Below are 71,495 nucleotides of genomic sequence, written 5' to 3' on the forward strand. Positions count from 1 at the left end.
GTGTATCGCTATATCTTAAACCCATTTTACTATTCAAAAGAAAAAACTTGTTTCATGAGTATGAAATCTACAACTGTTATAGTTTTGAGAAACTATGTAAATTTCAGTTACACTATACCAACTAACATGCATATTAATCACTCTAGTAGGCCTGGATGAGGGGCCGCGGTGGCCGAGTGGTTAAGGTGTCCCGACACTGGGCCGCGGTGGCCGAGTGGTTAAGGTGTCCCGACACTTTATCACTAGTCCTCCACCTCTGGGTGGGCCGCGGTGGCCGAGTGGTTAAGGTGTCCCGACACTTTATCACTAGTCCTCCACCTCTGGGTGGGCCGCGGTGGCCGAGTGGTTAAGGTGTCCCGACACTTTATCACTAGTCCTCCACCTCTGGGTGGGCCGCGGTGGCCGAGTGGTTAAGGTGTCCTGACACTTTATCACTAGTCCTCCACCTCTGGGTGGGCCGCGGTGGCCGAGTGGTTAAGGTGTCCCGACACTTTATCACTAGTCCTCTACCCCGCGGTGGGCCGCGGTGGCCGAGTGGTTAAGGTGTCCCGACACTTTATCACTAGCCCTCCACCTCTAGGCCGCGGTGGCCGAGTGGTTAAGGTGTCCCGACGCTTTATCACTAGCCCTCCACCTCTGGGTGGGCCGCGGTGGCCGAGTGGTTAAGGTGTCCCGACACTTTATCACTAGCCCTCCACCACTGGGTGGGCCGCGGTGGCCGAGTGGTTAAGGTGTCCCGACACTTTATCACTAGCCCTCCACCTCTGGGTGGGCCGCGGTGGCCGAGTGGTTAAGGTGTCCCGACACTTTATCACTAGCCCTCCACCACTGGGTGGGCCGCAGTGGCCGAGTGGTTAAGGTGTCCCGACACTTTATCACTAGTCCTCCACCTCTGGGTGGGCCGCGGTGGCCGAGTGGTTAAGGTGTCCCGACACTTTATCACTAGTCCTCTACCCCGCGGTGGGCCGCGGTGGCCGAGTGGTTAAGGTGTCCCGACACTTTATCACTAGCCCTCCACCTCTAGGCCGCGGTGGCCGAGTGGTTAAGGTGTCCCGACGCTTTATCACTAGCCCTCCACCTCTGGGTGGGCCGCGGTGGCCGAGTGGTTAAGGTGTCCTGACACTTTATCACTAGCCCTCCACCACTGGGTGGGCCGCGGTGGCCGAGTGGTTAAGGTGTCCCGACACTTTATCACTAGCCCTCCACCTCTGGGTGGGCCGCGGTGGCCGAGTGGTTAAGGTGTCCCGACACTTTATCACTAGCCCTCCACCACTGGGTGGGCCGCGGTGGCCGAGTGGTTAAGGTGTCCCGACACTTTATCACTAGCCCTCCACCTCTGGGTGGGCCGCGGTGGCCGAGTGGTTAAGGTGTCCCGACACTTTATCACTAGCCCTCCACCACTGGGTGGGCCGCGGTGGCCGAGTGGTTAAGGTGTCCCGACACTTTATCACTAGCCCTCCACCTCTGGGTGGGCCGCGGTGGCCGAGTGGTTAAGGTGTCCCGACACTTTATCACTAGCCCTCCACCACTGGGTGGGCCGCGGTGGCCGAGTGGTTAAGGTGTCCCGACACTTTATCACTAGCCCTCCACCTCTGGGTGGGCCGCGGTGGCCGAGTGGTTAAGGTGTCCCGACACTTTATCACTAGCCCTCCACCACTGGGTGGGCCGCGGTGGCCGAGTGGTTAAGGTGTCCCGACACTTTATCACTAGCCCTCCACCTCTGGGTGGGCCGCGGTGGCCGAGTGGTTAAGGTGTCCCGACACTTTATCACTAGTCCTCTACCCCGCGGTGGGCCGCGGTGGCCGAGTGGTTAAGGTGTCCCGACACTTTATCACTAGCCCTCCACCTCTGGGTGGGCCGCGGTGGCCGAGTGGTTAAGGTGTCCCGACACTTTATCACTAGCCCTCCACCTCTGGGTGGGCCGCGGTGGCCGAGTGGTTAAGGTGTCCCGACACTTTATCACTAGTCCTCCACCTCTGGGTGGGCCGCGGTGGCCGAGTGGTTAAGGTGTCCCGACACTTTATCACTAGTCCTCTACCCCGCGGTGGGCCGCGGTGGCCGAGTGGTTAAGGTGTCTCGACACTTTATCACTAGTCCTCCACCTCTGGGTGGGCCGCGGTGGCCGAGTGGTTAAGGTGTCCCGACACTTTATCACTAGCCCTCCACCTCTGGGTGGGCCGCGGTGGCCGAGTGGTTAAGGTGTCTCGACACTTTAATACTAGCCCTCCACCTCTGGGTCGGCTGCGGTGGCCGAGTGGTTAAGGTGTCTCGACACTTTATCACTAGCACTCCACCACTGGGTGGGCCGCGGTGGCCGAGTGGTTAAGGTGTCCCGACACTTTATCACTAGCCCTCTACCTCTGGGTGGGCCGCGGTGGCCGAGTGGTTAAGGTGTCCCGACACTTTATCACTAGTCCTCCACCTCTGGGTGGGCCGCGGTGGCCGAGTGGTTAAGGTGTCTCGACACTTTATCACTAGCCCTCTACCTCTGGGTGGGCCGCGGTGGCCGAGTGGTTAAGGTGTCCCGACACTTTATCACTAGTCCTCCACCTCTGGGTGGGCCGCAGTGGCCGAGTGGTTAAGGTGTCCCGACACTTTATCACTAGCACTCCACCACTGGGTGGGCCGCGGTGGCCGAGTGGTTAAGGTGTCCCGACACTTTATCACTAGCACTCCACCACTGGGTGGGCCGCGGTGGCCGAGTGGTTAAGGTGTCCCGACACTTTATCACTAGCCCTCTACCTCTGGGTGGGCCGCTGTGGCCGAGTGGTTAAGGTGTCCCGACACTTTATCACTAGCCCTCCACCTCTGGGTGGGCCGCGGTGGCCGAGTGGTTAAGGTGTCCCGACACTTTATCACTAGTCCTCTACCCCGCGGTGGGCCGCGGTGGCCGAGTGGTTAAGGTGTCCCGACACTTTATCACTAGCCCTCCACCTCTGGGTGGGCCGCGGTGGCCGAGTGGTTAAGGTGTCCCGACACTTTATCACTAGCCCTCCACCTCTGGGTGGGCCGCGGTGGCCGAGTGGTTAAGGTGTCCCGACACTTTATCACTAGCCCTCCACCTCTGGGTGGGCCGCGGTGGCCGAGTGGTTAAGGTGTCCCGACACTTTATCACTAGCCCTCCACCTCTGGGTGGGCCGCGGTGGCCGAGTGGTTAAGGTGTCCCGACACTTTATCACTAGTCCTCCACCTCTGGGTGGGCCGCGGTGGCCGAGTGGTTAAGGTGTCTCGACACTTTATCACTAGCCCTCCACCTCTGGGTGGGCCGCAGTGGCCGAGTGGTTAAGGTGTCCCGACACTTTATCACTAGCACTCCACCACTGGGTGGGCCGCGGTGGCCGAGTGGTTAAGGTGTCCCGACACTTTATCACTAGCACTCCACCACTGGGTGGGCCGCGGTGGCCGAGTGGTTAAGGTGTCCCGACACTTTATCACTAGCCCTCTACCTCTGGGTGGGCCGCTGTGGCCGAGTGGTTAAGGTGTCCCGACACTTTATCACTAGCCCTCTACCTCTGGGTGGGCCGCTGTGGCCGAGTGGTTAAGGTGTCCCGACACTTTATCACTAGTCCTCCACCTCTGGGTGGGCCGCGGTGGCCGAGTGGTTAAGGTGTCCCGACACTTTATCACTAGTCCTCCACCTCTGGGTGGGCCGCGGTGACCGAGTGGTTAAGGTGTCCCGACACTTTATCACTAGCCCTCCACCTCTGGGTGGGCCGCGGTGGCCGAGTGGTTAAGGTGTCCCGACACTTTATCACTAGCCCTCTACCCCGCGGTGGGCCGCGGTGGCCGAGTGGTTAAGGTGTCCCGACACTTTATCACTAGTCCTCCACCTCTGGGTGGGCCGCGGTGGCCGAGTGGTTAAGGTGTCCCGACACTTTATCACTAGCCCTCTACCTCTGGGTGGGCCGCTGTGGCCGAGTGGTTAAGGTGTCCCGACACTTTATCACTAGCCCTCTACCTCTGGGTGGGCCGCTGTGGCCGAGTGGTTAAGGTGTCCCGACACTTTATCACTAGTCCTCCACCTCTGGGTGGGCCGCTGTGGCCGAGTGGTTAAGGTGTTCCGACACTTTATCACTAGCCCTCCACCTCTGGGTGGGCCGCGGTGGCCGAGTGGTTAAGGTGTCTCGACACTTTATCACTAGTCCTCCACCTCTGGGTGGGCCGCGGTGGCCAAGTGGTTAAGGTGTCTCGACACTTTATCACTAGCCCTCCACCTCTGGGTGGGCCGAGGTGGCCGAGTGGTTAAGGTGTCCCGACACTTTATCACTAGCCCTCTACCCCGCGGTGGGCCTCGGTGGCCGAGTGGTTAAGGTGTCCCGACACATTATCACTAGTCCTCCACCTCTGGGTGGGCCACGGTGGCCGAGTGGTTAAGGTGTCCCGACACTTTATCACTAGCCCTCTACCCCGCGGTGGGCCGTGGTGGCCGAGTGGTTAAGGTGTCCCGACACTTTATCACTAGTCCTCCACCTCTGGGTGGGCCGCGGTGGCCGAGTGGTTAAGGTGTCCCGACACTTTATCACTAGTCCTCCACCTCTGGGTGGGCCGCGGTGGCCGAGTGGTTAAGGTGTCCCGACACTTTATCACTAGTCCTCCACCTCTGGGTGGGCCGCGGTGGCCGAGTGGTTAAGGTGTCCCGACACTTTATCACTAGCCCTCCACCTCTGGGTGGGCCGCGGTGGCCGAGTGGTTAAGGTGTCCCGACACTTTATCACTAGCCCTCTACCCCGCGGTGGGCCGCGGTGGCCGAGTGGTTAAGGTGTCCCGACACTTTATCACTAGTCCTCCACCTCTGGGTGGGCCGCGGTGGCCGAGTGGTTAAGGTGTCCCGACACTTTATCACTAGTCCTCCACCTCTGGGTGGGCCGCGGTGGCCGAGTGGTTAAGGTGTCCCGACACTTTATCACTAGCCCTCCACCTCTGGGTGGGCCGCGGTGGCCGAGTGGTTAAGGTGTCCCGACACTTTATCACTAGCCCTCTACCCCGCGGTGGGCCGCGGTGGCCGAGTGGTTAAGGTGTCCCGACACTTTATCACTAGCCCTCTACCCCGCGGTGGCCGAGTGGTTTAGGTGTCCCGACACTTTAATACTAGCCCTCCACCACTGGGTTGCGAGTTCGAAACCTACGTGGGACAGTTGCCAGGTACTGACCGTGGGCCGGTGGTTTTTCTTCGGATACTCCGGCTTTCCTCCACCTCGAAAACCTGGCACGTCCTTAAATGACCCTGGCTGTTAATAGGACGTTAAACAAAAACAAACCAAAGGCCTGGATGAAACCTTTCAAACCCCAATTGCCTAGGTGTAAGCCAAGTGTGTTACCACTATGCCACCTGACCAATCCTCGCCTAGGTGAAAAACAAGTGTTACCACTGTGCCACCCGACCACCCCACACCTAGGTGAAAAACAAGTGTTACCACTGTGCCACCCGACCACCCCACACCTAGGTGAAAGACAAGTGTTACCACTATGCCACCCGACCACACTACGCCTAGGTGAAAAACAAGTGTTACCACTGTGCCACCCGACCACCCCACACCTAGGTGAAAAACAAGTGTTACCACTGTGCCACCCGACCACCCCACACCTAGGTGAAAAACAAGTGTTACCACTATGCCACCCGACCACACTACGCCTAGGTGAAAAACAAGTGTTACCACTATGCCACCCGACCACCCCACGCCTAGGTGAAAGACAAGTGTGTTACCACTACGCCACCCGACCACACTACGCCTAGGTGAAAAACAAGTGTTACCACTATGCCACCCGACCACCCCAGGCCTAGGTGAAAGACAAGTGTGTTACCACTGTGCCACCCGACCACCCCACACCTAGGTGAAAAACAAGTGTTACCACTATGCCACCCGACCACCCCACGCCTAGGTGAAAAACAAGGGTGTTACCACTCCGCCACCCGACCACCCCACTCTTAAAACAATAACTCCCAGTGATAAAAAGTACTGTTTTACTTATATCAGGTAATTTCCTAAGACGGTCGCCGATAAAAGTACACATGTATTGTCCTTTTCATTGCTCTAGTTAGATCCAATTACATGTGATCAGAGCCTTAACATTCTTTACTATTATGGTAATGTAGATACCAAACACATAAATGTATCTGACCTTTTTTGTGGTTTATGTTTTTTCTGTATAAACGTGAACAATTATTTGTGAAACCTCTCATTATTGAGATTTATATGCATACACTAAATAAGTAAAATTCAAGTGAAATCTACAACATCCACCTGTCGTTTCTTAATTCATTTAATTTGTAAATTAAGTAAAATTTACAGGATATGTGGATTGCAATTGAGGACCTTTTTTAAAGTCTACAATGCAATTTTGGGTAAATGATACTGATTTTATTTTTTTAGAATCAGAAAATAAATTTTAGCAATAAATATTAAGCTTTACTTTGGGGATTTGAGGAAATTTTTTGATACATTGTATTTTATAACAATTATATTGGAGTTGTCTCCCTTAAATTGTGTCTGATGTATCGCATGTGTTGAAGGGAGAATCTCATAAAGCTTTCCTCTGGAAATCAAACTAATTGGAATATTAATGATTAAATGGAGTCAGGCCAGCTACAATGTAGTTCTGATTTAACACCAAACTCTCAGCATTATGAAGTCAACTTCGTCTCCGAGACAAATTAAGACAAAAAGCCACAAATACTCAAACGTCCAGATTTTATAACATGTACAAATATGAAAAGAATGTGCTATTTCAAACTTAATATAACAATATAGAGTGCAAACTAACTGATGGATCTATCAACAATCATAAACTTTACTGAAAATTGTTTAGTTTATTTCACACAAGTTGTAATTATGACTCCATTACAATCAACATATACTGATTGTAGCCCCTCAATATCAACAATAGAAGAACCCCATACTGTACTAAAACTGTTTCCACAACTAACTTTCTCTCTTAGGGATACTCATATAGATCAGAATGAGGATTTAGTTAAGGATTGAATAATGTTATGTTGAGGTGTATGGGGGTATAAACCTCAATAGGTCTTGAGACAAATTTTATGAACTGCGAAGCAGTTCATAATAAATTTGTCTCAAGACCTATTGAGGTTTATACCCCCATACACCTCAACATAACTTTATTCAATCCTTATATTTATATTTTTTTTATATTTTGTACAATATTTTGTCTTTGACAAATAGGGACTTGTGCAAGTCTACCACAGAACTTACCGAAATGTACGTCATCACTCTTCGTTTACATATGGTTAATACTTTTAGGATTTCTTTCGTGAACAAACTTAATAGCGAATTAAAACAAATATTAGTTTTAAAAGAATTTATTTCATACAAATATGATCACTTTTGAAAAGGAATCAAAAAAATATAGTCCAAGCTCGACAAATGTATTCCTACGCTGGACTTGATATAGTTCATTGAAAAATGACTCGAGTTAACGGTGGTAGGTTCATTGAGTCTGAATTGAGTGGAAATATAAATATATATGAATGAATTTGTTGGTCGAGACTTAATTAGTAATAGGATGCAAAAGTATACAGCTTCTCCTCCTTAACACATCTCTGTCAGCTTCTCCTCCTTAACACATCTCTGTCAGCTTCTCCTCCTTAACACATCTCTGTCAGCTTCTCCTCCTTAACACATCTCTGTCAGCTTCTCCTCCTTAACACATCTCTGTCAGCTTTAATGGTGGGTCGGCTCTGTAGAGACCGGGTGGTGGGTCGGCTCTGTAGAGATAAGAGAGTGTGTTGGTTAGCTGTAGGGACCAGATGGTGTGTCGGTTATCTGTAGAGACCGGATGGTGTGTCGGCTCTAGAGACCAGATGGTGTGTCGGTTATCTGTAGAGACCGGATGGTGTGTCAGTTATCTGTAGAGACCGGATGGTGTGTTGGCTCTGTAGAGACCGGATGGTGTGTCGGTTATCTGTAGAGACCAGATGGTGTGTCGGCTCTGTAGAGACCGGATGGTGTGTCGGCTATCTGTAGGGATAAGATGTTGCCTCGGCTCTGTAGAGACCGGATGGTGTGTCGGCTCTGTAGAGACCGGATGGTGTGTCGGTTATCTGTAGGGACCGGATAGTGTGTCGGTTATCTGTAGAGACCGGTTGGTGTGTCAGTTATCTGTAGAGACCAGATGGTGGGTCAATTATTTGTAGACACCGGATGGTGTGTCAGTTTTCAGTAGAAATCGGATGGTGTGTCGGTTATCTGTAGAGATAAGATGTTGCCTCGGCTCTGTAGAGACCGGATGGTGTGTCGGCTCTGTAGAGACCGGATGGTGTGTCGGTTATCTGTAGAGACCAGATGGTGTGTCAGTTATCTGTAGAGACCGGATGGTGTGTCGGTTATCTGTAGAGATAAGATGTTGCATCGGCTCTGTAGAGACTAGATGTTGCCTCGGCTCTGTAGAGACCGGATGGTGTGTCGGCTCTGTATAGACCGGATGGTGTGTTGGCTATCTGTAGAGATAAGATGTTGCCTCTGCTCTGTAGAGACCAGATGGTGTGTTGGTTAGCTGTAGGGACCAGATGGTGTGTCGGTTATGTAGAGACCGGATGGTGTGTCGGTTATCTGTAGAAATAAGATGTTGCCTCGGCTCTGTAGAGACCGGATGGTGTGTCGGCTCTGTAGAGACCGGATGGTGTGTCGGTTATCTGTAGAGACCGGATGGTGTGTCGGTTATCTGTAGAGACCGGATGGTGTGTCGGTTATCTGTAGAGATTGGATGGTGTGTCGGTTATCTGTAGAGACTGGATGGTGTGTCGGCTCTGTAGAGACCGGTCGGTTTGTCGGTTATCTGTAGAGACCGGATGGTGTGTCGGCTCTGTAGAGACCGGATGGTGTGTCGGTTATCTGTAGAGACCGGATGGTGTGTCGGCTCTGTAGAGACCAGATGGTGTGTCGGTTATCTGTAGAGACCGGATGGTGTGTCGGTTATCTGTAGAGACCGGATGGTGTGTCGGTTATCTGTAGAGACCAGATGGTGTGTCAGTTATCTGTAGAGACCGGATGGTTCGTCGGCTCTGTAGAGACCGGATGGTGTGTCGGCTCTGTAGAGAACGGATGGTGTGTCAGTTATCTGTAGAGACCAGATGGTGTGTCAGCTATATCTGTAGAGATCGGATGGTGTGTCAGTTATCTGTAGAGACCAGATGGTGTGTCGGCTATCTGTAGAGATAAGATGTTGCCTCGGCTCTGTAGAGACCGGATGGTGTGTCGGTTATCTGTAGAGATAAGATGTTGCCTCGGCTCTGTAGAGACCGGATGGTGTGTCGGTTATCTGTAGGGATAAGATGTTGCCTCGGCTCTGTAGAGACCGGATGGTGTGTCGGTTATCTGTAGGGACCGGATAGTGTGTCGGTTATCTGTAGGGACCGGATAGTGTGTCGGTTATCTGTAGAGACCGGTTGGTGTGTCAGTTATCTGTAGAGACCAGAGGGTGTGTCAATTATTTGTAGACACCGGATGGTGTGTCAGTTTTCAGTAGAAATCGGATGGTGTGTCGGCTATGGGTAGAAACGGGATGGTGTGTCGGTTATCTGTAGAGACCGGGTGGTGTGTTGGTTATCTGTAGAGACCAGATAGTGGGTCGGCTCTGTAGAGACCGGGTGGTGTGTCGGCTCCGTAGAGACCAGATGGTGGGTCGGCTCTGTAGAGACCGGATGGTGTGTCAGTTATCTGTAGAGACCAGATGGTGTGTCAGCTATATCTGTAGAGATCGGATGGTGTGTCGGTTATCTGCAGGGATCAGATGGTGTGTCAGTTATCTGTAGAGACCGGATGGTGTGTCGGCTCTGTAGAGACCGGATGGTGTGTCGGTTATCTGTAGGGATAAGATGTTGCCTCGGCTCTGTAGAGACCGGATGGTGTATCAGCTCTGTAGAGACCGGATGGTGTGTCGGATATCTGTAGGGACCGGATAGTGTGTCGGTTATCTGTAGAGACCGGTTGGTGTGTCAGTTATCTGTAGAGACCAGATGGTGGGTCAATTATTTGTAGACACCGGATGGTGTGTCAGTTTTCAGTAGAAATCGGATGGTGTGTCGGTTATCTGTAGGGATAAGATGTTGCCTCGGCTCTGTAGAGACCGGATGGTGTATCAGCTCTGTAGAGACCGGATGGTGTGTCGGATATCTGTAGGGACCGGATAGTGTGTCGGTTATCTGTAGAGACCGGTTGGTGTGTCAGTTATCTGTAGAGACCAGATGGTGGGTCAATTATTTGTAGACACCGGATGGTGTGTCAGTTTTCAGTAGAAATCGGATGGTGTGTCGGTTATCTGTAGGGATAAGATGTTGCCTCGGCTCTGTAAAGACCGGATGGTGTGTCAGCTCTGTAGAGACCGGATGGTGTGTCGGCTCTGTAGAGACCGGATGGTGTGTCGGTTATCTGTAGAGACCGGATGGTGTGTCGGTTATCTGTAGAGACCAGATGGTGGGTCGGCTCTGTAGAGACCGGGTGGTGGATCGGCTCTGTAGAGATAAGAGAGTGGGTTGGTTAGCTGGAGGGACCAGATGGTGGGTCGGCTCTGTAGAGACTGGATGGTGGGTCGGCTCTGTAGAGATAAGATGTTGCCTCGGCTCTGTAGAGACCGGATGGTGTGTCGGCTCTGTAGAGACCGGATGGTGGGTCGGCTCTGTAGAGACCGGATGGTGTGTCGGTTATCTGTAGAGACCGGATAGTGTGTCGGTTATCTGTAGAGACCGGATGGTGTGTCGGTTATCTGTAGAGACCGGTTGGTGTGTCAGTTATCTGTAGAGAACAGATGGTGTGTCAGTTATCTGTAGAGATAAGATGTTGCCTCGGCTCTGTAGAGACCGGATGGTGTGTCAGCTCTGTAGAGACCGGATGGTGTGTCGGCTCTGTAGAGACCGGATGGTGTGTCGGTTATCTGTAGAGACCGGATGGTGTGTCGGTTATCTGTAGAGACCAGATGGTGGGTCGGCTCTGTAGAGACCGGGTGGTGGATCGGCTCTGTAGAGATAAGAGAGTGTGTTGGTTATCTGTAGAGACCGGATAGTGTGTCCGTTATCTGTAGAGACCGGATGGTGTGTCGGTTATCTGTAGAGACCGGATGGTGTGTCAGTTATCTGTAGAGACCGGATAGTGTGTCCGTTATCTGTAGAGACCGGATGGTGTGTCGGTTATCTGTAGAGACCGGATGGTGTGTCAGTTATCTGTAGAGACCGGATGGTGTGTCGGCTCTGTAGAGACCGGAAGGTGTGTCGGTTATCTGTAGAGACCAGATGGTGTGTCGGTTATCTGTAGAGACCGGATGGTGTGTCGGTTATCTGTAGAGATAAGATGTTGCATCGGCTCTGTAGAGACTAGATGTTGCCTCGGCTCTGTAGAGACCGGATGGTGTGTCGGCTCTGTAGAGACCGGATGGTGTGTTGGCTATCTGTAGAGATAAGATGTTGCCTCTGCTCTGTAGAGACCAGATGGTGTGTTGGTTAGCTGTAGGGACCAGATGGTGTGTCGGTTATGTAGAGACCGGATGGTGTGTCGGTTATCTGTAGAGATAAGATGTTGCCTCGGCTCTGTAGAGACTGGATGGTGTGTCGGCTCTGTAGAGACCGGATGGTGTGTCGGTTATCTGTAGAGACCGGATGGTGTGTCGGTTATCTGTAGAGACCGGATGGTGTGTCGGCTCTGTAGAGATTGGATGGTCTGTCGGTTATCTGTAGAGACTGGATGGTGTGTCGGCTCTGTAGCGACCGGTCGGTTTGTCGGTTATCTGTAGAGACCGGATGGTGTGTCGGCTCTGTAGAGACCGGATGGTGTGTCGGTTATATGTAGAGACCGGATGGTGTGTCGGTTATCTGTAGAGACCGGATGGTGTGTCGGTTATCTGTAGAGACCGGATGGTGTGTCGGTTATCTGTAGAGACCAGATGGTGTGTCAGTTATCTGTAGAGACCGGATGGTTCGTCGGCTCTGTAGAGACCGGATGGTGTGTCGGCTCTGTAGAGAACGGATGGTGTGTTGGCTATCTGTAGAGATAAGATGTTGCCTCGGCTCTGTAGAGACCGGATGGTGTGTCGGTTATCTGTAGAGAAAAGATGTTGCCTCGGCTCTGTAGAAACCGGATGGTGTGTCGGTTATCTGTAGATATAAGATGTTGCCTCGGCTCTGTAGAGACCGGATGGTGTGTCGGTTATCTGTAGGGATAAGATGTTGCCTCGGCTCTGTAGAGACCGGATGGTGTGTCGGTTATCTGTAGGGATAAGATGTTGCCTCGGCTCTGTAGAGACCGGATGGTGTGTCGGCTCTGTAGAGACCGGATGGTGTGTCGGTTATCTGTAGGGACCGGATAGTGTGTCGGTTATCTGTAGAGACCGGTTGGTGTGTCAGTTATCTGTAGAGACCAGATGGTGTGTCAATTATTTGTAGACACCGGATGGTGTGTCAGTTTTCAGTAGAAATCGGATGGTGTGTCGGTTATCTGTAGGGATAAGATGTTGCCTCGGCTCTGTAGAGACCGGATGGTGTGTCAGCTCTGTAGAGACCGGATGGTGTGTCGGTTATCTGTAGAGACCAGATAGTGGGTCGGCTCTGTAGAGACCGGGTGGTGTGCCGGTTCCGTAGAGACCATATGGTGGGTCGGCTCTGTAGAGACCGGATGGTGTGTCAGTTATCTGTAGAGACCAGATGGTGTGTCAGCTATATCTGTAGAGACCGGATGGTGTGTCGGTTATCTGCAGGGACCAGATGGTGTGTCGGTTATCTGTAGAGACCGGATGGTGTGTCAGTTATCTGTAGAGACCGCATGGTGTGTCGGCTCTGTAGAGACCGGATGGTGTGTCGGTTATCTGTAGGGATAAGATGTTGCCTCGGCTCTGTAGAGACCGGATGGTGTGTCGGCTCTGTAGAGACCGGATTGTGTGTCGGCTCTGTAGAGACCGGATGGTGTGTCGGTTATCTGTAGTGACCGGATAGTGTGTCGGTTATCTGTAGAGACCGGTTGGTGTGTCAGTTATCTGTAGAGACCAGATGGTGTGTCAATTATTTGTAGACACCGGATGGTGTGTCAGTTTTCAGTAGAAATCGGATGGTGTGTCGGCTATGGGTAGAAACGGGATGGTGTGTCGGTTATCTGCAGGGACCAGATGGTGTGTCGGTTATCTGTAGAGACCGGATGGTGTGTCAGTTATCTGTAGAGACCGCATGGTGTGTCGGCTCTGTAGAGACCGGATGGTGTGTCCGTTATCTGTAGAGACCGGATGGTTTGTCGGTTATCTGTAGAGACCGGATGGTGTGTCGGTTATCTGTAGAGACCAGATGGTGGGTCGGCTCTGTAGAGACCGGGTGGTGTGCCGGCTCCGTAGAGACCGGATGGTGTGTCAGTTATCTGTAGAGACCGGATGGTGTGTCGGTTATCTGTAGAGACCAGATGGTGGGTCGGCTCTGTAGAGACCGGGTGGTGGGTCGGCTCTGTAGAGACCGGATGGTGTGTCAGTTATCTGTAGAGACCAGATGGTGTGTCAGCTATATCTGTAGAGACCGGATGGTGTGTCGGTTATCTGTAGAGACCAGATGGTGGGTCGGCTCTGTAGAGACCGGGTGGTGGATCGGCTCTGTAGAAATAAGAGAGTGTGTTGGTTAGCTGGAGGGACCAGATGGTGGGTCGGCTCTGTAGAGACTGGATGGTGGGTCGGCTCTGTAGAGATAAGATGTTGCCTCGGCTCTGTAGAGACCGGATGGTGTGTCGGCTCTGTAGAGACCGGATGGTGGGTCGGCTCTGTAGAGACCGGATGGTGTGTCGGTTATCTGTAGAGACCGGATGGTGTGTCGGTTATCTGTAGAGACCGGTTGGTGTGTCAGTTATCTGTAGAGACCAGATGGTGTGTCAGTTATCTGTAGAGATAAGATGTTGCCTCGGCTCTGTAGAGACCGGATGGTGTGTCGGTTATCTGTAGGGATAAGATGTTGCCTCGGCTCTGTAGAGACCGGATGGTGTGTCGGTTATCTGTAGAGACCGGATGGTGTGTCGGTTATCTGTAGAGACCAGATGGTGGGTCGGCTCTGTAGAGACCGGGTGGTGGATCGGCTCTGTAGAGATAAGAGAGTATGTTGGTTAGCTGTAGGGACCAGATGGTGGGTCGGCTCTGTAGAGACCGGCTGGTGTGTCGGCTCTGTAGAGACCGGATGGTGGGTCGGCTCTGTAGAGACCGGATGGTGTGTCAGTTATCTGTAGAGATAAGATGTTGCCTCGGCTCTGTAGAGACCGGATGGTGTGTCAGCTCTGTAGAGACCGGATGGTGTGTCGGTTATCTGTAGAGACCGGATGGTGTGTCGGTTATCTGTAGAGACCAGATGGTGGGTCGGCTCTGTAGAGACCGGGTGGTGGATCGGCTCTGTAGAGATAAGAGAGTGTGTTGCTTAGCTGTAGGGACCAGATGGTGGGTCGGCTCTGTAGAGACCGGCTGGTGGGTCGGCTCTGTAGAGATAAGATGTTGCCTCGGCTCTGTAGAGACCGGATGGTGTGTCGGCTCTGTAGAGACCGGATGGTGGGTCGGCTCTGTAGAGACCGGATGGTGTGTCGGTTATCTGTAGAGACCGGATGGTGTGTCAGTTATCTGTAGAGACCAGAGGGTGTGTCAGTTATCTGTAGAGATAAGATGTTGCCTCGGCTCTGTAGAGACCAGATGGTGTGTCGGTTATCTGTAGAGACCGGATAGTGTGTCCGTTATCTGTAGAGACCGGATGGTGTGTCGGTTATCTGTAGAGACCGGATGGTGTGTCGGTTATCTGTAGAGACCGGATGTTGGGTCGGCTCTGTAGAGACCGGAAGGTGTGTCGGCTCTGTAGAGACCGGATGGTGTGTCGGCTCTGTAGAGACCAGATGGTGTGTCGGTTATCTGTAGAGACCGGATGGTGTGTCGGCTCTGTAGAGACCGGATGGTGTGTCGGTTATCTGTAGAGACCGGATGGTGTGTCGGTTATCTGTAGAGACCAGATGGTGTGTCAGTTATCTGTAGAGACCGGATGGTGTGTCGGCTCTGTAGAGACCAGATGGTGTGTCGGCTCTGTAGAGAACGGATGGTGTGTCGGTTATCTGTAGAGATAAGATGTTGCCTCGGCTCTGTAGAGACCGGATGGTGTGTCGGTTATCTGTAGAGATAAGATGTTGCCTCGGCTCTGTAGAGACCGGATGGTGTGTCGGCTCTGTAGAGACCGGATGGTGTGTCGGCTCTGTAGAGACCGGATGGTGTGTCGGTTATCTGTAGGGACCGGATAGTGTGTCGGTTATCTGTAGAGACCGGTTGGTGTGTCAGTTATCTGTAGAGACCAGATGGTGTGTCAATTATTTGTAGACACCGGATGGTGTGTCAGTTTTCAGTAGAAATCGGATGGTGTGTCGGCTATGGGTAGAAACGGGATGGTGTGTCGGTTATCTGTAGAGACCGGGTGGTGTGTTGGTTATCTGTAGAGACCAGATAGTGGGTCGGCTCTGTAGAGACCGGGTGGTGTGTCGGCTCCGTAGAGACCAGATGGTGGGTCGTCTCTGTAGAGACCGGATGGTGTGTCAGTTATATGTAGAGACCGGATAGTGTGTCGGTTATCTGTAGAGACCGGATGGTGTGTCGGTTATCTGTAGAGACCGGTTGGTGTGTCAGTTATCTGTAGAGACCAGATGGTGTGTCAGTTATCTGTAGAGATAAGATGTTGCCTCGGCTCTGTAGAGACCGGATGGTGTGTCAGCTCTGTAGAGACCGGATGGTGTGTCGGCTCTGTAGAGACCGGATGGTGTGTCGGTTATCTGTAGAGACCAGATGGTGGGTCGGCTCTGTAGAGACCGGGTGGTGGATCGGCTCTGTAGAGATAAGAGAGTGTGTTGGTTAGCTGTAGGGACCAGATGGTGGGTCGGCTCTGTAGAGACCGGCTGGTGGGTCGGCTCTGTAGAGATAAGATGTTGCCTCGGCTCTGTAGAGACCGGATGGTGTGTCGGCTCTGTAGAGACCGGATGGTGGGTCGGCTCTGTAGAGACCGGATGGTGTGTCGGTTATCTGTAGAGACCGGATAGTGTGTCAGTTATCTGTAGAGACCGGATGGTGTGTCGGTTATCTGTAGAGACCGGTTGGTGTGTCAGTTATCTGTAGAGACCAGATAGTGTGTCAGTTATCTGTAGAGATAAGATGTTGCCTCGGCTCTGTAGAGACCAGATGGTGTGTCGGTTATCTGTAGAGACCGGATAGTGTGTCCGTTATCTGTAGAGACCGGATGGTGTGTCGGTTCTGTAGAGACCGGATGGTGTGTCGGCTCTGTAGAGACCAGATGGTGTGTCGGTTATCTGTAGAGACCGGATGGTGTTTCGGCTCTGTAGAGACCAGATGGTGTGTCGGTTATCTGTAGAGACCAGATGGTGTGTCGGCTCTGTAGAAATCGGATGGTGTGTCGGCTCTGTAGAGACCGGATGGTGTGTCGGTTATCTGTAGAGACCGGATGGTGTGTCGGTTATCTGTAGAGACCAGATGGTGTGTCAGTTATCTGTAGAGACCGGATGGTGTGTTGGCTATCTGTAGAGACCGGATGGTGTGTCGGTTATCTGTAGAGATAAGATGTTGCCTCGGCTCTGTAGAGACCGGATGGTGTGTCGGTTATCTGTAGAGATAAGATGTTGCCTCGGCTCTGTAGAGACTGGATGGTGTGTCGGTTATCTGTAGAGATAAGATGTTGCCTCGGCTCTGTAGAGACCGGATGGTGTGTCGGCTCTGTAGAGACCGGATGGTGTGTCGGTTATCTGTAGGGACCGGATAGTGTGTCGGTTATCTGTAGAGACCAGTTGGTGTGTCAGTTATCTGTAGAGACCAGATGGTGTGTCAATTATTTGTAGACACCGGATGGTGTGTCAGTTTTCAGTAGAAATCGGATGGTGTGTCGGCTATGGGTAGAAACGGGATGGTGTGTCGGTTATCTGTAAAGACCAGATAGTGGGTCAGCTCTGTAGAGACCGGATGGTGTGTCGGCTCTGTAGAGACCGGATGGTGTGTCGGTTATCTGTAGAGACCGGATGGTGTGTCGGTTATCTGTAGAGATAAGATGTTGCCTCGGCTCTGTAGAGACCGGATGGTGTGTCGGTTATCTGTAGAGATAAGATGTTTCCTCGGCTCTGTAGAGACCGGATGGTGTGTCGGTTATCTGTAGAGATAAGATGTTGCCTCGGCTCTGTAGAGACCGGATGGTGTGTCGGCTCTGTAGAGACCGGATGGTGTGTCGGCTCTGTAGAGACCGGATGGTGTGTCGGTTATCTGTAGAGACCGGATGGTGTGTCGGTTATCTGTAGAGATAAGATGTTGCCTCGGCTCTGTAGAGACCGGATGGTGTGTCGGTTATCTGTAGAGATAAGATGTTGCCTCGGCTCTGTAGAGACCGGATGGTGTGTCGGTTATCTGTAGAGATAAGATGTTGCCTCGGCTCTGTAGAGACCGGATGGTGTGTCGGTTATCTGTAGAGATAAGATGTTGCCTCGGCTCTGTAGAGACCAGATGGTGTGTCAGTTATCTGTAGAGACCGGATGGTGTGTCGGTTATGGGTAAAGACCGGATGTTGTGTCGGCTCTGTAGAGACCAGATGGTGTGTCGGTTATCTGTAGAGACCGGATGGTGTGTCGGCTCTGTAGAGACCGGGTGGTGTGTCATTCATCTGTTGAGACCGGATGGTGTGTCGGCTATGGGTAAAGAGCGGATGTTGTCTCGGCTATGTGTAGAGACCAGATGGTGTTTCGGCTCTGTAGAGATAAAATGGTGTCTCTGCTATGGGTAGAGACCGGCCTAATGCTGTGATTTTGGCTTCTCTCCGTTGTACCACATCATAAAACGTTAATAGGGAAAAACGTTTCTTTTGTAATTGAGGATAGCCAGACTATAAACACTGTCTTAAGCAGCTGGAGAAACTTAATTACATTTCAAATATCCTAGGCCTGATGTAAGTCTATTTCACAAAAACATCATGTTTTGCATAAAGCCTTCCAACCTAAGCATTTCCCAAAAAAGCATTTAGCATGGCGTACCGGCTTTCTATAACAATATCAAACTAAACCACACCCAATTTCATTTCGATGTCCTTTATATTCCTCGCACAAATACTTGGTACAGTATATTTGCTTATTCATGAATTGCAATCAGTAATGATTGTGATTACGATGTATAATGTGACAAGCCGGCTGGGAAATATGTCGCTTTTCGCTCATCATTTCATTCTAACTCTCAATGCTATCGATTTCTAAATGACGACTTTATTGTGCTACTGTTGGAAATGTTCTTATTTATTTCTTGAAATGACAAATTATAAAAAAAAAAAAAATGAAAACCTTGACTTTCCTAGCCTTATTCTCGGAATGCCTGGTGTTTCGCAATCTCTGCATAAGGTATCTAATCGAGAATTCAACCGTTAAATCCCAAAATGACATTACTTTGAAGAAATCATAACCCCGAAACTATTCTAAATGTGACAAATTGCGTCTTCCAAAAGCACCTTGAGTTCTCGGAAGAGCTTGTCGGAAAGAGACGAAGATGTCCGATAGCGTAACAAGTTGTTACCGCTAATGGTTGGATTACATATGACATTATATTAGGTATCAGTTTTTTCTCTGGTACTTTTCCCCCTGAAAAAAAAATCAGAAAATAATATTATATGTATTGCAAGTCTTTATTAGGTAGTAGAGCCTTGGGATTTCTTACAAAGACTTGAGAATAAAGGCACTTCACATGCATGTGGCGATCCTATCTGATGTGAGATTAGTGTTATACAGCTCGCTTGTAATCAATAGATATGGCGATTACTTAGATAACATGGCCAACCTACTTATATATACGTAGTGTACTTGTCGACCGAAATTTGACCCAATTTTTTACATGTTTGCATGTATGTTTATCAACCACTGTATTGCTAAATAATACTTAGTGTGGCATTGAACTTGAAATGACCCTGTTCCAATGACCCTCTTCCACGTGATATGAAAGAGCTCTGGTACATGCATATAATACCAACCCGAGTCACAACCATCCATGATCGGGAAATTGTACCAGATAAGCCAACATACGTAAAACATTTCTTCGAGAAAACAGACTGATTAAACGGAGCACAATTAAATGTGAGAACTAGCGAAAATGTATCATTGATAGACAGGTGAGCAATTAGCGAGATCAAATTTCTCATCAAATTTATTTGTATTTTTAACAACTTGCGCCGAGATGTTTATGAAATCTATAACCTAAAATGTATTTTCTTTATGGTTTGCAGTTATTTTTTCTTTTTGTTCTATAAATGATGATGATTTTCTGTACTAGACTGTCCAGTTCTTTTGAAATATGTTTTAAAAATTGTTTATTTTCACATAGCACTTTGTAATGTCAAAGGATTGAGAAAGTTCAGCCTGAGCATGAATCTGCCCGATAAGCAAGTGAGCACACGATGTGGCGCAGTCAGATTCCACCGTCCGCTCGGTCGGCGGTATTTTATTTAATTATTTATTCATTTTCATTTTTCATTTGAATAACTGTTCGATTACCATGCACACTCCTACTAATTATCCCCATGTATCATTGGAGCAATGTTGATTTAGTACTTAATTAATAACCCTTTAGTTTATGATATATATTTTATAATGAATAAATTATCTTATTAATACTTTTTTGTAATCCGAGATATCTTTCGGTGTGAATTATTTAATAACAAAGAATATCGACATAATGACACAACCATCAATCAAAATGAAAATCGATCAAGCCATCACAATAAAATCTAAATTGACATGATGAATAGTGACGATCTTCTCCTTTGTCGACGACACCCACCTTACCTACAGTAAGTCAAACCCGGGTTAAGTCGACGATACCCGCCATACATACAGTATGTCAAACCCGGGTTAAGTCGACGATACCCGCCATACATACAGTATGTCAAACCCGGGTTAAGTCGACGATACCCGCCATACATACAGTATGTCAAACCCGGGTTAATTCGACGATACCCGCCTTACCTACAGTATGTCAAACCCGGGTTAAGTCGACGATACCCGCCTTACCTACAGTATGTCAAACCCTGGTTAAGTCGACGATACCCGCCTTACCTACAGTATGTCAAACCCGGGTTAATTCGACGATACCCGCCTTACCTACAGTATGTCAAACCCTGGTTAAGTCGACGATACCCGCCTTACCTACAGTAAGTCAAACCCGGGTTAAGTCGACGATACCCGCCATACATACAGTATGTCAAACCCGGGTTAAGTCGACAACACCCGCATTACCTACAGTAAGTCAAACCCGGGTTAAGTCGACGATACCCGCCTTACCTACAGTAAGTCAAACCCGGGTTAAGTCGACGATACCCGCCATAAATACAGTATGTCAAACCCGGGTTAAGTCGACGATACCCGCCATACATACAGTATGTCAAACCCGGGTTAAGTCGACGATACCCGCCATACATACAGTATGTCAAACCCGGGTTAAGTCGACGATACCCGACTTACATACAGTAAGTCAAACCCGGGTAAAGTCGACGATATCCATCTTACCTACAGTAAGTCAAACCCGGGTTAAGTCGACGATACCCGCCATACATACAGTAAGTTAAACCCAGGTTAAGTCGACGATACCCGCCATACATACAGTATGTCAAACCCTGGTTAAGTCGACGATACCCGCCTTACCTACAGTAAGTCAAACCCGGGTTAAGTCGACGATGCCCGCCATACATACAGTATGTCAAACCCGGGTTAAGTCGACGATACCCGCCATACATACAGTAAGTTAAACCCAGGTTAAGTCGACGATACCCGCCATACATACAGTATGTCAAACCCGGGTTAAGTCGACGATACCCGCCATACATACAGTATGTCAAACCCGGGTTAAGTCGACGATACCCGCCTTACCTACAGTAAGTCAAACCAGGGTTAAGTCGACGACACCCGCCATACATACAGTATGTCAAACCCGGGTTAAGTCGACGATGCCCGCCATACATACAGTATGTCAAACCCGGGTTAAGTCGACGATACCCGCCATACATACAGTAAGTTAAACCCAGGTTAAGTCGACGATACCCGCCATACATACAGTATGTCAAACCCGGGTTAAGTCGACAACACCCGCCATACATACAGTAGGTCAAACCCGGGTTAAGTCGACAACACCCGCCTTACCTACAGTAAGTCAAACCCGGGTTAAGTCGACGATACCCGCCTTACATACAGTAAGTCAAACCCGGGTTAAGTCGACGACACCCGCCTTACCTACAGTAAGTCAAACCCGGGTTAAGTCGACAACACCCGCCTTACCTACAGTAAGTCAAACCCGGGTTAAGTCGACTACACCCACCTTACCTACAGTAAGTCAAACCCGGGTTAAGTCGGCGATACCCGCCATACATACAGTATGTCAAACCCGGGTTAAGTCGACGACACCCGCCTTACCTACAGTAAGTCAAACCCGGGTTAAGTCGACGACACCCGCCTTACATACAGTAAGTCAAACCCGGGTTAAGTCGACGATACCCGCCATACATACAGTAAGTCAAACCCGGGTTAAGTCGACGACACCCGCCTTACATACAGTATGTCAAACCCGGGTTAAGTCGACTACACCCGCCTTACATACAGTATGTCAAACCCGGGTTAAGTCGACTACACCTGCCATACATACACCAACGACAGGTACATTCTACACTCTACGAACACTATGATCCATACGCTGTCAAATAGAGAGGACATGAATGAATTTTCTTCAATTTAATATTCATTTCTATGTGCGTTTAAAGTATCTCTCATATAATGTGCATATTACCGATTTCAAATCTAGATTAAAATTACCAAAACAAAAACACAAATAACTTGTAAAAAGTCAGAGGAGTTCCGATATTGACAATCAAGAGTTGTCTACCCTGCTGGCCGTGGTTCGATTGATGGATATCCATAATTCATTTTTATCCTGCAACTGCCACCGCATTGTCGGAATACACCCACCGTATATATTTTTGCTGTATACGGCAGTGACGGAAAACAACTGTATTTTGGAATCTTAGCACGTGCGTCAGTTCGACTGACCTACTTCAAAGTGAAACTACGTTTGAAAGGCGAACATATTTCTGTCATTTTTGACACCGTTTCACTTCAAAATGATTATTTTTGATGATTATTTTTATGACTGTTGCAGGATAAATAGAATACATGGTCAGTGTCTTAAAATATAAGCTGTATTTTTGGCTCGGGACAGAAAGACAAAAGTGGCTCGCCAAGGCTCGCCACTTCTGTCTTTCTTTACCCTCGCCAAAATACAGCTTATATTTTAAGACACTGACCATGTATTCTCTATTTAAATATCCATAAATAAGTCGAATTATAAATATCCATAAATGAATTATGGATATCCATAAATGACTTATGGATATCCATAATTCATTTATAGATATTCAAAAATGATTTATGGATATTCGAAATGATTTATGGATATCCATAAATAGTGACTTTTTTCTACTTTGGCTTGCCATACATACAGTAATTAAGTCAAACCCGGGTTAAGTCGAGATCATGTTCTCAAAAACGTCAAATTACCATTTATAAAGGTCTTCATCAAGCTGAACCTCCCGAACGACATATATGATTATCATGAAATAAATAAAATGTTTGACATAATTTGAATGAAATAAATAGAGGATATCTAACAGTGTCTTCAGTAATACCAAAAATATTTCACGAGTGGGGCTAATATTTTGATATTTTTCACGAAAAATTAATTTTTGATATTTCACTGGTAAAAATGTAATAAATGACAGCTTGCATGGTTTGGCATTTAATGAGCTATCATATTTGCCGTATTGGCGAGGCGAGTGCCTGTGGTTACCGACGACATTGATAGCCTATATTGACAATATATATAATGTAAATCAATTCAACAACCCAGTAATTCTAAATGGTTAGAAGATTAATTTATTTATCTAGTAGATTTATTTATTCATTTTTATAAATGTCACACCCGATTAAATTATCGTTGGGGAACTAGTGAAAGCATTCTAATTTCCTTGACTTCAGATCACATTTAACTTGTGTTTCATGTCCTTCTGATTTCACTCAATGTAACACTAATGTTTTTAATGAACTCGGTTTTAACGGGGTCATATGTAGATTCGTTTGCCTTATTTCCCCTCCAAATATCCGTACTTTCAGGCAGCTGGCCCGAGCGTTCGACCTTGAACATTGCACAAGAGGTAAATAAGTTTCTTTTGTGTATAAAAACATCCGATCTTTAATAGCAGTACTTTTAATCGGGCATTTCCGTTCTGGCACCCGCATCGGACTTCTCCGTCAGACCGGCTACGTCAAAACTCAAAGCACATGGCCGACTGCATGTAAACATAGGAAAGTTCGTCTTGGACGGTGCACGATTTGATGTTGATCATTTTGTTTGCACGACTTTATTTTGTGTATACGCCTCTGATATGTGATGAAGGTTACACGTATATGTTCGTGATTCCCCAGCGATAAACGTACTTTGGACCGGGAGGTTTTCATCGTTTTGTTTACGTATGCAAATAGTATTGTTGAAGTGAACTACACTTGTTTACAAGACGGTTTCTGGATAATATGACTTAAACGCAACTTGTCAACCTTTCTGGTAAGTTTAAATTGTATCTTAATTTTAAATGTGTGAATTGTATGTGTCGACAAAGTGTTAACGTAATGTTTGTAACATGATGCGGCCGATTCACAAACCCAAACGACATTGACCTTCCTCGCAGTGATTCACAATCAACTCCAGCGTATTTGCATAAAAGTTTCCGTGATAAGAGCGCACACACGCATTGAGCCGTGGTTTACGAAAACGTAAGCACGACTCAGATGTTCTATATGTTTTCCTTTCTATGTTTGATTTTTATAAACAACACATGATTATTAGACTCAAGCCGGTCGATTGTATATATCTTTTTATCTCGCCATCATCAGACGGCGATCTTTGATTTTACCGAGAGAATTTTTTCTCAAACTTCATTGGTCCCTAGTTGTGCCTATTTGAGTTTGATTCTGGAGAAGTACTGGAATGCATTTCAACATCAAGTGAAGTTTCTAATTTACAGAAAGGTTTTGTTAGATCTCTCTTAGATTTCATATGTGGATTCAATTTTGCTACCAACTCAGCAGACGATATTTAAAATACATGTACATCAACATTAGTGAGTACTTTCGGATCTACATAAAATATAGAGGATATTGAATGGTTTCCCATTGAATATATATCATATACTTCACGAGTTTGCAAAAATATCGGTATTTTCACGAGTGCGAATAAAGAGTGAAACATATCGAAATATTTTGTCATACGAGAAACCATTCAATTTTCTTTTAAATGTACTTTTATGATACAAAACATCTAAAAATTAACAGTGTCAAAAAGTGCGGGAATCAGTAACATAAGTCTAAGTGACGTTACTAAACGTCGACTTGACGATGCCATTTTGAAATGACCGATCAACGCGATTGAAGCGTTTTCTGTCCTACTGTCCTCCCCCTACAGTCCTACCCCTACTGTCCTCCCCCTACAGTCCTACCTCTACTGTCCTACCTCTACTGTCCTCCCCCTACAGTCCTACCTCTACTGTCCTCCCCCTACAGTCCTACCCCTACTGTCCTCTCCCTACAGTCCTACCCCTACTGTCCTACCCTACTGTCCTCCCCTTACAGTCCTACCTCTACTGTCCTCCCCTACAGTCCTACCCCTACAGTCCTACCTCTACTATCCTCACCCTACAGTCCTCCCCCTACTGTCCTCCCCCTACAGTCCTCCCCCTACTGTCCTCCCCCTACTGTCCTCCCCCTACTGTCCTCCCCCTACAGTCCTCCCCCTACTGTCCTCCCCCTACAGTCCTCACCCTACAGTCCTACCCCTATTGTCCTCACCCCTACTGTCCTCCCCCTACAGTCCTTCCTCTACTGTCCTCCCCTACAGTCCTACCCCTACAGTCCTACCTCTACTGTCCTCCCCCTACAGTCCTCCCCCTACTGTCCTCCCCCTACAGTCCTACCTCTACTGTCCTCCCCTACTGTCCTCCCCCTACAGTCCTACCTCTACTGTCCTCCCCTACTGTCCTCCCCCTACAGTCCTACCCCTACTGTCCTCCCCCTACAGTCCTACCCCTACTGTCCTCCCCCTACAGTCCTAGCTCTACTGTCCTCCCCCAACAGTCCTCCCCCTACAGTCCTACCCTACTGTCCTCCCCCTACAGTCCTACCTCTGCTGTCCTCCCCTACGGTCCTACCTCTCTAGTCCTACCCCTACTGTCCTCCCCTACTGTCCTACCCCTACAGTCCTACCTCTACTGTCCTCCCCTATTGTCCTCCCCCTACAGTCCTACCTCTACTGTCCTTCCCCTACAGTCCTACCTCTACTGTCCTACCTCTACTGTCCTACCACTACTGTCCTACCCCTACTGTCCTCCCATTACAGTCCTACCTCTACTGTCCTCCCCTTCAGTCCTACCTCTACTGTCCTCCCCTACAGTCCTACCTCTACTGTCCTACCTCTACTGTCCTACCACTACTGTCCCACCCCTACTGTCCTCCCATTACAGTCCTACCTCTACTGTCCTCCCCTTCAGTCCTACCTCTACTGTCCTCCCCTACAGTCCTACCTCTACTGTCCTCAACCAACAGTCCTCCCTCTACAGTCCTTCCTCTAATGTCCTACCTCTACTGTCCTCCCTCTACAGTCCTACCTCTACTGTCCTCCCCTACAGTCCTACCTCTACTGTCCTACCTCTACTGTCCTCCCCCTACAGTCCTACCTCTACTGTCCTACCTCTACAGTTGTACCCCTACAGTCCTCCTACAGTCCTCCCCCAACAATCCTACCTCTACTGTCCTCCCCTACTGTCCTCCCCCTACAGTCCTACCTCTACTGTCCTCCCCCTACAGTCCTTCCTCTACTGTCCTCCCCTACTGTCCTCCCCTACAGTCCTACCTCTACTGTCATCCCCCTACAGTCCTTCCTCTACTGTACTCACCCTACTGTCCTACCTCTACTGTCCTTCCCTACAGTCCTACATCTACTGTCCCCCCTACTGTCCTACCTCTACTGTCCTCCCCTACTGTCCCCCCTACAGTCCTACCTCTACTGTCCTCCCCCTACAGTCCTACCTCTACTGTCCTCACCCTACAGTCCTACCCCTACAGTCCTACCTCTACTGTCCTCCCCTACAGTCCTCCCCTACAGTCCTACCTCTACTGTCCTCCCGTACTGTCCTCCCCCTACAGTCCTACCTCTACTGTCCTCCCCTACTGTCCTCCCCCTACTGTCCTACCTCTACTGTCCTCCCCCTACTGTCCTCCCCCTACAGTCCTACCTCTACTGTCCTCCCCTACTGTCCTCCCCCTACTGTCCTACCTCTACTGTCCTCCCCCTACTGTCCTCCCCCTACAGTCCTACCCCTACTGTCCTCCCCCAACAGTCCTCCCCCTACAGTCCTCCCCCTACAGTCCTACCCTACTGTCCTCCCCCTACAGTCCTACCTCTACTGTCCTCCCCCTACAGTCCTACCCCTACTGTCCTCTCCCTACAGTCCTACCTCTACTGTCCTCCCCTACTGTCTTCCCCTTACAGTCCTACCTCTACTATCCTCACCCTACAGTCCTCCCCCTACTGTCCTCCCCTACAGTCCTACCTCTACTGTCCTCCCCTACTGTCCTCCCCCTACTGTCCTACCTCTACTGTCCTCCCCCTACTGTCCTCCCCCTACTGTCCTACCTCTACTGTCCTCCCCCTACTGTCCTCCCCCTACAGTCCTACCTCTACTGTCCTCCCCCTACTGTCCTCCCCCTACTGTCCTACCTCTACTGTCCTCCCCCTACTGTCCTCCCCCTACAGTCCTACCTCTACTGTCCTCCCCTACTGTCCTCCCCCTACTGTCCTACCTCTACTGTCCTCCCCCTACTGTCCTCCCCCTACAGTCCTACCCCTACCGTCCTCCCCCTACAGTCCTACCTCTACTGTCCTCCCCCAACAGTCCTCCCCCTACAGTCCTACCCTACTGTCCTCCCCCTACAGTCCTACCTCTACTGTCCTCCCCCTACAGTCCTACCCCTACATGTCCTCTCCCTACAGTCCTACCCCTACTGTCCTCCCCTACTGTCTTCCCCTTACAGTCCTACCTCTACTATCCTCACCCTACAGTCCTCCCCCTACTGTCCTCCCCTACAGTCCTACCTCTACTGTCCTCCCCTACTGTCCTCCCCCTACTGTCCTACCTCTACTGTCCTCCCCCTACAGTCCTACCTCTACTGTCCTCCCCTACAGTCCTCCCCCTACTGTCCTCCTCCTGCAGTCCTACCTCTACTGTCCTCCCCTACAGTCCTACCTCTACTGTCCTCCCCTACAGTCCTACCTCTACTGTCCTCCCCCTACAGTCCTACCTCTGCTGTCCTCCCCCTACGGTCCTACCTCTCTAGTCCTACCTCTACTGTCCTCCCCTACTGTCCTCCCCTACTCTTCTACCCCTACAGTCCTACCTCTACTGTCCTCCCCTACTGTCCTCCCCCTACAGTCCTACCTCTACTGTCCTACCTCTACTGTCCTACCTCTACTGTCCTACCTCTACTGTCCTACCTCTACTGTCCTACCTCTACTGTCCTACCTCTACTGTCCTACCTCTACTGTCCTCCCCCTAGTTCTACCTCTACTGTCCTCCCCTACTGTCCTCCCATTAGTCCTACCTCTACTGTCCTCCCCTTCAGTCCTACCTCTACTGTCCTCCTCTACAGTCCTACCTCTACAGTCCTACCTCTACTGTCCTCAACCAACAGTCCTCCCTCTACAGTCCTTCCTCTAATGTCCTACCTCTACTGTCCTCCTTCTACAGTCCTACCTCTACTGTCCTCCCCTACCGTCCTACCTCTACTGTCCTCCCTCTACAGTCCTACCTCTACTGTCCTCCCCTACCGTCCTACCTCTAATGTCCTACCTCTACTGTCCTCCCTCTACAGTTCTACCTCTACTGTCCCCCCCCTACTGTCCTCCCCCAACAATCCTACCTCTACTGTCCTCCCCTACTGTCCTCCCCTACAGTCCTACCTCTACTGTCCTCCCCCTACAGTCCTACCTCTACTGTACTCCCCTACTGTCCTCCCTCTACAGTCCTACCTCTACTGTTCTCCCCCTACAGTCCTACCTCTACTGTCCTACCTCTACTGTCCTCCCCCTACAGTCCTACGTCTACTGTCCTCCCCGTAGTTCTACCTCTGCTGTCCTCCCCCTACGGTCCTACCTCTCTAGTCCTACCCCTACTGTCCTCCCCTACAGTCCTCCCCCTACAGTCCTACCCCTACTGTCCTACCCCTACAGTCCTACCTCTACTGCCTCTTGGTTGATTATTATTTAGATGGCTGAGATTTACTAGCGGACATGGATTTGGTCTTGTTGTACGTACTAAAAAGACAAATAATAACAAGATTCTGCTGTACAAACTGTATCCGCTGGTCCAGATTACTGATGTACGCTATACAAACTGTATCCGCTGGTCCAGATTACTGATGTACACTGTACAAACTGTATCCTCTGGTCCAGATTACTGATGTACGCTATACAAACTGTATCCTCTGGTCCAGATTACTGATGTACACTGTACAAACTGTATCCGCTGGTCCAGATTACTGATGTACGCTATACAAACTGTATCCGCTGGTCCAGATTACTGATGTACACTGTACAAACTGTATCCTCTGGTCCAGATTACTGATGTACGCTATACAAACTGTATCCGCTGGTCCAGATTACTGATGCCCGCTATACAAACTGTATCCGCTGGTCCAGATTACTGATGTACGCCGTACAAACTGTATCCTCTGGTCCAGATAACTGATGTACACTGTACAAACTGTATCCGCTGGTCCAGATTACTGATGTAAGCTATACAAACTGTATCCGCTGGTCCAGATTACTGATGTACACTGTACAAACTGTATCCTCTGGTCCAGATTACTGATGTACGCTATACAAACTGTATCCGCTGGTCCAGATTACTGATGCCCGCTATACAAACTGTATCCGCTGGTCCAGATTACTGATGTACGCCGTACAAACTGTATCCGCTGGTCCAGATTACTGATTTACCCTGTACAAACTGTATCCGCTGGTCCAGATTACTAATGTACGCCGTACAAACTGTATCCGCTGGTCCAGATTACTGATGTACGCCGTACAAACTGTATCCTCTGGTCCAGATTACTGATGTATCCCTATACAAACTGTATCCGCTGGTCCAGATTACTGATGCCCGCTATACAAACTGTATCCTCTGGTCCAGATTACTGTTGTACACTGTACAAACTGTATCCGCTGGTCCAGATTACTGATGCCCGCTATACAAACTGTATCCGCTGGTCCAGATTACTGATGCCCGCTATACAAACTGTATCCTCTGGTCCAGATTACTGTTGTACACTGTACAAACTGTATCCGCTGGTCCAGATTACTGTTGTACACTGTACAAACTGTATCCGCTGGTCCAGATTACTGATGCCCGCTATACAAACTGTATCCTCTGGTCCAGATTACTGATGTACACTCTACAAACTGTATCCGCTGGTCCAGATTACTGATGTACGCCGTACAAACTGTATCCGCTGGTCCAGATTACTGATGTACGCTATACAAACTGTATCCGCTGGTCCAGATTACTGATGTACGCCGTACAAACTGTATCCGCTGGTCCAGATTACTGATGTACGCCGTACAAACTGTATCCGCTGGTCCAGATTACTGATGTACGCTATACAAACTGTATCCGCTGGTCCAGATTACTGATGTACGCTATACAAACTGTATCCTCTGGTCCAGATTACTAATGTACGCTATACAAACTGTATCCGCTGGTCCAGATTAATGATGTACGCCGTACAAACTGTATCCGCTGGTCCAGATTACTGATGTACGCCGTACAAACTGTATCCGCTGGTCCAGATTACTGATGTACGCTATACAAACTGTATCCGCTGGTCCAGATTACTGATGTACGCTATACAAACTGTATCCTCTGGTCCAGATTACTAATGTACGCTATACAAACTGTATCCGCTGGTCCAGATTACTGATGTACGCCGTACAAACTGTATCCGCTGTTCCAGATTACTGATGTACGCCGTACAAACTGTATCCGCTGGTCCAGATTACTGATGCCCGCTATACAAACTGTATCCGCTGGTCCAGATTACTGATGTACGCTATACAAACTGTATCCTCTGGTCCAGATTACTAATGTACGCTATACAAACTGTATCCGCTGGTCCAGATTACTGATGTACGCTATACAAACTGTATCCTCTGGTCCAGATTACTGATGTACCCTGTACAAACTGTATCCGCCGGCCCAGATTACTGATGTACGCTGTACAAACTGTATCCGCCGGCCCAGATTACTGATGCCCGCTATACAAACTGTATCCGCTGGTCCAGACTACTGATGCCCGCTATACAAACTGTATCCGCTGGTCCAGATTACTGATGTACCTGTACAAACTGTATCCGCTGGTCCAGATTACTGATGTCCGGTGTATAAACTGTATCCGCTGGTCCAGACTACTGATGCCCGCTATACAAACTGTATCCGCTGGTCCAGATTACTGATGCCCGCTATACAAACTGTATCCGCTGGTCCAGATTACTGATGTACGCCGTACAAACTGTATCCGCTGGTCCGGATTACTGATTTACCCTGTACAAACTGTATCCGCTGGTCCAGATTACTAATGTACGCCGTACAAACTGTATCCGCTGGTCCAGATTACTGATGTACGCCGTAGAAACTGTATCCTCTGGTCCAGATTACTGATGTACCCTATACAAACTGTATCCGCTGGTCCAGATTACTGATGCCCGCTATACAAACTGTATCCGCTGGTCCAGATTACTGATGCCCGCTATACAAACTGTATCCGCTGGTCCAGATTACTGATGTACCCTATACAAACTGTATCCGCTGGTCCAGATTACTGATGCCCGCTATACAAACTGTATCCTCTGGTCCAGATTACTGTTGTACACTGTACAAACTGTATCCGCTGGTCCAGATTACTGTTGTACACTGTACAAACTGTATCCGCTGGTCCAGATTACTGTTGTACACTGTACAAACTGTATCCGCTGGTCCAGATTACTGATGCCCGCTATACAAACTGTATCCGCTGGTCCAGATTACTGATGCCCGCTATACAAACTGTATCTTCTGGTCCATATTACTGGTGTACGCCGTACAAACTGTATCCGCTGGTCCAGATTACTGATGCCCGCTATACAAACTGTATCCTCTGGTCCAGATTACTGTTGTACACTGTACAAACTGTATCCGCTGGTCCAGATTACTGTTGTACACTGTACAAACTGTATCCGCTGGTCCAGATTACTGATGCCCGCTATACAAACTGTATCCGCTGGTCCAGATTACTGATGCCCGCTATACAAACTGTATCTTCTGGTCCAGATTACTGGTGTACGCCGTACAAACTGTATCCGCTGGTCCAGATTACTGATGTACGCTATACAAACTGTATCCGCTGGTCCAGATTACTGATGTACGCTATACAAACTGTATCCTCTGGTCCAGATTACTAATGTACGCTATACAAACTGTATCCGCTGGTCCAGATTACTGATGTACGCTATACAAACTGTATCCTCTGGTCCAGATTACTGATGCCCGCTATACAAACTGTATCCTCTGGTCCAGATTACTGGTGTACGCCGTACAAACTGTATCCGCTGGTCCAGATTACTGATGTACGCCGTACAAACTGTATCCGCTGGTCCAGATTACTGATGTACGCTATACAAACTGTATCCGCTGGTCCAGATTACTGATGTACGCTATACAAACTGTATCCTCTGGTCCAGATTACTAATGTACGCTATACAAACTGTATCCGCTGGTCCAGATTACTGATGTACGCTATACAAACTGTATCCTCTGGTCCAGATTACTGATGTACCCTGTACAAACTGTATCCGCCGGCCCAGATTACTGATGTACGCTGTACAAACTGTATCCGCCGGCCCAGATTACTGATGCCCGCTATACAAACTGTATCCGCTGGTCCAGACTACTGATGCCCGCTATACAAACTGTATCCGCTGGTCCAGATTACTGATTTACCTGTACAAACTGTATCCGCTGGTCCAGATTACTGATGTCCGGTGTATAAACTGTATCCTCTGGTCCAGATTACTGATGTACACTGTACAAACTGTATCCGCTGGTCCAGACTACTGATGCCCGCTATACAAACTGTATCCGCTGGTCCAGATTACTGATGTACGTAATGTTATTGTTTGACTTAAACCGAAAATCAATTTATGCATGAAATGTGTCCGAACTAGCGGCCCAGTTGCGGCTTTCTGAAACAATATTCGCTACTTCCGACATGTCTCAATTCCCTTTGGCTAAAACGTACTCACTCGGGGGCTAATATTTTGCGATATTGATTATTACCTTATGCTCTATTTATAGAAATACTGAGTCAATATCGCGTTTATGACGTCATCATCATGATGACATCACAATGTCCCAATATAATTATCATACGGTTCCAACCTTTTGCAAACAAGATTCATATCTTGTATAAAAATAAGGACCTTTGATTCGATCAAGAGGAATTTTAAGATATGTTATTCTTTGTATCGGATCGATATGAAAAAACATTGACGGAATCATGGGTGTTCGGAGTAATGGGTTTATTAGTCTGAAGTCAATGGGTTCCTCTATAAGCACTATCTGTTCTAATGATCGAGATTCCGTTGTATACAGAAACACTCGTCCACAAAGTGTATGTACAAAATTGGTCAATCTGTCCTATATATATGCGTAGACATGTCATTGCATTTATTGAATGAATTTAAACGATTTTGTTTGTTTTACATGTAGGTATTTATACTTTATATATTGAGCTCGAAGCACGAGACACACACGTGGGTGAGCCGTTGTTGATATCAAATGTCAAACAACACGTTGTGTCCCGCTCATTCTTAACGATCTAGACAGTATTATGACGTCTGTGTATAGTTTGTTTGCATGTGTGTGGTAGGTTTTTAGAGAGCAGAAATCAAAACTCACAACAATATGACTTTCTAAGTAAATAAGCCAGTAGGCTAGTTTGTCAGTCTAGCGGTTACGTATCTAAAATATTAGCTTGCAGGACGTCTTAGAACAAACGTAAACAACTGTGTATGTATCATTCGGAGATACAGGTGCTCAAAAGTTAAATCACTCCGTCCGTTATCCGTCGTCCGTTCGTAAAAATCATTGTGATCGTTATTTCCTGAGAAATACAGGAAGGATATTTCTCAAAGTTTGTCCTTAGTTGTTTAATTAACTAATTTTGAATCTGATCGGGGAAACAAAATGGCCGAAATGCGGCCATCTTGGATTTTGACAGTTGAAGAGTGTTATCGCTATTTCTTAAAAAGTACCGGAGGGATATTTGTCAATTTGTACATGTAAGTTTCCTTGGGTACCTAGTTGTACCCTTTTAATTTTGACCCAGAAAACCGCCAGGTAGCCATATTTATTTGGGCTGACGGTTGAAGTTTGTTATCTCTATTTTTTTTTCCTTTTTGGTTTTAAGGTCATCTGACCCAAAGAGTCAGGCTGATCTATAGCCATCGTACTTCGTCCGAATAATGAAACATTAGGAGTAATGTAACAACAGGAATAATGTAACAACATGAATAATGTAACAACAGGAATAATGAAACAATAGGAATAATGCAAATACGGGAATAATGTAACAACAGCAATTATGTAACAACAGGAATAATGTAACAACAGGAATAATGTAACAACGGGAATAATGTAACAACAGGAATAATATTAATGTAACAACAGGAATAATGTAACAACAGGAATAATGTAACAACAGGAATAATGTAACAATAGAAATAATGTAACAACGGGAATAATGTAACAACAGGAATAATGTAACAACAGGAATAATGTAACAATAGAAATAATGTAACAACGGGAATAATGTAACAACAGGAATAATGTAAATACGGGAATAATGTAACAACAGGAATAATGAAACAATAGGAATAATGTAACAACAGGAATAATGTAACAACAGGAATAATGTAACAATAGAAATAATGTAACAACGGGAATAATGTAACAACAGGAATAATGTAACAATAGAAATAATGTAACAACGGGAATAATGTAACAACAGGAATAATGTAAATACGGGAATAATGTAACAACAGGAATAATGAAACAATAGGGATAATGTAACAACAGAAATAATGTAACAACAGGAATAATGTAACAATAGAAATAATGTAACAACGGGAATAATGTAACAACAGGAATAATGAAACAACAGGAATAATGTAACAACAGGAATAATGTAACAACGGGAATAATGTAAATACGGGAATAATGTAACAACAGGAATAATATTAATGTAACAACAGGAATAATGTAACAACGGGAATAATGTAACAACAGGAATAATGTAAATACGGGAATAATGTAACAACAGGAATAATATTAATGTAACAACAGGAATAATGTAACAACAGGAATAATGAAACAACAGGAATAATGTAACAACAGGAATAATGTAACAACAGGAATAATGTAACAACAGGAATAATGTAACAATAGAAATAATGTAACAACAGGAATAATGTAACAATAGAAATAATGTAACAACGGGAATAATGTAACAACAGGAATAATATTAATGTAACAACAGGAATAATGAAACAATAGGAATAATGTAACAACAGGAATAATGTAACAACAGGAATAATGTAACAACAGGAATAATGTAAATACGGGAATAATGTACCAACAGGAATAATGAAACAATAGGAATAATGTAACCACAGGAATAATGTAAATACGGGAATAATGTAACAACAGGAATAATGTAAATACGGGAATAATGTAACAACAGGAATAATGTAACAATGGGAATAATGTAACAACAGGAATAATGTAACAACAGGAATAATGAAACAACAGGGATGATGTAACCACGGGAATAATGTAACAACAGGAATAATGTAACAGGAATATTGTAATAACAGGAATAATGTGACAATAGAAATAATGTAACAACGGGAATAATGTAACAACAGGAATAATGAAACAACAGGAATAATGTAACAACAGGAATAATGTAACAACAGGAATAATGTAACAACGGGAATAATGTAACAACAGGAATAATGTAACAACAGGGATAATGTAACAGGAATAATGTAACAACAGGAATAATGTAACAACAGGAATAATATAACAACAGGAATAATGAAACAATAGGAATAATGTAACAACAGGAATAATGTAACGACAAGAATAATGTAAATACGGAAATAATGTAACAACAGGAATAATGTAACAACAGGAATAATGTAACCACAGGAATAATGTAATAACACGAATAATGTAACAACGGGAATAATATAATAACAGGAATAATGTAACGACAGGAATAATGTAACAATAGAAATAATGTAACAACACGAATAATTTAACAATATGAATAATGTAATAACAGTAATAATGTAACAATAGGAATAATGTAATAACAGTAATAATGTAACAACGTGAATAATTTAACAACAGAAATAATGTAACAACAGGAATAATGTAACAACAGGAATAAAGAAACAATAGGAATAATGTAAATACGGAAATAATGTAACCACGGGAATAATTTAACAACAGGAATAATGTAACAACAGGAATAATGTAACAACAGGAATAATGTAACAACAGGAATAATGTAACAACAGGGATAATGTAACAGGAATAATGTAAAAACAGGAATAATGTAACAACACGAATAATGAAACAATGGGAATAATGAAACAATGGGAATAGTGTAATCACGGGAATAATGTAACAACAGGAATAATGTAAATACGGGAATAATGTAACAACAGGAATAATGTAACAACAGGAATAATGTAACAACAAGAAAAGTAAATGTAACCATGGGAATAGTAAATGTAGCCATGGGAATAGTAAATGTAGTCACAGGGATAGTAAATGTAGCCACAGGGATAGTAAATGTAGCCACAGGGATAGTAAATGTAGCCACAGGGATAGTAAATGTTGCCACAGGGATAGTAAATGTAGCCACAGGGATAGTAAATGTAGCCACAGGGATAGTAAATGTAGTCACAGGGATAGTAAATGTAGCCACAGGGATAGTAAATGTAGTCACAGGGATAGTAAATGTAGCCACAGGGATAGTAAATGTAGCCACAGGGATAGTAAATGTAGCCACAGGGATAGTAAATGTAGCCACAGGGATAGTAAATGTAGCCATGGGAATAGTAAATGTAGCCACAGGGATAGTAAATGTAGCCTCAGGGATAGTAAATGTAGCCACAGGGATAGTAAATGTAGCCACAGGGATAGTAAATGTAGCCACAGGTATAGTAGATTATTGTGTTGTTATGATTTGTTGTAAATAACTCCTTTATTATTAACTGGTTTTATAATCAGTTCCTTGTACCTCACAAAGTGTATATAAAGGTATGTACACACTTACGAGAAGCGATGTTTACACAATAGCATTTCAACAGCAGCTTTTATCGACGTGTCTACATGTAATTAATGTGTGTATATATATCACAGCGTGTTTTATATATGTCAACCTGTCCAAGCGCGGGCAATGTGCAAAGTTCTGGAGAAGAGCCAAAAACGAGATATAGAGACACGTGTTTGGGGAAACACGTGTCTTATAGTAAATAAGAAGTTCACATATCTTCCGAGTGATACAACGAACAGGCCTGAGTGAACACTTCAATGATAAAGCTAGTGTGGAAGTAGGATGCTTTTTAGATGGTGAGGGTAATTATAAGGGTATGTATTGTTTTTGTTAATTGATCTTAATGTGAGAATGGAGAGGTTTTGTTTATAGTTAAAAATGAAGTGTAGATATTTCTAAACGTCATACACATGCAAATTAGCGACTCTAATTCCCGTCTTCTCGGGTACGTTGATTTCCTCTTTTCGACTTTTTGCTCCGAAAAGTCGTAAATTAGTAAGTTCAGTTTTCGTCTTTTCGGGGCTAAAAGACGAAAGGAGAAATGGCACAAATCAGCCACCGTAAAAACACATGTGATAATTTAGTTTACTGTGAGTTAAGAAGACTGCAACAATCAAGATTTTCAAGATTTCTTTATTCACTCTGACACACAGCGTGTGTAACAAGAGGTCACATATTTTTTTTCATGTTACAAGCATGACAGGCAATATTAATACATGTAGTGTTCTTACAACATTGGAATCATTTAAAATATTATATAGATAGAACAAAATACTGAATGCAAAAAAGGAAAACAGTACCACTAATTATTGTGACGTAATCATAACATATTACATAGTTTTTGGACATATAGGCTTACGTTTATTAACAGTTTTTTTTATTAAAGATTGTAAACATTCCTTTCATTTTATAATAATTTTTTGTTTGTTTGTTAAAGTAGGCAGAATATATTTGCGTCTTAACTGTATTACGTTATAATTATTACAAATAAATAAAAAAAAATGGAATTCATCTCCTATACCCGAATAACAAAGTGGACATATTCTGTCTTGTCGTTGAATACCTGTCCATCTTCCTGTTTCAACCGGAAGTTTTATGTTGGAAGTTCTAAATTTACTATCAGTTGTTATGAAAGTTAAAATCATTAAGTGCTGATTAAAGTTAAGAACATCACACAATTGTATCTTCAAAGCATGTTACGCTGAACAAGTATCATTTAGTGATTGTTGGACATCAGACATCCAAACTGAACTGAACACGTTAGAATTACCTCTGGAACCTCGCTGTTTCCAATAGTAATATTTATGAATTCATTGATTTGTTGGTTTGTTCATGTCTGTGGTATTTTACATGATGACCGTATATCACATATAGTACTCCATTGTACAAAAACTGAAAGTCTTAGAGACGATCTCTGGTGTCTTATTAGTGCTGTTTTTGATATAGAATTTAGCGTGTTCTTACATTCCTTATCGGAATATAACTTAATTCATGTACTACTTGGTAGTAGTCTTCCCTACAGATTAAGTCCATCTGATCATGTGATATTTGTACTGCATAGTGCTATTTTTGTTGATAAAATGTTGCTGTTATATCAGCATCAATAGTGTAATACACGTATGGCATACAATGTTTTTTTTTTACATGAGTAGTGCCAAATTAATAACTGTTTAATTGATTTATCAATTATTTATCTATTATTATTATTATATCACCCCTTCGTGTGTGTTAATGCCTGTGAAAGCCTGAGAGGACTTTGCTGGTAGGGCTCTCCCCAACCGCTGGAAACCTCAGGCTTCACATGCATTGTAATGATTTTGTATCATTTGCTACTTTCGTGACCTTTCATTATGTATTCATTTACCCGGTCATCTCTGTAAATAATTGATGTGTTTATTTTTGACAACAATGTATATTTCTTTTTGTAACTCTTCAATTTGGAGGAAATAAAGAAATAATAATAATAATACAGACAGTACCTGGCAATTGCCCCACGTAGGTTTCGAACTCGCCACCGCGGCCCCTATCGGGTTTATGAACAGACAGCGTCAGTTTGAGGCGGGGTCTCACATATTAGCCTCGTCTGTCAATACACTCAATATAATATATTGAGTGTATTGACTGACGAGGCTAATACCTATGGAGTCTCTTTGTAGTAGTTGGTGACTTTCACTAACCAACAATACGGGAGGCTCGTACAAGGTACCTTCAAAGCGTTCAACGTTCACAAGGGTGAAATATTTCAAAAACTTCAAGAATCTGCTTCCCAAGTTACAGAAGGCCCAGAGGCTGATATTTTGCCAGTAGGTACCTAGGAGAGAGTTGTATGAAGTGTCCGCATATATATGACCTTGACCTATTTTCAAGGTCACAGAGGCAAGATAATTAAAAAATCATTTGTGAATTTTCTGCTCGAGTTCTATAAGACCAAGGACACTCATATTTGGTCAATAACTTGCTTCTATGGAGAGCAAAAGCACCAGCAGGCGTAATAGTTGGTATTTCAATACCATTAACTGACTTAGACAATGTATCTGTCAAACGCCCTACATAATCATTCACCTATGCATCAGTGAATATCACTTCTGTCAGAAATAGTTTATATCAGTTGCTGAATAATCACTTACATGTTACGGTCAACATGAAAATTAAAAATAGTAATTTTCCATTATGCCTTACTGACCATATGGGCGATTCAGGCCCTCTGGGCCTCTTGTTAGATAGATAATTTCACATAACTAATATGACATGGTAATATATATTGTTGTACTATTACAATATGTTCTAATGTTATATCAACCCTTCCATGTATTTTGTGGCATTAGGATAATAAAGAATCCAAAGCGGAATTCAACTAAGTTTGGTCTGAAACAGAGGGATGGCAATCAGGATTAAATGAGGTTGTTTTAACACATGAGGAAATTTAAAACCGCTATTCCTCCTAAATGTCAATGGATTGCAACCAAATTTAGTCATTTGGGGAGGGCAGTCATAGTTTATATTATAATGAGGCTGACTCGGCCGCTAAAACATTATATGAGAGTGCAATTCTAATTCATATAAATGAGGCTGGTCCGACCCTTGGGTAGACGGTTGCGGGGTCTCAAAAAACTGCTGGTTAAATCAAATTTGAACTGTAAGACTACTATGACTCCTATTGATAAATATGAGAGACCTCAAAGGGGGGAATTAGTTCAAATTTGACCTCAAAAGGGAATTAGTTCAAATTTGATCTCAAAAGGGGGAATTAGTTCAAATTTGACCTCAAAAGGGGAATTAGTTCAAATTTGACCTCAAAAGGGGAATTGGTTCAAATTTGACCTCAAAAGTGGAATTAGTTCAAATTTGACCTCAAAAGGGGAATTAGTTCAAATTTGACCTCAAAAGGGGAATTGGTTCAAATTTGACCTCAAAAGTGGAATTAGTTCAAATTTGACCTCAAAAGGGGGAATTAGTTCAAATTTGACCTCAAAAGGGGAAATTAGTTCAAAGAGGTATGATCGTTTTCGGCTTATTCTGGCCTAGGCCACGTGCAGCGATAGTCTGAGCTAAAAATACAGGTAAAATATCACGTGACCACAGTGATTCCCTCAGTACCGATATAGATCGTCATGGTCCATTGGCGCGCTGTGTGTTGTGAATGGATTATGTAGTCAATCAATACCATATCATACATATGAAATAAAGTTAAATTGACATGTTAATAGGAACTCTATACCACTCATCCATGTTTGTCTGTTGTCGACTCTACAGTTCATTTAGATCTTACTTTGAATGATACGGAGTAAATAAGTTATGATTTCACTCTCTATTTTATCCAAGTGAAACTTTTCTATCTCAACATTTCTATCTTTATACTAAATACTTCACATCAAATATGCATTTAATGTTGAAAATATCTTTCAAATACGACCAAGAAAAATTAAAAGGTATCATTCTTAGAAACATAACAAAATATTAATAAGATACATCTTAGTGATTCGAACTCCAAACCTTCGGGTTGATAATCGATCGTTATACCATATGGGCTATGCGGACTAACATGTGGAGTTTATTTTATTATTTAGAGTCAGTCTAGTTAATGCTAAAATTAAAATGTTTTATCAACTACGTTTTTTCAATTTTTCTATACCAGCGCATCGGAGGACCACTTTTTCAGAATAGGATTTTAGTTGTCTTTTGGTACATAGAATAAAATTAGACATTGTAAAAGTTGGTCGTCCGATGCGCTCTATGTCAAAAAATGATATGAATGCGGGAAAACCCCCTCGAAAGTTGCAAATAACCCGATGATGCAACTTTACGGTCATTTTATGAAATATCAATTGCAATAAACGAACATTTTCTTCGCAAATAAAAATCTTTATATGTTAAAGATTTATGGCTTGTATTCAAAAACTCTGATTTTAACATTTATTTTTTTGATTTTGAAAACGGTCACCGTTAGGTCGAAACAGGCCAATATGCGCCATACCTCTTTGACCTCAAACGCCCTTTGATGACTCACTGCTCACAAAAACTACCCTAATAGGATATAGATTTGTACATTCTCCCTGCTGTCCATCTTTGTAGACAGATGACCGTTGGCAACAGTACAATCTCACACCAGTTATTGGACTAATATGACACGTCACATTTTGGGGACGTTTAGATTGTATCGACATTCTGATTAAAACTTTGTTTTACGATTTTAAATCATCAGTATCCGTCATTGAATTGGACAGACCAGATAGAAAGATTGTGGGTGATGGATAGTTGGACGTGGGAATTACTATAAAATAAAGACAAGCTCAGTCATAAAGTCAAAACTCATTCAGGATTTCAACATTGCTTTAATCTCAACTAAATGAATATGCAAATCATGAATAACAGGGTTTCAGATAGAAGTGAATTCTGACGTCACAGAATGTGGGGAAGTCGCGTGTTACTATATTTGGATACGAACTCGTGTTATTGGATTGTTGTTGATATATATCAGGAAAAGGTGAAGAAACCCAGTCGTACAATAAATGGTTATGACACTTTATGATCTTGGAAAAGACTATATAATATTGATGACTTATTTGATCTTTGACATTTATTGGCCTATATATTGACATTTGACATAAACATTTTAGACTCATAGATAAAGGCCTGAAGAGTAATTGACCCAGACATATGACTATATGTGCCCTGACAATGCATAAACTTATCTTTGTCAATTCATTTTTGAATAAAAATGATATGAACTTATCCAACCAGCTTCAAAAGTTTTCACTTTTCCGGTACTAGTAAGACTTTGAGATAGAAAGTTTGTCATATTGATGACCAGTACGACCTATGACCTTTAACTATTTGACATTTGTCTTTCTTCATCGGGTAAACCACAAACATGAGGAGATCGATTCTCCCATATTGTAATATGTGGGGAAATAACGGTATAATAATTAAGTGATCCAATCATAGCGGATATAATTGACTTTATTTATAAATTTGATGTAGTCTGCATTCTTTTAAATTATCAGAGATTATTACATGATACAACACAGCGTTGGTGCTCGAGCTAGTGAACCTTCTGCCACGTAGCCCTGGGCCCTACCACTAGATCACCATGCCGAGACTCGAACTAGTGACCCTTCAGTGACATGGTCCCGCGTCCTATCACTAGACCATCGTGCCTTTAAAGACGATGAATGTCCCAATATTGCTATGTTTCCGTCTAAAGTGTGTCAAGTTCATGTTAAAGATGTGCCATATATGTATTTTGTAGTGTATGTATTTCATCAAGGGCTCTGTCTGGCCGGGGCCGTGTTAATGAGTCATACTATTATTCAGTTTTATTTATAAGCCTTATTATAAAATCGTCATGGCATGTCGGTTAGGTTGGGTGTTTGATATAAAAATCAAGTAGATAGTATCTTTTTACTGCAACAAAAACGTATGTTTATCGTCCTGTAATCGATCTTTTTTCGTATACATATTTTATTGTTACCATATATTATTACTAATCGGGACACCTCGGCCATCTTCAGTCCAGGCTTTAGTTTCCGAAATGTAGACTTTCTGTCACGAGTATCAAGAAGACAGAATGACACGGGGTTTTCGTACACGTGGCCCCTACCAAACCTCGTGTGACATGTAATGAATTCATTTAAATGATGCGAGTTTCGGCAGGTTGTGTTAATTTTAAAATGAATATCCAGGTATACATTTACTTATAACATTATTTATAATGTATACACAGATTAATACTGTAATGTATTAATGTCACAGTCATAACATAAACAAATTGTATACATCAACAAGCACCATTGGTTCATTTTTGTTCTTGTTTGGTCACGTCCTGGATTAGGGATCAGGAGGACTGGTGACATCTGGTTCCTTCAAGAGCCATGACAGTACCATTGAGATGCCTCAGTCAGGTGTCATGGCATTCACAATTTACGAGCTACTAAGTTAATCGTACGACATAACATTCTCCCTAATCGCTTGATTTTGGTTGCCTCAGTAAGACCCCATGGCAGTCTCTAATCACTAGATACTGGGTTACCACGGTAAGACACCATGACAGTCTCTAATCACTAGATACTGGGTTACCACGATAAGACACTATGACAGTCTCTAATCACTAGATACTGGGTTACCACGGTAAGACACCATGACAGTTTCTAATCACTAGATACTGGGATACTGGATTACCACGGTAAGACACCATGACAGTCTCTAATCACTAGATACTGGGTTACCACGGTAAGACACCATGACAGTCTCTAATCACTAGATACTGGGTTACCACGGTAAGACACCATGACAGTCTCTAATCACTAGATACTGGGTTACCACGGTAAGACACCATGACAGTCTCTAATCACTAGATACTGGGCTACCACGGTAAGGCACCATGACAGCTTCTAATCAATAGATACTGGGTTACCACGGTAAGACACCATGACAGTCTCTAATCATTAGATACTGGGTTACCACGGTAAGACACCATGACAGTCTCTAATCACTACATACTGGGTTACCACGGTAAGACACCATGACAGTCTCTAATCACTAGATACTGGGTTACCTCAGTAAGACACCTTGCAGTCTCTAATCACTACATACTGGGCTACCACGGTAAGACACCATGACAGTCTCTAATCACTAGATACTGGGCTACCAGGGTAAGGCACCATGACAGCTTCTAATCAATAGATACTGGGTTACCACGGTAAGACACCATGACAGTCTCTAATCATTAGATACTGGGTTACCACAGTAAGACACCATGACAGTCTCAAATCACTAAATATTGGGTTACCACGGTAAGACACCATCACAGTCTTTAATCACTAGATACTGGGTTACCACGGTAAGACATCATGGCAGTCTCTGATCTCTAGATACTGGGTTACCACGGTAAGACACCATGACAGTCTCTAATCACTAGATACTGGGTTACCACGGTAAGACACCATGACAGTCTCTAATCACTAGATACTGGGTTACCACGGTAAGACATCATGACAGTCTCTAATCACTAGATACTGGGTTACCACGGTAAGACACCATGACAGTCTCTAATCACTAGATACTGGGTTACCACGGTAAGACACCATGACAGTCTCTAATCACTAGATACTGGGTTACCACGGTAAGACATCATGACAGTCTCTAATCACTAGATACTGGGTTACCACGGTAAGACACCATGGTAGTCTCTAATCACTAGATACTGGGTTACCACGGTAAGACACCATGACAGTCTCTAATCACTAGATACTGGGTTACCACGGTAAGACACCATGGTAGTCTCTAATCACTAGATACTGGGTTACCACGGTAAGACATCATGACAGTCTCTAATCACTAGATACTGGGTTACCACGGTAAGACACCATGACAGTCTCTAATCACTAGATACTGGGTTACCACGGTAAGACACCATGACAGTCTCTAATCTAGATACTGGGTTACCACGGTAAGACATCATGGCAGTCTCTAATCACTAGATACTGGGTTACCACGGTAAGACACCATGGTAGTCTCTAATCACTAGATACTGGGTTACCACGGTAAGACACCATGACAGTCTCTAATCACTAGATACTGGGTTACCACGGTAAGACACCATGCCAGTCTCTAATCACTAGATACTGGGTTACCACGGTAAGACACCATGACAGTCTCTAATCACTAGATACTGGGTTACCACGATAAGACACCATGGCAGTCTCTAATCACTAGATACTGGGTTACCACGGTAAGACACCATGACAGTCTCTAATCATTAGATACTGGGTTACCACGGTAAGACACCATGACAGTCTCTTATCACTAGATACTGGGTTACCACGGTAAGACACCATGACAGTCTCTAATCACTAGATACTGGGTTACCACGATAAGACACCATGGCAGTCTCTAATCACTAGATACTGGGTTACCACGGTAAGACACCATGACAGTCTCTAATCTAGATACTGGGTTATCGCGGTAAGACACCATGACAGTCTCTAATCTAGATACTGGGTTACCACGGTAAGACACCATGACAGTCTCTAAGCACTAGATATTGGGTTACCACGGTAAGACACCATGGTAGTCTCTAATCACTAGGTACTGGCTTACCACGGTAAGACACCATGACAGTCTCTAATCTAGATACTGGGTTATCGCGGTAAGACACCATGACAGTCTCTAATCTAGATACTGGGTTACCACGGTAAGACACCATGACAGTCTCTAAGCACTAGATATTGGGTTACCACGGTAAGACACCATGGTAGTCTCTAATCACTAGGTACTGTTATACCACTCTATTACGTACTGTAAATCCTCCATGTTATACCCGTCTATTACGTACTGTAAATCCTCCATGTTATACCCGTCTATAACGTACTGTAAATCCTCCATGTTATACCCGTCTATTACGTACTGTAAATCCTCCATGTTATACCCGTCTATTACGTACTGTAAATCCTCCAAGTTATACCCGTCTATTACGTACTGTAAATCCTCCATGTTATAACCGTCTATAACGTACTGTAAATCCTCCATGTTATACCCGTCTATTACGTACTGTAAATCCTCCATGTTATACCCGTCTATTACGTACTGTAAATCCTCCATGTTATACCCGTCTATTACGTACTGTAAATCCTCCATGTTATACCCGTCTATTACGTACTGTAAATCCTCCATGTTATACCCGTCTATAACGTACTGTAAATCCTCCATGTTATACCCGTCTATTACGTACTGTAAATCCTCCATGTTATACCCGTCTATTACGTACTGTAAATCCTCCATGTTATACCCGTCTATTACATACTGTAAATCCTCCATGTTATACCCGTCTATAACGTACTGTAAATCCTCCATGTTATACCCGTCTATAACGTACTGTAAATCCTCCATGTTATACCCGTCTATTACGTACTGTAAATCCTCCATGTTATACCCGTCTATTACGTACTGTAAATCCTCCATGTTATACCCGTCTATTACGTACTGTAAATCCTCCATGTTATACCCGTCTATTACGTACTGTAAATCCTCCATGTTATACCCGTCTATTACATACTGTAAATCCTCCATGTTATACCCGTCTATTACGTACTGTAAATCCTCCATGTTATACCCGTCTATTACGTACTGTAAATCCTCCATGTTACGTACTGTAAATCCTCCATGTTATACCCGTCTATAACGTACTGTAAATCCTCCATGTTATACCCGTCTATTACGTACTGTAAATCCTCCATGTTATACCCGTCTATTACGTACTGTAAATCCTCCATGTTATACCCGTCTATTACGTACTGTAAATCCTCCATGTTATACCCGTCTATTACGTACTGTAAATCCTCCATGTTATACCCGTCTAAAACGTACTGTAAATCCTCCATGTTATACCCGTCTATAACGTACTGTAAATCCTCCATGTTATACCCGTCTATTACGTACTGTAAATCCTCCATGTTATACCCGTCTATTACGTACTGTAAATCCTCCATGTTATACCCGTCTATAACGTACTGTAAATCCTCCATGTTATACCCGTCTATTACGTACTGTAAATCCTCCATGTTATACCCGTCTATTACGTACTGTAAATCCTCCATGTTATACCCGTCTATTACGTACTGTAAATCCTTCATGTTATACCCGTCTATTACGTACTGTAAATCCTCCATGTTATACCCGTCTATAACGTACTGTAAATCCTCCATGTTATACCCGTCTATTACGTACTGTAAATCCTCAATGTTATACCCGTCTATAACGTACTGTAAATCCTCCATGTTATACCCGTCTATAACGTACTGTAAATCCTCCATGTTATACCCGTCTATAACGTACTGTAAATCCTCCATGTTATACCCGTCTATTACGTACTGTAAATCCTCGATGTTATACCCGTCTATTACGTACTGTACATCCTCCATGTTACGTACTGTAAATCCTCCATGTTATACCCGTCTATTACGTACTGTAAATCCTCCATGTTATACCCGTCTATAACGTACTGTAAATCCTCCATGTTATACCCGTCTATTACGTACTGTAAATCCTCCATGTTATACCCGTCTATTACGTACTGTAAATCCTCCATGTTATACCCGTCTATTACGTACTGTAAATCTCCATGTTATACCCGTCTATTACGTACTGTAAATCCTCCATGTTATACCCGTCTATAACGTACTGTAAATCCTCCATGTTATACCCGTCTATAACGTACTGTAAATCCTCCATGTTATACCCGTCTATTACGTACTGTAATCCTCCATGTTATACCCGTCTATTACGTACTGTAAATCCTCCATGTTATACCCGTCTATACGTACTGTAAATCCTCCATGTTATACCCGTCTATACGTACTGTAAATCCTCCATGTTATACCCGTCTATAACGTACTGTAAATCCTCCATGTTATACCCGTCTATTACGTACTGTAAATCCTCCATGTTATACCCGTCTATTACGTACTGTAAATCCTCCATGTTATACCCGTCTATTACGTACTGTAAATCCTCCATGTTATACCCGTCTATAACGTACTGTAAATCCTCCATGTTATACCCGTCTATACGTACTGTAAATCCTCCATGTTATACCCGTCTATAACGTACTGTAAATCCTCCATGTTATACCCGTCTATTACGTACTGTAAATCCTCCATGTTATACCCGTCTATTACGTACTGTAAATCCTCCATGTTACGTACTGTAAATCCTCCATGTTATACCCGTCTATTACGTACTGTAAATCCTCAATGTTATACCCGTCTATAACGTACTGTAAATCCTCCATGTTATACCCGTCTATTACGTACTGTAAATCCTCCATGTTTATACCCGTCTATTACGTACTGTAAATCCTCCATGTTATACCCGTCTATTACGTACTGTAAATCCTCCATGTTATACCCGTCTATAACGTACTGTAAATCCTCCATGTTATACCGTCTATACGTACTGTAAATCCTCCATGTTATACCCGTCTATTACGTACTGTAAATCCTCCATGTTATACCCGTCTATTACGTACTGTAAATCCTCCATGTTATACCCGTCTATTACGTACTGTAAATCCTCCATGTTATACCCGTCTATTACGTACTGTAAATCCTCCATGTTATACCCGTCTATTACAGTACTGTAAATCCTCCATGTTATACCCGTCTATTACGTACTGTAAATCCTCCATGTTATACCCGTCTATAACGTACTGTAAATCCTCCATGTTATACCCGTCTATTACGTACTGTACATCCTCCATGTTACGTACTGTAAATCCCATGTTATACCCGTCTATACGTACTGTAAATCCTCCATGTTATACCCGTCTATAACGTACTGTAAATCCTCCATGTTATACCCGTCTATTACGTACTGTAAATCCTCCATGTTTATACCCGTCTATTACGTACTGTAAATCCTCCATGTTATACCCGTCTATTAACGTACTGTAAATCCTCCATGTTATACCCGTCTATACGTACTGTAAATCCTCCATGTATACCCGTCTATAACGTACTGTAAATCCTCCATGTTATACCCGTCTATAACGTACTGTAAATCCTCCATGTTATACCCGTCTATTACGTACTGTAAATCCTCCATGTTATACCCGTCTATTACGTACTGTAATCCTCCATGTTATACCCGTCTATTACGTACTGTAAATCCTCCATGTTATACCCGTCTATTACATACTGTAAATCCTCCATGTTATACCCGTCTATTACGTACTGTAAATCCTCCACTAATCCCATGTTATACCCGTCTATTACGTACTGTAAATCCTCCATGTTATACCCGTCTATTACGTACTGTAAATCCTCCATGTTATACCCGTCTATACGTACTGTAAATCCTCCATGTTATACCCGTCTATAACGTACTGTAAATCCTCCATGTTATACCCGTCTATAACGTACTGTAAATCCTCCATGTTATACCCGTCTATTACGTACTGTAAATCCCTCCATGTTATACCCGTCTATACGTACTGTAAATCCTCCATGTTATACCCGTCTATTACGTACTGTAAATCCTCCATGTTATACCCGTCTATTACGTACTGTAAATCCTCCATGTTATACCCGTCTATTACGTACTGTAAATCCTCCATGTTATACCCGTCTATACGTACTGTAAATCCTCCATGTTATACCCGTCTATTACGTACTGTAAATCCTCCATGTTATACCCGTCTATTACGTACTGTAAATCCTCCATGTTATACCCGTCTATACGTACTGTAAATCCTCCATGTTATACCCGCTGTATTACGTACTGTAAATCCTCCATGTTATACCCGTCTATTACGTACTGTAAATCCTCCATGTTATACCCGTCTATAACGTACTGTAAATCCTCCATGTTATACCCGTCTATTACGTACTGTAAATCCCTCCGATGTTATACCCCCCGTCTAATACGTACTGTAAATCCTCCATGTTACCGTCTATACGTGTAAATCCTCAATGTTATACCCGTCTATAACGTACTGTAAATCCTCATGTTATACCCGTCTATACCGTACTGTAAATCCTCCATGTTATACCCGTCTATTACGTTACGTAAATCCTCCATGTTATACCCGTCTATTACGTACTGTAAATCCTCATGTTATACCCGTCTATTAACGTACTGTAAATCCTCCATGTTATACCCGTCTATAACGTACTGTAAATCCTCCATGTTATACCGTCTATAACGTAACTGTAAATCCTCCATGTTATACCCGTCTATACGTACTGTAAATCCTCCATGTTATACCCGTCTATACGTACTGTAAATCCTCCATGTTATACCCGTCTATTACGTACTGTAAATCCTCCATGTTATACCCGTCTATTACGTACTGTAAATCCTCCATGTTATACCCGTCTATACGTACTGTAAATCCTCCATGTTATACCCGTCTATAACGTACTGTAAATCCTCCATGTTATACCCGTCTATTACGTACTGTAAATCCTCCATGTTATACCCGTCTATTACGTACTGTAAATCCTCCATGTTATACCCGTCTATTACGTACTGTAAATCCTCCATGTTATACCCGTCTATTACGTACTGTAAATCCTCCATGTTATACCCGTCTATACGTACTGTAAATCCTCCATGTTATACCCGTCTATTACGTACTGTAAATCCTCCATGTTATACCCGTCTATTACGTACTGTAAATCCTCCATGTTATACCCGTCTATTACGTACTGTAAATCCTCCATGTTATACCCGTCTATTACGTACTGTAAATCCTCCATGTTATACCCGTCTATAACGTACTGTAAATCCTCCATGTTATACCCGTCTATAACGTACTGTAAATCCTCCATGTTATACCCGTCTATTACGTACTGTAAATCCTCCATGTTATACCCGTCTATTACGTACTGTAAATCCTCCATGTTATACCCGTCTATTACGTACTGTAAATCCTCCATGTTATACCCGTCTATTACGTACTGTAAATCCTCCATGTTATACCCGTCTATTACATACTGTAAATCCTCCATGTTATACCCGTCTATTACGTACTGTAAATCCTCCATGTTATACCCGTCTATAACGTACTGTAAATCCTCCATGTTATACCCGTCTATTACGTTCTGTAAATCCTCCATGTTATACCCGTCTAAAACATACTGTAAATCCTCCATGTTATACCCGTCTATAACGTACTGTAAATCCTCCATGTTATACCCGTCTATTACGTACTGTAAATCCTCCATGTTATACCCGTCTATTACGTACTGTAAATCCTCCATGTTATACCCGTCTATAACGTACTGTAAATCCTCCATGTTATACCCGTCTATTACGTACTGTAAATCCTCCATGTTATACCCGTCTATTACGTACTGTAAATCCTCCATGTTATACCCGTCTATTACGTACTGTAAATCCTCCATGTTATACCCGTCTATACGTACTGTAAATCCTCCATGTTATACCCGTCTATTACGTACTGTAACTCCTCCATGTTATACCCGTCTATTACGTACTGTAAATCCTCCATGTATACCCGTCTATTACGTACTGTAAATCCTCCATGTTATACCCGTCTATTACGTACTGTAAATCCTCCATGTTATACCCGTCTATTACGTACTGTAAATCCTCCATGTTATACCCGTCTATACGTACTGTAAATCCTCCATGTTATACCCGTCTATACGTACTGTAAATCCTCCATGTTATACCCGTCTATTACGTACTGTAAATCCTCCATGTTATACCCGTCTATTACGTACTGTAAATCCTCCATGTTATACCCGTCTATTACGTACTGTAAATCCTCCATGTTATACCGTTTTTCGTACGTAAATCTCCATGTACGTATGAAATCCCCCATGTATAAACCCCTCTAAACGACGTAAATCCCCCATGTTAACCGCAAGTACTAAAACCCCCTGTTAACCCGTCATTACGTACTGAAATCTCCCGTTTTCCCCCCTTTTTAAATATTGTAAATCTCCGTTATACCCCTGTATTGTACTGAATTCCCTTTTACCCCCCTTATAACGTCTGTAAAAACTATGTTTTACCGCTATAATGTACTGTAAATCCTCCATGTTATACCCGTCTATTACGTACTGTAAATCCTCCATGTTACGTACTGTAAATCCTCCATGTTATACCCGTCTATAACGTACTGTAAATCCTCCATGTTATACCGTTATTTCGATGTAAATTCCCTGTTTATACCCTATAAAGTCGTAAATCCCCGTTATACCGTGATTACGTACGTAAATCTCCGTTTTACCCGTTATTACGTACTGAAAAACCTCAGTTATACCCGTCTATACGTACTGTAATCCTCAATGTTATACCCGTCTATAACGTACTGTAAATCCTCCATGTTATACCCGTCTATAACGTACTGTAAATCCTCCATGTTATACCCGTCTATTACGTACTGTAAATCCTCCATGTTATACCCGTCTATTACGTACTGTAAATCCTTCATGTTATACCCGTGTATTACGTACTGTAAATCCTCCATGTTTTACCCGTCTATTACGTACTGTAAATCCTCCATGTTATACCCGTCTATTACGTACTGTAAATCCTCCATGTTATACCCGTGTATTACGTACTGTAAATCCTCCATGTTATACCCGTCTATTACGTACTGTAAATCCTCCATGTTATACCCGTGTATAACGTACTGTAAATCCTCCATGTTATACCCGTCTATTACGTACTGTAAATCCTCCATGTTATACCCGTTTATAACGTACTGTAAATACTCCATGTTATACCCGTCTATTACGTACTGTAAATCCTCCATGTTATACCCGTCTATTACGTACTGTAAATCCTCCATGTTATACCCGTGTATAACGTACTGTAAATCCTCCATGTTATACCCGTCTATTACGTACTGTAAATCCTCCATGTTATACCCGTCTATTACGTACTGTAAATCCTCCATGTTATACCCGTCTATTACGTACTGTAAATCCTCCATGTTATACCCGTCTATTACGTACTGTAAATCCTCCATGTTATACCCGTCTATTAACGTACTGTAAATCCTCCATGTTATACCCGTCTATAACGTACTGTAAATCCTCCATGTTATACCCGTCTATAACGTACTGTAAATCCTCCATGTTATACCCGTCTATAACGTACTGTAAATCCTCCATGTTATACCCGTCTATTACGTACTGTAAATCCTCCATGTTATACCCGTCTATTACGTACTGTAAATCCTCCATGTTATACCCGTCTATTACGTACTGTAAATCCTCCATGTTATACCCGTCTATACGTACTGTAAATCCTCCATGTTATACCCGTCTATTACATACTGTAAATCCTCCATGTTATACCCGTCTATAACGTACTGTAAGTCCTCCATGTTATACCCGTCTATAACGTACTGTAAATCCTCCATGTTATACCCGTCTATACGTACTGTAAATCCTCCATGTTATACCCGTCTATTACGTACTGTAAATCCTCCATGTTATACCCGTCTATTACGTACTGTAAATCCTCCATGTTATACCCTCTATTACGTACTGTAAATCCTCCATGATATACCCGTCTATAACGTACTGTAAATCATCCATGTTATACCCTCTATTACGTACTGTAAATCCTCCATGTTATACCCGTCTATAACGTACTGTAAATCCCCATGTTATACCCGTCTATAACGTACTGTAAATCCTCCATGTTATACCCGTCTATTACGTACTGTAAATCCTCCATGTTATACCCGTCTATTACGTACTGTAAATCTTCCATGTTATACCCGTCTATAACGTACTGTAAATCCTCCATGTTATACCCGTCTATTACGTACTGCAAATCCTCCATGTTATACCCGTCTATAACGTACTGTAAATCCTCCATGTTATACCCGTCTATTACGTACTGTAAATCCTCCATGTTATACCCGTCTATTACGTACTGCAAATCCTCCATGTTATACCCGTCTATAACGTACTGTAAATCCTCCATGTTATACCCGTCTATAACGTACTGTAAATCCTCCATGTTATACCCGTCTATAACGTACTGTAAATCCTCCATGTTATACCCGTCTATTACGTACTGTAAATCCTCCATGTTATACCCGTCTATAACGTACTGTAAATCCTCCATGTTATACCCGTCTATTACGTACTGTAAATCCTCCATGTTATACCCGTCTATTACGTACTGTAAATCCTCCATGTTATACCCGTCTATTACATACTGTAAATCCTCCATGTTATACCCGTCTATAACGTACTGTAAGTCCTCCATGTTATACCCGTCTATAACGTACTGTAAATCCTCCAAGTTATACCCGTCTATAACGTACTGTAAATCCTCCATGTTATACCCGTCTATTACGTACTGTAAATCCTCCATGTTATACCCGTCTATTACGTACTGTAAATCCTCCATGTTATACCCGTCTATTACGTACTGTAAATCCTCCATGTTATACCCGTCTATTACGTACTGTAAATCCTCCATGTTATACCCGTCTATAACGTACTGTAAATCCTCCATGTTATACCCGTCTATTACGTACTGTAAATCCTCCATGTTATACCCGTCTATTACGTACTGTAAATCCTCCATGTTATACCCGTCTATTACGTACTGTAAATCCTCCATGTTATACCCGTCTATAACGTACTGTAAATCCTCCATGTTATACCCGTCTATAACGTACTGTAAATCCTCCATGTTATACCCGTCTATAACGTACTGTAAATCCTCCATGTTATACCCGTCTATTACGTACTGTAAATCCTCCATGTTATACCCGTCTATTACGTACTGTAAATCCTCCATGTTATACCCGTCTATTACGTACTGTAAATCCTCCATGTTATACCCGTCTATTACGTACTGTAAATCCTCCATGTTATACCCGTCTATTACGTACTGTAAATCCTCCATGTTATACCCGTCTATTACGTACTGTAAATCCTCCATGTTATACCCGTCTATTACGTACTGTAAATCCTCCATGTTATACCCGTCTATTACGTACTGTAAATCCTCCATGTTATACCCGTCTATTACGTACTGTAAATCCTCCATGTTATACCCGTCTATAACGTACTGTAAATCCTCCATGTTATACCCGTCTATAACGTACTGTAAATCCTCCATGTTATACCCGTGTATTACGTACTGTAAATCCTCCATGTTATACCCGTGTATTACGTACTGTAAATCCTCCATGTTATACCACTCTATTCATTGGCCGTTGTAATATTTGCCGTTTCCATTCACCACCACTTTCGCAAGTTTTCAAAATTTTTAAAAGTAATCGATGGTTGATTGATATGTTGTGATCCTCTTTTGAAGGAGGTACCCAAGGATGTTCCCACTATTCTCTGACTATATACGGCCGTGTACCCAAGAACTAGTCTCATTTGGTTAGTTTATATCGACGAGGTAGCACTCTAAAGTAAACAAGACAAGCGGCGTTTTGTACAAAAGACAAAATCTGTGGAAGAACATTGATCCTCCATCATGATATAATACCCCCTTCATATGCTACTGTGAAAAGGTGGGTGGCGAAATTTAAGCGCGGCCGACAGAGGCTTCAGGATAACCCCCGTCCTGGAACTAATGTTGCAACCCCAGATATGGTCAATAAATTCAATGATATTGTTATGACTGACAGAGGAGTCACATACAGATATATATAGCCAATGGAGTTGGCATTTAACAGGGAGGAGTACATCCCATTCTGACCGAGGATCATTGATGAGCAAGCTTTCGGCCCGATGGGTACCAAGACTTGTTACAGTTGACCAGAAGTACACTAGGCGCACATTGTCGCGTGCTAATCTTATTTTTTTTGAGGAAGATCCTGCCAACTTTCTTCAGAGATTTGTCACTATTGAGGACACATGGGTCCATCATTTTACCCCAGAGGCCAAACAACAATCGAAACAATGGAAGCACCCTGACTCTCCCCCGCCAAAGAAGGCAAAGACTGATGGGAAGGTTATGACCTCGGTTTTCTGGGACGCAGATGGCATTCTGCTGATAGATTATCTCCAAAAGGGACAAATAATCAATGGTACATACTATCCTTCACTTTGGAGGCATTTACGGGAAAATACATGTATTAAACTTAAGCGCAGCGGAAAGCTCACTAAATTTGTATTATTCCATCAGGACAATGCTCCTGTTCACAAGTCTGTCATTGCCATGGCTGCTATTCACAATAGTGGCTTTGAATTGATTGAGCATCCGCCTTATTCACCTGATCTCGCTCCATCAGACTTTCATCTATTTCCAAAACTGAAGACACCTATTTCAGGCACCCACGTTCGGTCTGTTGATGACGTCATACATGCAGTGGATGACTTTCTGAACAGCCAAGAAAAGGAGTTCTATAAAAGTGGCATTGAGGCCCTTAAACACCGGTGGCATAGGTAGCAGTGTATAGTAAAAATGTCCTATTCTGTATATAGGGCACATGTTTTAGATATGTAAACATTGCCCTACATATAACCTCTAATAAAGTATATATATTTGTAATCTGTACAACATTTGCAATTTTAATACAGCTATGAAGGATAAGTAAACTTATATTTTCTGTGATTTTTAGAGCTGTGAATACCATGGTAACAGCTTAAAAAATGCTCAAAAATTGCAAAATATTATGATATTTGACCCAAAATGACCCAATTCTCTACACAATTTATTTTCTGAAACCTATTTAAAATTAAATATCTCTATCTCAAAGACAGACTTAATCTTGTTTTTTGGCAGATGTTGTAAATTAAGTTTTCCTGCTATCTTACCTTTTCTGTGGGCTTCCATTTTTCGCTGTAAGCAAAACTAAATTTGCTGTGTAAACACACTTCGGAAAATCCGGAAATTTAAAATCCGGAACCAATTTAAATTTAATTTAATTTAATTGAAGCCTGTATGTACTACTTCATACTGAATATACCAATTATAGTGTACATTTATTTTTTTCATTTTTATGCATATCATAATACAGGAGTTATTTGCTTAACAAAAAAATCGCCCGTGGCCAGGCTGTCCTACTCTAGTCTGCTACCATAGGTGAATAGATGCTGAAGGAGATTATGTTGATAAATAATACAATATGTCCGGCAAAATTGAAATCCTTCAATACGAGGCTCACAACATATCAATCAACCCTCGTAGCTGTACCCTCTCTCTGCAACGATAAATTCTTTTCTAAAAATAATGACTTTCAATATCGAACGAAATTCAAAACTATTATAAAATGTATGTTTGTAGTGTTGAATTTTAATTATTCTGAACATGACATATTGAAATATCTTACACTTGTACATGTTTTCCCAATATTATTGAGATTATTGTAGAACTATTCTCCACGTCAGGTGTCCAGCTAATTCGCCGTGACGTGGGAAGAGTTAATGTTACTGAGTACCTGTGATGCTACTATAGTATAGAGCTAAATTATGTACAGTTATAACAGATCTAGGTGGCACTGACCGATAAGATAAAAAAAAACATGATCAGTCTCCACCTTAATTGGTGTATAGACAGAAACACTGAGAGATAACGCCACGGACATGCAAAGCACACGCATCATTTGTTTCTAGGTTGTGTTCTTCGATGATTGCCCTGGTTCGTTTTCGACGAACGCCATTCTACTCCCGACCTTACGTTTACGATGAGTGTGTATATTATTGCCAGTCTCTTAGTCACATTAAGGTATATTCCTTTTCGAAGGCAGATCGACGTACACTGGTCTGGACTAGAAGCGGTTTGCACCGTTTGGGGTGATTTGTTTGTAGAAGTACGTAATGTTGAATTCTTAAAACAACTTATAATGGTTATATATCAACGATTCTAATACTGGTCTTTTTAATAAGTATTATTGAATTTAATGGAACATCTTAGTAAAGGAACTTTCCTTAAGATCCGTAATACTTTTCTAATGATGACGTCATCAGTCTCATATTTTCTTTTTTGTGTTTTTCAGGGCAGAAGGTGGTCACCACAAAACACTTTGATGCTTCAGACCACAGAAAGTCGGCATGCTGAACGACAAAGACGCTCGTCGCGCGCAGCTTGCTGCAATGCTTCCACTTCCGGCACGCTTGCCTGATGGTCGTCAGGTAATGGTCAGCTTTATGACCGGATGTCAACTAACGGAAACTTACAATATTATCCGAACATGCGCAGAACAAAGCGATGGCTTCGGATTAGATGAGTTCAGAAATGAAGATGAGTTTAGAAGTGAGGTAGGATCTTCAGACTGTTTTGCAATTGTCGGTAAAGAATCGGGGGAAATGCTAGCAGCATTTATTTTGACTGTAAGTAAATTCTACAGAGGGTCAAGTGGTGCCGTTGACCCATACATTCTTGTTCATCCATCAGAACGCCGGAAAGGTATAGGACTGTTCTGCCTCAGGACAATAGTTGGGTTTTCACAAAGACTTGGATTTGATGCCATGTATATAGACACTTTCTGCAACAACGGAGCGATGATGAAGATATTGGACACAGTGGGTGGATTTACGCGTGTGGGTTACCTCCCCTTAGGTGGAAAGCTGAGGAACGGAATGACGGTTGGGTCATATATATACTATAGATCTTTACTGAACAACTGTGGCGGAGAGTGGGGTCAGGTCGTAGACAATAACAACGGCGAGTGACCCCCAGGTCTCATCATGCTAAGTGTAAATAACATGTTAAATGTAAGGGAAACAATCGCGTTAAATACATTATCAACATTTGAACTTATTGTTATGGATTTTACTAAATGGGAAAGTTATTTGTACTGTAGAATTTGTACTGGAAGAAACTGAATGCCAGAAAAATGCTCACTGGTTTTGTTATCAAGGGAGATAACTCCAGTGAAGAAATGCAACACAATTATGTGCGTTACTCTAAGCATGAACTTAAGTCTGGGCTGTAAATTGGTGGTAGTTGATTAAATCTTATATGTATGATTAAGTTCGTTTTTGTTTTAGAATTTTAACAAGATTTTAAAACATGCATAACGAATAACTGTTCACATTGAGTTGTGAGTTATGTTTGGTAACGTAGAGAGGGTATCTATTGTGTTTTGCAATTAATTATCCCGTCCAATCTTCTCAGGATGTAGGGATAAGTCACGTGCTCATTTTCCCGATTACAGTTTGAATAAAATCAATTTTTTCTCCTGTCATATTACAGAATCCAAAATAAATCTGGCTAATGCCAAATCAATTGAATATACTATATATAACAATAAATTACGTTTCGGTTATCTTGTAATAACAACTACAAATAAAACACCGACAGATCTGTAAAGGTCCGTTATGTGGCAACGGGTTTTATACCGCGTTTTATAAAGATTTGATGATGTATCCGAAGGGGATACATGTTATACCGCGTTTTATAAAGATTTGATGATGTATCCGAAGGGGATACATGTTATACCGCGTTATATAAAGATGTAATGATGTATCCGAAGGGGATACATGTTATACCGCGTTTTATAAAGATTTGATGATGTATCCGAAGGGGATACATGTTATACCGAGTAATATAAAGATTTGATGATGTATCCGAAGGGGATACATGTTATACCGCGTTATATAAAGATATAATGATGTATCCGAAGGGGATACATGTTATACCGCGTTATATAAAGATTTGATGATGTATCCGAAGGGGATACATGTTATACCGCGTTATATAAAGATTTGATGATGTATCCGAAGGGATACATGTTTATAATTTTTAAAAAATAACCGCGTTATATAAAGATGTAATGATGTATCCGAAGGGGATACATGTTTATACCGCGTTATATAAAGATGTAATGATGTATCCGAAGGGGATACATGTTATACCGAGTTATATAAAGATATAATGATGTATCCGAAGGGGATACATGTTATACCGCGTTATATAAAGATATAATGATGTATCCGAAGGGGATACATGTTATACCGAGTTATATAAAGATGTAATGATGTATCCGAAGGGGATACATGTTATACCGAGTTATATAAAGATTTGATGATGTATCCGAAGGGGATACATGTTATACCGCGTTATATAAAGATTTGATGATGTATCCGAAGGGGATACATGTTATACCGCGTTATATAAAGATTTGATGATGTATCCGAAGGGGATACATGTTATACCGAGTTATATAAAGATATAATGATGTATCCGAAGGGGATACATGTTATACCGAGTTATATAAAGATATAATGATGTATCCGAAGGGGATACATGTTATACCGCGTTATATAAAGATTTGATGATGTATCCGAAGGGGATACATGTTATACCGAGTTATATAAAGATATAATGATGTATCCGAAGGGGATACATGTTATACCGCGTTATATAAAGATTTGATGATGTATCCGAAGGGGATACATGTTATACCGAGTTATATAAAGATGTAATGATGTATCCGAAGGGGATACATGTTATACCGAGTTATATAAAGATTTGATGATGTATCCGAAGGGGATACATGTTATATGTCGGCAGCATCTAAAAGAAGGCCAATATAAGGACGTTTTACGTAAGAACTGAAAAAAAAGTTTGGCTACAAACAATTAATTTCAAAAGAAATATTATACATTTTGAAATGTATTTCAAACAATAATTATTGATCAATCGTATATTGCCCAGCGGACAATAAAGACCCGTCTGGGAAAGCTCGTTTCTTAAAATAATAATAAAAAAAACCCATTGAAAATGCTACTTGTTTAACATTGACCCTATAAACAAACGTCTGACAGATACCACACTGGGGATGGTTAATTAAGTTTACTGTGGCTGTTAATTCAAAAACATTCTCCAAGGCCATGATACCAGTAGACACAGGTAATTATCTAGCAATCAGTACGAGGCCAGATGTTAGTGGTATTGAAGTGTTGACCTACTGTTTACTGATTAGACATACGCAGTCTGTTTATTTGTTAAGTACACGTTAGTTTGATTTGTATTTATTAAATAAAAAAATTAGTACATGTACATATGAAAATTTCGAGTATCTAAGGATACATTATCTGACGGAGTTATGTCAGTGATACACCATAAGATAGAGGACATGTAGCAAAGTTTGTCAAATCCTTCTTCGTCTACAGGAATAAAGGAATCAGAACTATGCAGTTAGGCATTTTTACAGAAATATCCGAATCCCGACGTCACTACAGTTAGGCATTTTTACAGAAATATCCGAATCCCGACATCACTACAGTTAGACATTTTTACAGAAATATCCGAATCCCGACGTCACTACAGTTAGGCATTTTTACAGAAATATCCGAATCCCGACGTCACTACAGTTAGGCATTTTTACAGAAATATCCGAATCCCGACATCACTACAGTTAGGCAATTATACGGGAAAAGCTAATTGCGACGACATTGTAGTTGGGCTAATTTACGAAGTGCCTTCGTCTTAACAGATGAGCTGTAATGGTAATGGTTTGTCCTATACGAAAATGACAAATCTGTGATATAATGTCCACTCGTTTCTGCTCGAATGGCGTAGATATTTACCAGCACTAACAATTTCGTGATATTTGTCAAGTCTCGTCATAATGCAATTAAATCAAATTTGAAGTATAGGTTTGGTATTTTGTGCACTGGAAGTGCTATCTAGTTCAACACGATTGCTTAAAATCTAAAAGTGTCCAGTTGTTGAAACCATCTGACCCAAAGGGTCAGGATGACCTATATATAGTCATCATGCTCCGTCCTTCGTCGTCCACCATCCGGCGTGCTCTCTTAGACTTTTACTTTCAAAACGCTACTCCTCCTTAAGCCCAAGGCGGATTACTACCAATTTTGGCGTGAGACATCATTGGGAGAGAGTAATCATAGTTCATATAAATGAGGCTGGTCTAACCCCATGGGCCCCAGTGCCGGGGGCCCAAAAGGGGAACTTTGGTGAATTAATGCTTTAAAACCCTACTCCTCCTTAACTGTTAGGTGGATTACATTCAAATTTGATGTGAAACATCAACGGGGGAGGGCAATCATATAAGACTCTATCATATGTGGTCATGCAGGATAGGGATATTCCACCCGAGGGGTCACAAAATGTGGTAAAACCCGAGGCTCCGCCGAGGGTTTTACCACATTTTGTGACCCAGAGGGTGAAATATCCCTATCCTACATGAACCACATATGATTGAGTATTTTTCTCTCATTCCCCAACCTAAAATATGCAAAAATAGGCACTATCTGTCGATAGCTTTCTCAGATAGACGCCATTTTTTCTCAATCCAAACTTTTTTCTACTGCATATAATAAAAAAAAGAACAGCGCCAATCGATTTACCATACCCCATATATGCAAACTTTGTTTGCTGTTCTAAAAACGAAGGAAACCATTCATTTCCACAGTCTAACGTTGTTTCAGCAGCCCTGTCATTGCAAGCGAAGCCAAATCACTTGATGTCGGCCAAGCTAGTGTGTCCTTTCGCGTGAAAATATAGTTCCATGTTTTATTAATAAAAAACAATAAAAGAACGTGTTTTTTTTTACATAATTTATATCATAAATACATTTTTTTATTAGATCTGGCCTAGCACATGGAGCAGACGATGTGTTTACAAATCTATAGATAGATCTACTTTCGGTTCGGCGACCTACTTTTGTATCATTGCGCGCGCGTGGCTATCCTACACCGGAAGCGAGGTAATACACACACAGCAAGCATGGGTGTATTTACCTGGACAGACCAGTATGATACCGGTAGGGATGAGAGAATATTCTATATCAATGAGACTGGTGTGATACATGGGGCGTGTAGGGGCCCAAAATGGGGAGCTTTGGTGAATTGGTGCTTTAAAACCCTTCTCGTCTTTAACCCCTGGGACGATTACATCCAGATTTGGTTTGAAACATCAATGAGAAAGGGCAATAATATTTTATATAATTAAGGCGGGTGTGACCCCTGGGGACAGTGGGGCGAGGACCCAAAAGAGGAAATTTGGTGAATTATTGCTTTAAAACCAAACTCCTTCTTAACCCGTTGATGGATTGCATCCAAATTGGCTTGAAGCATCAATGGGGGAGGGCAATCACATTTTATATAAATGAGGCTGGTGTGACCCATGGGACTCGAGTGGTAGGGCCCAAAAATGGGAACTTCCCTGTAATTTTGCTTTAAAACCATACTCCTCCTAAACCTTTCAGTGGATTACAACCAAATTTGGTGTGAAACATCATGAGGGGATGGCAATCACAATGTATATAAATGAGACTTTAATAACCCCTGGGGACAGAGGGACGAGGCCCCAAAAGGGTAACTTAGCCAAAAAAATTTCTTTTAAACGCTACGCCTTAATTCCTTAATAGATTACAGTCAAATTATGTTTGAAACATCATAAGGGGACAGCAATCATAATTTTTATAAATGAGACAGGTCCGACCCCTGGGGAAAGAAGGGCGGGGCCCCAAAAATGAGCACTTAGGTTAATTAAAACGCTACCCCTTAATGCCTTAACTGATTGCAATCATATTCAGTATGAAACATAATTGGGGAAGGGCAATTAAGGATTGATTGTCGATTTTGTTGCTTGCATGGACTGATGAAGGGAAGTGAACCACGTGCAAATGAAGTGAAATGCGAAGCAGTTCATGTACCATTTAAACGAGGTTCACTTCCCTTCATCAGTCCATGCAAGCAACAAAATTGACAATCAATCCTTATATTTACGTTAACCAAATTAAAAACTTCGCCACCAGATTGCAAAATTCGGTCGCAACGGTGTGACGTAAGTATGTCACTTTGTAACATTGTTATACGTATCGTACATGTGTGCACAGTAGTGGAACAGCAGACAGTCAGCTATTCTCGTCGCCAAGGCAACACAAAATATATTCCCATGCACGTTTTTATTATTACGATGTTGATACGCATAAATACGATATTTTCAAGGTAAAACATTCATTTATAACAAATATTTATGATATTGTGTAATAAAAACTTAGCAATACCCATATAAATACGAATTTAAAGTGTAGTGTTGACAGTATAGTATGTGTGTGATTTGGTCACTCGAGACACAGGGACTCGGTTAAAAAATCAGCACAAGGTTAACGTGACGACAGTTCAGTGAAATATCACAACATTAAAAAACAGTGTTTATATACTCTCTAAAGCCTTGACAAAAATCGATTTTGTAAGGTTTTATAATTTGAATGAATGTTGGATTTTTATTCTTTCGATTATTTATAGATGTCATATGTTACTCGGATTATAACGCCGAACCCCTGTGACCGTATGTGATGCAGTCTAATAGCCGGGATATTCAGAGCTCGAGAAAAAGTGTTACAATGTGGATTTTAGTCGCAGGTTAGCTGATGATGTACATGGTGTTCTTGTAATATTGGATTTCATTGTCGCACTGGCGTTTTGGGATGTAAATTCTGATAATAGTAAGTAAAGAAACATTGATTTGAAAATTGGCGGTATTCGACGGCCGGAAACTTGTGTCCTCCATATGTTTAGGTTGAGTCAAATTACGACAATAATGTGTCCCTGTTCTCGATATAGCATACTGCTGCTACCAGTCTGTTTTGTGTTGTTGAATAGTGTTAAAATTGAGGTTTATTTTCTGTGACCACTAAAATGGTATTAAGCATGGCATTCGAGATACAACTAACGTTAGACCTACTGCGCTACGTAGGTCATGAGCTCGGTGCTATCGGGAGTGTCAGTGTTCTGTCAGATCCTGTTTTCTAAACTGTCTGCATTATACTGGCATTATTATTAGCACATAAAGCGGCTATTTCACTTGTGTTCATATATGTTTATAACAATGTTACACAATTCACAAAATGAAAGTGCATTCAGGTCTGAGGCGGTACAGAACTCGATCGCCATTGTAAACTCGGTGAATGTATTCACACGCCGTCAAGAAAGTGATTCGTCTCTCAGAACATAAGCACGCGACCCAAAATCTTCAACGGGAAATGAAGTGATCTGAGTTTACTCTGTTCATTGAGGCGGAGCGAAGTGAAAATGTAAATATTCCTAATTGATATAAATGTTGATTGTCTGACCTATGAGGACAGAGGGACATGCCCCAAAAATAGGCACTTGGCTGAAATATTGCTTTAAAATGCTGTTCCTCCTTTAAGCCGAAATGCATAAAAACCAAATTTGATCTGAAACATAACTGGCTGCGTATTATTCATGGTAATGATGCTGGATTGAGGGGTGTGTCCCTGCTGAAAGTGTTTGTCAGATGACCGTTAATGCCCATTGGCCTCTTGTTTACCTTTTGCCCTCTTTTCAGTTTTCAGACTTAATATACATGTATACCTTACACATTTTCGCGAATCAAAAATTGGAGGAAAACGTGTATTTATGAAAGTATAATATTCGGGAAACTCACAAAAATAATAACTGGGTCCGGCGGACCAAGTTTCTATGCAAAATAGTCCCACAATGCAACGTGCGGGCTATCAGTACACATAAAATGGCGGAACGCCGAGAGCTTGGGCCTGCCAAAACGCAAACATATTCTGTCAAAAAGAAACGAAAAGGAGACTGGAATTGGAAAACCCCCAGCATTTCAGAAGGAAAAGAATTGATTTGTTGTCAACTTCACCAATCTGAATTGTATCGATGTTTTGTCGTATAAATATTGCTATATTAAAAAGAATGTAAATGTATTTTGTTTTATATTGGTTTAGTAATTACGAGAATATTTGCTAATATGTTCAAATCAAAACATTATTAGACAAGTGGCTTGGCCGAAAAGGGGATATAGATAAAGTCTTTTCAATGGCTACAAGTCATAAAGTACTGAATTGATTTTAACTAAATATGATCAGAAATATCCTTGATGAAAAGGGAACAGATTTTGCTGCATAAATGATGACTCTGACCCCCTGTGGCCAGAGGGTAGGGGCCCAAAAGGGGGAAATTGAGGTAAATTATTAAAAACCCAACTAGTCCTAAATGACGAAATGGATTTTGATGAAATTTAGTCTGAAGCATCATTGGGCAAAGGAAATCCAATGTTGTATACATGGAAGACATGGGTCCCCTTGGGCTGGAGAGAGGGGGCCTAATAGGGGAAATATCGCAAAATAGAAAAAAAAACATAGTTGGAAGATGCAACAAAAAAAGAAAAAAAAAAATTGTCATGTAACTTTTTTGGCGGAAAAATCCAGGTGAGCGATGCAGGCCATCTGGGCATCTTGTTTTAATATCAGGAGAGCGTGAATGAACATCTTGCATTGCCATAAATACATGTATGCAACTATAATTTAAGGTTATTTGGGAGTGTGGGGCTTTGGATTTAGCTGTATACCGCTTTCTATAATTCGTGGATCTGGTGTGTATTAACTAACGGGACATGTCACCCCCACCCCGCCCCTTCCTCACTAGGCCAGCACTAACGGGACATGTCACCCCCACCCCGCCCCTTCCTCACAGCACTAACGGGACATGTCGCCCCACCCCGCCCCTTCATCACTAAGTCAGCACTAACGGGACATGTCAACCCCACCCCGCCCCTTCCTCACTAAGTCAGCACTAACGGGACATGTCAACCCCGCCCCGCCCCTTCCTCACTAAGTCAGCACTAACGGGACATGTCATCTCCACCCCGCCCCTTCCTCACAGCACTAACGGGACATGTCACCCCCACCTCGCCCCTTTCTCACAGCACTGACGGGACATGTCACCCCCACCCCGCCCCTTCCTCACTAGGCCAGCACTAACGGGACATGTCACCCCCACCCCCGCCCCTTCCTCACAGCACTAACGGGACATGTCACCCCACCCCGCCCCTTCCTCACAGCACTGACGGGACATGTCACCCCACCCCGCCCCTTCCTCACTAGGCCAGCACTAACGGGACATGTCACCCCCACCCCGCCCCTTCCTCACAGCACTAATGGGACATGTCACCCCCACCCCGCCCCTTCCTCATAGCACTAACGGGACATGTCACCCCCACCCCGCCCCTTCCTCACTAGGCCAGCACTGACAGGACATGTCACCCCACCCCGCCCCTTCCTCACTAGGCCAGCACTGACGGGACATGTCACCCCACCCCCCCCCCTTCCTCACTAGGCCAGCACTAACGGGACATGTCACCCCACCCCGCCCCTTCCTCACTAGGCCAGCACTAACGGGACATGTCACCCCCACCCCGCCCCTTCCTCATAGCACTAACGGGACATGTCACCCCACCCCGCCCCTTCCTCACTAGGCCAGCACTAACGGCACATGTCAACCCCACCCCGCCCCTTCCTCACAGCACTAACGGGACATGTCGCCCCACCCCGCCCCTTCATCACTAAGTCAGCACTAACGGGACATGTCACCCCCACCCCGCCCCTTCCTCACAGCACTAACGGGACATGTCATCTCCACCCCGCCCCTTCCTCACAGCACTAACGGGACATGTCACCCCCACCTCGCCCCTTTCTCACAGCACTAACGGGACATGTCACCCCACCCCGCCCCTTCCTCACTAGGCCAGCACTAACGGGACATGTCACCCCCACCCCGCCCCTTCCTCACAGCACTAACGGGACATGTCACCCCACCCCGCCCCTTCCTCATAGCACTAACGGGACATGTCAGCCCCACCCCGCCCCTTCCTCACTAGGCCAGCACTGACGGGACATGTCACCCCACCCCGCCCCTTCCTCACTAGGCCAGCACTAACGGGACATGTCACCCCACCCCGCCCCTTCCTCATAGCACTAACGGGACATGTCACCCCCACCCCGCCCCTTCCTCACTAGGCCAGCACTGACGGGACATGTCACCCCACCCCGCCCCTTCCTCACTAGGCCAGCACTAACGGGACATATCACCCCCACCCCGCCCCTTCTTCACTAGGCCAGCACTAATGGGACATGTCACCCCCACCCCGCCCCTTCCTCACTAGGCCAGCACTAACGGGACATGTCACCCCACCCCGCCCCTTCCTCATAGCATTAACGGGACATGTCACCCCACCCCGCCCCTTCCTCACTAGGCCAGCACTACCGGGACATGTCACCCCCACCCCGCCCCTTCCTCACTAGGCCAGCACTAACGGGACATGTCACCCCCACCCCGCCCCTTCCTCACAGCACTAACGGGACATGTCGCCCCACCCCGCCCCTTCATCACTAAGTCAGCACTAACGGGACATGTCAACCCCACCCCGCCCCTTCCTCACTAAGTCAGCACTAACGGGACATATCACCCCCACCCCGCCCCTTCCTCACAGCACAAACGGGACATGTCATCTCCACCCCGCCCCTTCCTCACAGCACTAACGGGACATGTCACCCCCACCTCGCCCCTTTCTCACAGCACTAACGGGACATGTCACCCCACCCCGCCCTTTCCTCACTAGGCCAGCACTGACGGGACATGTCACCCCACCCCGCCCCTTCCTCACTAGGCCAGCACTAACGGGACATGTCACCCCACCCCGCCCCTTCCTCACTAGGCCAGCACTAATGGGACATGTCACCCCCACCCCGCCCCTTCCTCACTAGGCCAGCACTAACGGGACATGTCACCCCCACCTCGCCCCTTTCTCACAGCACTAACGGGACATGTCACCCCCACCCCGCCCCCTTCCTCACTAGGCCAGCACTGACGGGACATGTCACCCCACCCCGCCCCTTCCTCACTAGGCCAGCACTAACGGGACATGTCACCCCACCCCGCCCCTTCCTCACTAGGCCAGCACTAATGGGACATGTCACCCCCCACCCCGCACCTTCCTCACTAGGCCAGCACTAACGGGACATGTCACCCCACCCCGCCCCTTCCTCATAGCACTAACGGGACATGTCACCCCACCCCGCCCCTTCCTCACTAGGCCAGCACTAACGGGACATGTCACCCCCACCCCGCCCCTTCCTCACTAGGCCAGCACTGACGGGACATGTCACCCCACCCCGCCCCCTTCCTCATAGCACTAACGGGACATGTCACCCCACCCCGCCCCTTCCTCACTAGGCCAGCACTAGCGGGGCATGTCACCCCCAACCCGCCCCTTCCTCACTAGGCCAGCACTAATGGGACATGTCACCCCCCACCCCGCCCCTTCCTCATAGCACTAACGGGACATGTCACCCCACCCCGCCCCTTCCTCACTAGGCCAGCACTAACGGGACATATCACCCCACCCCGCCCCTTCATCACTAAGTCAGCACTGACGGGACATGTCACCCCCACCCCGCCCCTTCCTCACTAGGCCAGCACTAACGGGACATGTCACCCCCACCCCGCCCCTTCATCACTAAGTCAGCACTGACGGGACATGTCACCCCCCACCCCGCCCCTTCATCACTAAGTCAGCACTGACGGGACATGTCACCCCCACCCCGCCCCTTCCTCACTAGGCCAGCACTAACGGGACATGTCACCCCCACCCCGCCCCTCCCTCACTAGGCCAGCACTAATGGGACATGTCGCCCCACCCCGCCCCTTCCTCACTAGGCCAGCACTAACGGGACATGTCACCCCACCCCGCCCCTTCCTCACAGCACAAACGGGACATGTCATCTCCACCCCGCCCCTTCCTCACAGCACTAACGGGACATGTCACCCCCACCTCGCCCCTTTCTCACAGCACTAACGGGACATGTCACCCCACCCCGCCCCTTCCTCACTAGGCCAGCACTGACGGGACATGTCACCCCACCCCGCCCCTTCCTCACTAGGCCAGCACTAACGGGACATGTCACCCCACCCCGCCCCTTCCTCACTAGGCCAGCACTAATGGGACATGTCACCCCCACCCCGCCCCTTCCTCACTAGGCCAGCACTAACGGGACATGTCACCCCCACCTCGCCCCTTTCTCACAGCACTAACGGGACATGTCACCCCCACCCCGCCCCTTCCTCACTAGGCCAGCACTGACGGGACATGTCGCCCCACCCCGCCCCTTCCTCACTAGGCCAGCACTAACGGGACATGTCACCCCACCCCGCCCCTTCCTCACTAGGCCAGCACTAATGGGACATGTCACCCCCACCCCGCCCCTTCCTCACTAGGCCAGCACTAACGGGACATGTCACCCCCACCCCGCCCCTTCCTCATAGCACTAACGGGACATGTCACCCCACCCCGCCCCTTCCTCACTAGGCCAGCACTAACGGGACATGTCACCCCCACCCCGCCCCTTCCTCACTAGGCCAGCACTGACGGGACATGTCACCCCACCCCGCCCCTTCCTCATAGCACTAACGGGACATGTCACCCCACCCCGCCCCTTCCTCACTAGGCCAGCACTAGCGGGGCATGTTACCCCCAACCCGCCCCTTCCTCACTAGGCCAGCACTAATGGGACATGTCACCCCCACCCCGCCCCTTCCTCATAGCACTAACGGGACATGTCACCCCACCCCGCCCCTTCCTCACTAGGCCAGCACTAACGGGACATATCACCCCACCCCGCCCCTTCATCACTAAGTCAGCACTGACGGGACATGTCACCCCCACCCCGCCCCTTCCTCACTAGGCCAGCACTAACGGGACATGTCACCCCCACCCCGCCCCTTCATCACTAAGTCAGCACTGACGGGACATGTCACCCCCACCCCGCCCCTTCATCACTAAGTCAGCACTGACGGGACATGTCACCCCCACCCCCGCCCCTTCATCACTAAGTCAGCACTGACGGGACATGTCACCCCCACCCCGCCCCTTCCTCACTAGGCCAGCACTAACGGGACATGTCACCCCCACCCCGCCCCTCCCTCACTAGGCCAGCACTAATGGGACATGTCGCCCCACCCCGCCCCTCCCTCACTAGGCCAGCACTAACGGGACATGTCACCCCCACCCCGCCCCTTCCTCACAGCACTAACGGGACATGTCACCCCACCCCGCCCCTTCATCACTAAGTCAGCACTAACGGGACATGTCACCCCCACCCGCCCCTTCCTCACTAGGCCAGCACTAACGGGACATGTCACCCCCACCCCGCCCCTTCCTCACAGCACTAACGGGACATGTCGCCCCACCCCGCCCCTTCCTCACTAGGCCAGCACTGACGGGACATGTCACCCCCACCCCGCCCCTTCCTCACTAAGTCAGCACTAACGGGACATGTCACCCCCACCCCGCCCCTTCCTCACTAGGCCAGCACTAACGGGACATGTCACCCCCACCTCGCCCCTTCCTCACTAGGCCAGCACTAACGGGACATATCACCCCCAGCCCGCCCCTTCCTCACTAGGCCAGCACTGACGGGACGTGTCACCCCCACCCCGCCCCTCCTCACTAGGACAGCACTAGCGGGGCATGTCACCCCCACCCCGCCCCTTCCTCATGAGGCTGGTGGGAGATGTTACCTCCTCCTTACTAGATTTTTTTTGTAACGGGACAGGCTGGCGGGACAATCCTTTCTAGATTATCTGTATCGGGAGAGACTGGCGGGACATGTTACCTCCTCCTTACTAGATTTGTTGTTACGGGAAAGGCTGGCGGGACATGTTACCTCCTCCTTACTAGATTATCTGTAACGGGAGAGGCTGGTGGGACATGTTACCTCCTCCTTACTAGATCATCAGTAACGGGAGAGGCTGGCGGGACATGTTACCTCCTCCTTACTAGATTATCTGTAACGGGAGAGGCTGGTGGGACATGTTACCTCCTCCTTACTAGATTATCTGTATCGGGAGAGGCTGGTGGACATGTTACCTCCTCCTTACTAGATTATCTGTAACGGGAGAGGCTGGCGGGACATTTACCTCCTCACTGATTATCATAACGGGAGAGGCTGGCGGGACATGTTACATTTATCCTTACTAGATTTTCTATAACGGGAGGGCTGGCGGGGTTGGGTTTCCTCTCCTTACTAGATTATCTGTAAGGGAGAGGGTGGAGGGAAAGTTACCCCCTCTTTACTACATTTTCTGTAACGGGAGGGCTGGCGGACAGGACCTCTCCTGACTAGATGTCTATAAACGGGACAGTGCGGGAAGTACCCCTCCTACTAGATTATCTGTTACGGGAGAGCTGGGGGCACCCCTA

General features: G+C 44.7%; 1 protein-coding gene across 2 annotated transcripts; it reads left to right on the forward strand.

The window, feature by feature from the left end:
- Positions 1 to 23,282: 23,282 nt before the first annotated feature.
- On the forward strand, positions 23,283 to 58,472 carry LOC117316846. 2 transcript variants are annotated; one of them, XM_033871627.1, is made up of 2 exons: positions 23,283 to 23,616; positions 57,496 to 58,472. In XM_033871627.1, exon 2 carries the CDS (start codon positions 57,551 to 57,553, stop codon positions 58,169 to 58,171), a length of 621 nt encoding a protein of 206 aa, XP_033727518.1. In that variant the 5' UTR covers positions 23,283 to 23,616; positions 57,496 to 57,550; the 3' UTR covers positions 58,172 to 58,472. The 2 variants fall into 2 exon arrangements, with proteins under 2 accessions (XP_033727518.1, XP_033727519.1); XM_033871628.1 differs by lacking the exon at positions 23,283 to 23,616 and adding an exon at positions 36,752 to 36,856.
- Positions 58,473 to 71,495: the final 13,023 nt, after the last annotated feature.

The sequence above is a fragment of the Pecten maximus genome, chromosome 18, assembly GCF_902652985.1.
Source record: "Pecten maximus chromosome 18, xPecMax1.1, whole genome shotgun sequence".
Classification (NCBI taxonomy): domain Eukaryota; kingdom Metazoa; phylum Mollusca; class Bivalvia; order Pectinida; family Pectinidae; genus Pecten; species Pecten maximus.

Excerpts from the sequence above, each read along its gene's own strand:
- LOC117316846 (XM_033871627.1), top strand. The coding sequence starts at position 57,551 with ATGCTGAACGACAAAGACGCTCGTCGCGCGCAGCTTGCTGCAATGCTT.